Genomic DNA, 72,089 nt, shown 5'->3' on the forward strand with positions numbered 1-72,089 from the left:
GGCTGGGTTTAGTTTGATTTGCTGTCACAGAACAGGATATCTGCTGTGAGTTAAACTAGATAGAAGATAAACTGAATATTAAGAAGTGACAGTGAGAGTTGCCGTCAATAAACAGAAGTACAAACTTTATCAACATTTGAGGGCAACATGTCCTCAGATTGGACAGTTCCAAGGATGGCCAATGAAAACCAATGATAATGTAATAGTGCCTGTAAATGGAGACCTAGTTGAGACTCTGTTCCTTCCACCTCTAAGTGTTCCCACAGAGAGACGAGGATGTCGCAGAGAGGCTGCGTGGGTCTGCAGGCGACACACCGCTTATCGTCTGAGAAAGAGTTTCTGTTATGCAGCCGCAGGGAGGCTGAGTCCAGCTGGACCAGACTGATCAGAGATCAGCGGAACACACCGTGGAATCAGACAAGACTATTATCAAAAGATAGAGGGGCTTTGTGTGTGTGTGTGTGTGTGTGTGTGTGTGTGTGTGTGTGTGTGTGTGTGTGTGTGCCAGCAGTGTGTGGCCAGCAGATGGGAGAAAGAAGAATCAGTAAATTAATCCTCAACACATCGCAGAGCACTAATTACTGATTAATACACCACGGAGAGCCCTACATACCGATTAATTACCACTGGACCGCTGTCTGTCTATTTACACAGACATGCACACACACACACACACACACACACACACACACACACACACACACCAAACACCAAACATACCAAACATACCAAACAAAGGTTTATCTGGTTATGTTTAGATGGGAATTATATAGAAAATGAGTCAGACATGGACAGAGGCAGGTCAACTCAAAAACCAATCCAATAAACAGAGAGAAAACCACAGAAAATAATGGACAGACAGTAACAGAGAGGGAGAGAGAGACAGAGTTGGAGAGAGAGACCAAGACAGAGAAATAGAGGGAAAAACAGAGAAAGAGAGACAGTCAAACAGAATGAAACAGACAGTCAGATAGACAGAGACAGAAAGACAAATGCGGTCAAAGAGACAGAGGAGAGAGAGCAAGAGAGACACAGAGAAAGAGACAGAGTGAGAGAGAGAGAGAAGAAAGACACATAATAAAGCCTCTTAATCAGAATTTAGAGAGAGACAGAAAGAAAGATAGAGAGAGAGAGAGACATATTGTGAGAGAGACATAGGGAGACACAAAGGAAGACTGAGACAGACAAACACACAGAGAGAAACAGACAGATACAGAGAGAGAGACCGACAGATAAAGTAGAGACAGACAGAGAGAGAGACAGGAAGAATGAGACAGACAGATACACAGAAACAGACTTAAGCCCTATATCACACTGTAGGGCTGCTACAAAGTCCCTCCTTTATGCCATCTTTGCATTTTTACACGGAACAAAACGAGGGCAGTATAATGCCGCTCAAGTGTGTGATTTCAGACAGCATACCAGCATTGTGTAAACAAAAGAGGCGTGTCAGGCATAACACAACAGTATCGGCCTCTAGCATGACATAAAACATACACATCTGCAGCCGTACTGCTTTTTATCATCCCTGTTAAATGGCAACTGATCTTGACCTCTGCTTGCTGTTATTCTTGCTCAATGGGTGGCACACAAAACCATGTTCCACCCATAGTTACGTCCTGTTGGCTGTCCCCTTTACACAAACTTGATGCACCGTTGTTTCTACCTCTTTTGCTGGCTTAAAGGTAAGAAAACTGCACCAACCCCATTCCAAAATCCTACCTTTAAAAAAAAAACAGCGAAGACGAATAACGGCGCAATATTCCCACCTTGAACAGGCAGTGTAAAAGGGCAAGAGAGACAGAGCAATGAGACAGACAGACACAGTAAGAGAAAACAGGGTGAGGAACAAAAGGAGAGAGGGAGCGATGTAGGGACGTAGAGGGAATGCAAGTCTATTGTCTTTCTATCACAGAGCGCTCATTGTTTATAATCCACTTATGCACAATGGGGGAACTGAAAACACACACACACACACACACACACACACACACACACACACACACACACACACACACAACACATCACGACACAACACAACACAACACAAATTTACGGTTACAATTTAGGCATTTAGTTGGCATCATGCAAAAAGTGCAGACACACACACACATACACCCACACACACAGACAAATCCCATTCCGGGCTCAGACTAATTGTTGCATTGTCTGTTGTTTCACAGGAGAGGATTCATATTCATCTCAGCGTTATTACTATAATGTCTTCATCTCCCTGTTTTCTGTTTGCTGGTTGATCAATTCATCCTCAACATGTGTATCCATCTATCTCCAAAACAGGTGCTACTCTTCTCTCTGCTATGAAAAGAGTGATGGATAACAGATGACTGTGTGGAGCTACAAATAACTGCAGTGGATCAATACAGAACATGTTTGTTCTTCTGAAATTGCTCCAGAGATAAGCTCGGTTACATCAGCTCTGTTGAGTTAATGATGCCTCATTTCAAGATGTACTCATGGCAAGTTTTTTCCTTCCAGCCAGAGATTAAACCACATGATTTCAGTGACTAATACATTTTCACCCACAGAGGAGGAGGGCGAATCATTCAGATGAACCGAGGTAGATTTTCTGGCTGGTGTAAAAACTGGCAAACATTGTTGCCTACTCACAACACCATGACACATGGTTGCCTATCTCTGCTCCAGGCCACTGAACAAAGATCAGTTTTCACTCATCAAAAATGTCAGAGATGTTTAAAGCAAGTCCAAGTCCGTACACAAATAAACAAAACAAATTGCTAATCACAAATCTGCAAGTCTTTCAGGTCTCTAAAAATGAACTCGAACCCTGTTTTTAATACTGTTTTGGTTGCAATTTTCTGTAATAGCCATTCAATGTATTCATAGTTTGTTAGTACTATTTTCATAGTAGTATAGTATATAGTAATCCTGCATACTGGAGTCAAAATTTCCTCAGACACACACAGATGATTCACTGGGGGAAAAAATGCATGCATGTAATCCAGTGTAATTTTATCTCTTACTCGTACTGTTAACTGTTCGCTCTCCCGGCAACTGCATCAGAGCCTGACTAAGTTACAGCAAATGCAAACAGCATACACTTCACAACATAAGTGTTTGAAAGGGAAGGCTTTTACTGTGAAGCAGCAGCCACAGGAAAAACAATGTATTCATCACAGAGCCAGCACTAACCGCATCCTTCATCAAAAACATGTCTATAACAGTCTGCATCTTTTCACCAGTGGATCAGTTTTAAATATTGCAGGGTGTAATGGAACAAAAAGGGGCAGCTATTGTGAGGGAGGTAACCAACTCCTGCTGTGTAAAGCTACTCATGCCATGTGCATTTGGCATGCATTCTACTTTATCAAAACCACATGAGTCTCTTTGGGTGTGCTGCAGACAGGTACACCGGTTGCTTTTCTGTTCTGACAAAGTAGCTCCTCGACGAGTACTTGCTACACAGTAAAGTGCACTTTCTGGTTATCAACAAGAACCAAAATCTTAAGGACTTACAACTTTAAAGAGTTAAATTAAAGCAACATATTTGAGACCCAGCAATTAAACATCTAAACTAGCAGTGTGTGGGATTTAGTGGCATCTAGTGATGAGGACTGCAGATTGCATTTAGCTGAAACCTCTCCCTTGTGCCAAGCATTATCTCCTGTTTAGGATTCCTTCAATATAAATTTTTCAGGAGGATTTTACAGACAGCCAAATTGTCCTAATCCGAATTACCTCTCCTAAACAAATTGGCGCCCTTATTTTAACCAGTAAAAACACTGAATAAAGCAGCTTTGTGCTACAAATAAGTGTTCTTCCAGGGCTGTTTGGTAAGTCGCTGAGGGGCTGCAAAGAACGGTGGCTGATGGGAAAATGCAAATGACCCTTTCTAATGCCAGTGTTTGGTTTGTCCATTATGGGCTAATGTAGAAACATGGAGGTGCAACACGCCAATCTCCGTAGATGAGGACCTGCTCCATATGTAGATATAAACGGCTCATTCTAAGGTGACAAAAACACAATGATTCTAAACTTTGAGGTTATTATACACATTATAAGTAAAACATATATATCATATTACATTCAACTACTGACAATATATCCCCCTAAATACTACACACTGGACCTATAAGTCTCAAAAGTCAAACTCGTTCTAAAGGGTAATTCTTTTTTTTTTTTTTAGATAACTGTATAACTCAACATTGTTTCACCCTGCGGACAGACTTTGGTGTCCTCTTCCCTTTACATCAAACAGACAGCAGCAGGACAATCACCCGGAGCTCGGTGTGTCCCTTTAAGAGGGACAGCAAGTATTGGATGGACTGGAAACTCTGCACTCATTACTCAACATAATGGACAGACAGAGAGGGGGGGGGGCTGGGGGGGGGGGTGGGGGGACATGGAGAATGTTAGTGAGAGTGTGAGTGAATGTGTCCCGCACTTGATCATGCACTATTACTGCTCTAATAGATAAAGTAAAAAATGCTGAGTTGTAGTTTTCCCACCTCTCTCCTGGACCATCTATCTCACTAACTGCTACAGCCTGTGGAAGCTGCTATTTCTACAGGAAATTACCATAGAGCCTTTACTTCCCCCAAGAAGGACCACATTAGCCTTATCTCCAGTAGGAACTACAATATGCGGAGCTATTTCCACCCAAGCACTCAGATGTAGACTCTATAGTCCCACTGAGGCTTTTCATTTTCTGAAAATAAAATTTTAATTGAAAAGTTACATGGGCTTTTGTGCGATGATTAAATCCAGTGACCCCTGTGAGAACCTTGGACCCAAGAAACTCTTACATCATCCTGTAGATTTTTGGAAATGCAATCTTTATTTAAAAAAAATCTAAATATTAAATCATTCATCCTTCATTTTGAATTAGTTTTTTAAAAACACATTCTTCTACCTAGCAGCAGAAATATGAAGGTCCACCCCATTTTAATGGTTATAACCACCATGAACATTTCACATTTGGCTCATTTCAACCAGGAAGCTGAGAGCACTAATAATCTATATTAATTGATGTGGGGCTAAGTCAGTGGAGATGTATATTGTTAATGCTTCCTATATTCCACTTTTTTTTCCACACAGGCTTGGCTTTAAAATTTTCATCCAAAGGGAAAAGATTAACATTGACAACTGAATTGAATAAAAACTCAATGGTTTGTAAAAGGCATCATTACAACTTGCATTAAATTAAAACAAGACAAGTAGAACTTGAAAAAGTACCTAAATAAATATAGCAGAAAAAATACAAATGTAATCATTTAATATCATGACAACTGGCAAACTTCATCTGCTGATGAAGATCATGTGATATGATTAAAAGTACCACAGCAGCCACTAAATGGACCTTGAAGTGAGATTGTTTACTTGTTACACTCTTTGTATGGTTATGCAGAAGATTTTAAAAAAAATGGTTTATTAAGTATGAGGAACTATTTTGGGTTCTGAAGGTAAAAGTCCCATTCAGATGAAATGACCAACAGTTGAAGTACTTCCATGGCTTTAATCAGCATGAAACTCTTCTGTCTGAATCATCAGTTATAAAATATTGTCCTATGATATGGGTCCTATGATAAAAGGTTCAAGGAGCCTTTTAATGCCGTCATGGCAAAATGACAGACAAAACATTTCTCAGGAACAAATTAAAATAATAAAATAATAATAAAATAATTTTAACAAATTGAGTTGTTACATTATCCAGGGGATTCCTGTGTTGCTATGTTAAAGCTCTAGTTAGTGTGTAAAATTTATAGAGGCATCCAATGGTGAGATCGCAAAATTAAGACCTCTTTTAATGTGCCAAGCCATTAGGAAAACTATGGTGGCCACAACATTAACGCAAAAATGAGAGTGACCCAATTTACCCAATATATCCCACTAAATCCTACACACTGGGCCCTTTCAGTGAGGATATCCTCAATTAAACTTGAAAAGCAGAATATGCACTTAAGTATGTGGATACTTCAATGTGATGTTAAATTGTCATTGTAAAGTGCAGCAATAATCAAGCAAAAAGTGATTGGACAAGTGTTTGTGAAACAATTTTACAAAAAGAATAGGGGAGGATTTAAGACTGATGTTCTCCATATTCACTTTATTAACACACACACACACACACACACACACACACACACACACACACACGCACACACGCACACACACACACACACACACACAAAGAGATCATCCCACATCCTGCTGTTGAAACAGAACAGATCAACAGCTGCTGAGAACCAATATCACTAATGACTGACCTCATAATACACAATGAATACACACACTCTGACACACTTGGGGACTAGGCTACCAATCAGTCCAGCATGTGTGTTATGTATTAGCACATGTACTATACAGTGTTTGAGTGTGTGTGTGAGTGCGCACACACGTGCACACACACAATCTGTTTGATGATATCATTTTTAATCATCATCTGTCTGTCCACACCACAGCTGCCATGGTGTAGAACTGCAAAACCTAGACTGGGCTTTCCCAAATTTTCCTGTTAGTAATGTAATAACAGTAATTAAGTTATCCATGTGTGTTGTAGCACCAACGAAAACAGGAATTATATTTGAGAGCAACCTGCCATCAGGAATCATCAGGTTAAAATGAGAGCATATATTGTACATAACTATTTTCACAAATCAATGACAGCAGAGAATCAGAGATACATAAATGCATGCCTCCATTGGCCACCCATCACTAATGACCATCGTGCTTCTTAACCAGGTTTCGAGTATGTTGCCTTTGTTCACAATGGTCATTTTTAATCAGTGTATTGTTTGATTCAGTTGCTGAAAACCTCACTGCAGCAACACTGAGCCCAAAACGTATACTGATGGGGAGTTTGAGGTCAAGGAGGGCAGGTTGTGGCACTTCATCATTGTGGATGATAAACAATTATTATTCTCCTCAATACTTATGAGTAGCTTCACTATTCAACCATTTTTGGGGGCTTCACTCTTAGTCTGCTCTGCTCTGCTCTCTCAGTGCAAGTAAAGTATATTTAATGCATCTGTTACAATAAGACGGCTTATTTAAACCTGCATTTTTGCAGCATAAAGTGCTGGGAACAAAATATTGACATATCATCACCTTTTAAGTTGATGAGGTGAAGTTTTAAGCAAACTTATTTTTATATTGAGCAGTTATGGAACAAAGGAGGAACTTTTCAAAAATCTAACAACCCACATTTTTATTTTGTAAAGACAGCAAGATCTAGATCAATCTAGGTCTAGATCTAGATCTGATCAAAGAAATCAGTTATCAGCGAGTGTTTAGCTCCTATCGTGAGCACTCTCCCATCACAAGAGGAACTATGAGTGACATAAGTGAACATTGATTGGCAAACCTATAAGCCAATGCAGAGCCGGCAACTGACATTTTCTATGTAAACAACTATGTAAAAAGCTATGTAAACAACATAAAACACAAAACACAAAAGCTGGGGGAAATACCACTCAATTTTGACTTGTTACAGCAAAAGTGATGATGCTAAACCAACCCCCAGCCAGCTAAATTGTTCTCACTCCCATTTTGTCAAATACGGCAGTTTGGTCGGTAGCCCTACGTTTCAAACTATGACCCCTAGGCGGCCCTTTAGCAGCAGATTTGGTGCTCAGAGACAGCTTGTCAATCTCCTCTTGTTACATGCACAGTTTCCTTTTAAATTAAATCCCGTGTTCACCGGAAATTTAGGTTTTGTCACCAAAGCCAATTTAGTTTTTGGCAACAAAAGTCCTTGGAAAGGTTTAGAAAAAAATATCATAGTCTGACATAAAGTACCTATGGTTTTTACGTAGCTTAACTTAGTTAACTAGTATGTCACGTGATGTGTGTTACATATGTATGTCATGTAAATAAATAATACAATTCTCAAAGTTTCACACAGAATAAGACAGCCCCTTCTTGTTTTGAACTCATAAAATAGGGCCACTCTGTCAGTGCTCTTAGCATAACAGTGCAACACCGAAAGGCACCTTTTGCATGCACATGAAACACGGCTGGTTGGTGTCAGGTGAGAACACGGCCAGACAAAACCTGCTGCACAGGTGGCTTCACTTGAGAACATGACTGAATTGAACCTGTGGTACGCTGCCGGTAATCAGATAATATATGCAGTGCAAGGGCGCCTATAGGGCTGGCAGGAGGGGAGGTGGATGACTCAAACATATTCGGTCTTTGATGCAGTCCAGGGTTCACTCCCCGTTTGAATGTGATGTTTTCTTGAATGCGTTGCCTTCCCCTAAACCTAACCATAGGTTACTTTGTTGCCTAATCCTAACCTTCTGTGCCAGCATGTGCGTTTGATGATGTCTCAGCGTTGGTTGCCATGTGCTGTTGTTACCTAAACATTACCACATGCAGAATCATCTTTGCATTTGTTTGACCTTGTGCATTTGTTGAAATCACGTAGCAGCATCCTAGAATGTAAAGAGCAGATGTAGAGGAATACCTAGAGCGTAATATGTCAACACAGAAGTCCAGTTTGACAACGCGATTTGTACTCAAATGCCTAAATCTGAAGGCAAGAACAGACTATTCAGGAAATTAAAATCTTGATTAATGACTTTCAGGGGAGATCAGCCTTGGCAGACTTTACAAACTAGAACTGTGTGAAGTCAAATTAAAAGTACAACAACATAACAGATCTATAACTGGAAAAAGACTGATCCAGGTGTTTAATCACAACCTGAATATTCACAGGAAACAGTTTTGTTCATTCTATTAGTGGAGTTTCTATGATGAGGCATCCTCCACATCTGCTGACCTCAAGCTCAGAGAGATTAAATATGACCCAGGCTTATTAGGATGTTTAATTATCATAATGCTCTCATTATGTTGCTACTGCCAGTGATGCAACATTATTATTTCATTATTTATGTTTGTTTAACCTTGTAGCTCAGCTGGGCATAAATTCTTATTTGCAGTGGCAGATGAGCTCGAGGCAGGGTTGAGTTCAAGTCTCAAAGAGGAGTCTGTGTCTCATGGGGAAATCACATACAATAGTAAAATAAGCATGCAACTATCAAAGCACATGTAAAGACAGAGACAGTCTGCGGGGTGTAGAAAAGTAAGAAAGGCAGCAGGTGCAGGAACCAGAAAGTGTTTTGACTAGCCTATTTTTAAAGGATATGGCTGGGATGAAAAGATCAATTTTAGGGATTTTGGAACTCATTGCAGTTGCTGGCATCCGCACAGTGGAGTGGGTTACAGCCAAAGGAGGTGTGAGCTTTGGAGAGGAGGAGAGGAAGAGGGGGAAATTGCTGGAGCTGGTGGAGATGTGGACTGGTGAGCTCAGATAAAGCGGAGTCTTGCCAGGGATGGATTTGCAGATGAGTTGGCCTGATGAATGAGTGAGTACAGCACTGATAGACTTGTAGGTCTGCCCGTAACTCGTTAATATTTATGACAGCGCCAGCTGACCAAAGTGGTTTTATTATAATGTGCAGGCCAAGTTGGGCACTCAGAGGCCCACCTAGCATGCTCTGATAGATCCCTTTGGTTTAATATATTCCCTCCAAACCAGCAGATTTCTACTATTATGTGAAATCCATGCCATAAAATAGAAATTAACTTAATAGTGATGAGTAAAATAATGATGTTAATACTAATTATCAGGGATTAAGAGAAATAAATAATTAAAAGTGACCTAAAACTGTCAAAGAAGCCTGAAAAACACACGTCAATGCTAAATCCTGGAGGCCTTATAGGAGGCCCGCAGCCTGTATAAGAGAAAAAGGCCACACAATTGCCCTGCCGTACCACAACAACAACAAAAAATGACAAAAATCCAGTGGCCGAAGAACCTAAGGCGAAGAAAGAACCACAACAAGCCAATTCTACCACTGAAAGTCTGGAAGAAGAGACAAAAACCTGCATGTCGCCAGTATTGGACTGGAGTAATGGCATCCTGAGCAGAGAATGAAGTCACACTACCTCTGTCTGAGCATGTCTGTGGGTTTCTGGGTAGCCAATCCAGCTGCGCGTGCGTGAGTCACTGCGATAGTGTCCCACTGGAAACTTATCGCCACTGCTCGACATTGCGCTCTCACAACAGTTACTGCTGATATGAGGACGGCGTGATTGCAGAAGCGTAGCACCAATCCTCCGATTTTTGACGAGGTCAAGTCAAGTCAATTGTATTTATAAAGCTTATTATCATAAATCACAATTTGCCTCAGAGGCCTTTACAGCGTATGACATCCCTCTGCATCATCCCTTGCATCAACTAAGCAAAAACTCCCCAAAAAACCCTATAATGGGGAAAAACATTATTAGCTGTGTCAGCACCGTTGCCATTGCACTATCTATTGAGTCTGGAACGTTTGCTGCTGGCTAAGGCTCCAAGTAGGTACAACTGCAGCTGGAGCAGCCACATGACCTGTCCACTAGCTACATGACTCGCCCACCATCAGCCTATGAGCAGCCCCCTTCACTCCTTGGTCCGAAAGTTGAAGCCCTGCTGCATTCACATTTAGCTTGTTGTGAAATGTTAGGTTAAAAGACAGACCGTTAAGGTTAGGATGAGGATAAGGATTACATCTTGTTACATACAAGGAGAATCATGTCTTCACGTATAAAGAATAAAGTTATTACTAAGTTTGGCCTCATATTTCATTACAGGTGGCGTTGTAGCAGAGTTTAACTAACTGTGGCTTTAGTGAGTTCGTCTGGTGGTGGGCGCAGGTTCTGGGGGACGTGTCATGTAGGCCTGAAATGGATTGTGGCTGCAGCTGTGCACGTCTTGCTGGCTCAGCCACCTCCAATGTTGAGAACTGTGTTCACATAATCCCACCCCAGACTCTGACTCATAGATATGCCCTGAAACTCGTATACAGCTTCTTTCATTTTAAAATGACCTACCTTCACTCTGCAGAATACTGGCACCATTCATTTCATTCCTCCTGTCAGATGATTTGACTTACAACACTCTTGCCCCTGACGTCACCAACATGTAGCTGTGGTCAGCTGTAACTGGTCCGAAAAATGCAGCACACTGTGTTTGACAGTGAACCTGGAATGAAAAAGATGACCACATTAGCCCTGTCCCGACCTTCTCGCATTTGCTCCAATTTCAAGGTGCGCCAGCTGACATAACATTACATGGACTTGCACCATCTGAAGTCTGTCTGAACCCACAATGCAGAGTGCCTGACTATTCACAGGATTAACAAAAAACTTCTCTCTCTCCTACAGAACAGCATTTGCTATTTTGAATATCTTTCCAGCTCTTGAAAAGGCCCCCTTGCTTAGACTGAATACAGTACAAACCTCCACATAGATGTATGCTGCATGTCGCCATTTTATGTTCTTTTCAGTCTATTAAAGTGATATAGAGATATGAAATTATTGTTCTCACATATTGTCTAATAATTAAATTTTTTTGTAAAACCCATGAGGCACTGTGATGGCCACACCTGCAGCCACACAACTGATTTAAATGTTTAACTTAGTTTCTTATAGTTTGCAATTAACAGTTTTCTCAATGTTAGTGGATGGGACGTGGGCCAAACTGAAAAATCAAACTTTACTTGACATACAGTGTATTAACTATAAAACCTTTCCAGATCTCACCCATTTTTTCACTTGTTTTCGAATTATATGCCTCTTTATGCCAAAATCCACTACATTTACTGAAAAACAACATTGGTAGTGCCTAAAAAGCCTGTTCTTTTTAGAGACAAAGGGAGATATGAGATTATTATTCCACAAGAACAATTCACCAAACTAAGCCAATAAAGCTCCAAAGGGGCGGCTGGTTTGGTTTCAGTGTGACAATTTTATCACTCCAAAAGCAGCTTTGTGTTGTGGGAGGCGCGCGCGCACTCTCTCTCACACACACACACACACACACACACACACACACACACACACACACACATTTATGAAGTGTACATGCATACATTCACATATATTCACCCATGCATGACCATATGTGCTGAGCTGAACTGATATGCAGACTTTCACATGCAGAAATTCAACCATACACACATGTGGGCTGCCCTACAAAGGCACTCCCACATACACATTCACATACACACAGTGTCTTCGTGAGCCAGATGTGAGAAGGATTAGCAAAGTTGGCAGTCCGCACAGAGCTCCTTATCCACTGGAGCTAATTCACTTTACTACGCTACCTCTCCCTCTCTTTCCCTCCGTCAATCTTTGTCTCCATCTTCACCTCATGATCTCTCTGTCTGTCTCTGTGTTTTTTTTTGTTTTTTTTTTATCAATCTTCACCCTTAGACCCCATCCTTCTCACCTGCTCTCCTCCTCTCCTCTGTTGCTTTCAGTCTCAGCAGGAGCGCTTGATTTTCTTTGTCAGGCAGGTGAGGTTTTCTTGGAAAGTGCTCCGTGCCTCTGGCAGTAAAAAGGCCTGTGCTGATAAAGGTGCAACACAGATGGGCGATATAATGGAAATTGATAAAAGCCATTTCAATATGACTCAAATATTTGAAGTTGTTTTTAGTTTTTGACTTGTGATGGGAGTTCAGAGGTTTCGATGTCTTTAGGGTTTTTTGAAATGGTTGCCTTTCTGCCGTGTTCACACCGAGGACGGTAAAAATTTTCACGTCGTATTACTCACGCGTATACGGCTGCTGGAGTATATCTGGAGCAGTTTGCAACTTGCGAAAATTCCCCCTCAACAGATGTGGTTGTGCTCGCATTGCTAGGAGAGGCAGCTAACAGCTAACTTGGTTTGCAGTGAAATAAAACAGCTATTTGTAAACACGGAGTCTCCATGCCCTGAAGCAGAGTGAACAAAGATGCACACTACATATAATTTTATTAGACTGTCACAACAGCACATTACACACCCTCTGTTGTTCCAAAATAAAAGACCAACATATTTCTCAGAGCATTTTGCTAAGAAGCAACTCAACAAAAATAGTTTACACAACACACAGGTGTGTTTTCAGAGTTTCCCATGTAACCTTATAGCTTTGCTAACTGATCTCAGAGGTTTAGGACTCATTCCTGCACCACTCTGTTGATTACCAACACAAATTTGTGTATGTAAAACTCACCATCTACTATTGATGTTAGGTCCTGACCTAGAAATTGTCCATTTTCTAACCTCCCTTAAAACGGTGGATTGTCATTATTTCAATGGATTAAATGAATTTGCTAATTAGTCAGCTTTAGCGGTGCTGGAAGGCAGATTTTGTTTCCCTGGGACACAGCCAGGCTAGCTGTTTGGCGGTAGTTTCATTTTTCCCAGACAGACATGAGAGTGGTATCAATTTTCTCGTCTAACTCGAGGCAAGAAACAAATAAGCAGAATACTTAAAATGTGTTAATCTTCTTTAAAATGAGTACAAAAGAGAAAAAATGGGTGAAAAAGTACATACTTGTCTTCACAGGGGTTTATACCTGGGTCACCCGGTTGAAGGACAGCCACCGTGATAGCCATATGTCACACAGTGGATACTTTTATCCAGAGCAGCTCACAGTGTGGTGAGTGAATACATCTTGTGCATAATTGGCTCCGGGGGGACCGACTGACACAACCTTCCAACTTGACCCCAGATGACATGGCACAACCCAACCCACGCTCCAGCTAAATCAGAGCCAATGAGGTCTAAAAATACTGTACCTGCATCAGTATCGGGTGATTTCAGAGAATAGGTGGTAAAGCATGAGGGCGTATTGGACACCGAGAGATAATTTTTCAAAGAGCACCTCCCTGCAAAGTGATCATGCTCTCTGAAAATGCAAACACTGAAAAGGTGCACCAGTTAAGTGCTATTACTTTAATTCACTGACCCAAAAGGTATGGCAAAAGCCCAGCATATAAATAGTATCATTTATCAAAAGGTACAGCTCCAGGTATATTGAATGCAATTTTGGGGACAACTGTAGCAGTGGCGGATAACAAGATATTAGGTTTGCTTTATGATAAATCAATAAACCCAGAGGTCACCAAGCTATCAGCACACAGGGAACATTGGTTCTTTTTTATATGGCTTCCAGGACAAATGCTGTTTTTTGCTTGTAATTTAATGCTGTTTTCACTACAGTAATGATTAAAAGATGAGTGCAAAAGAAATTACTTCTGTGCATGGATATTGGTGTTTTGTAGTTACTGCATGAGTTGTTGCAAATATTAAAGTGTTCATTTCCTTTAAGTCATTTAATAAGATATTGGTCGCATGCACTATTTGTACTCCTACTGTATTTTATCTAATGCTCACTGGTCATTGTAAAGATAAAGTACTGATTTTGATGTACCATTAGAATTCACTTCAGGTCTTGTGTTTGATTTATCCCTTGGGTTTTTTGTCTTTTGTGTTGTTTGTTTGCTATTAAGTCATTTAATAATTATTAAGTCCGTTTATTTTATTACAAAGTGGATAAAGATTAAAAAATAAAATAAATTGCAGTATGATGATGAACAACGACATTTTAAAATGCTAAATACTGTTTTCTGTGAATGGGGTATTTTATTCCACTTTTAGAAAGTAAAGAGTAAATGTTAACCTGCACAGTCGGTATTCCAGTAATGTCCAATGCACAAATTACAAAGCAGGATATCTGTTCATATATGCTTTTGTTCAGTTGATGCATTGTCCTGTTTGTATGTGTTACAACAGAAAGTGTGTATGTGCTGTAAACACTGTCCCCACATGAGATTAGTGTGCTACTTCAGAAATCCAGTAATGCAACAGTTTGAGGCCAGGCTGACCCTAAAATTGTGACACTGTTAGAATCTGATTTGGGTGAGATTTGACCAGCAGGTCACGACTGCCTACTGTTGCTGGTAGTTTCACAGTTTCACACTCAATACACTCACGCCGACAGGTTTCGCGTACACTCTGAATAATATGGTGTGAGTGGCTCGGCCCTGATGCTGTGCGCTGTGTGATTACTTTAATTTAGGTTTTTTGAAAGGCCAAGAAACAACATGTTTGAGTTAAGTCAATCTGGCCTGAGAGTGTTGTCACATTACAAGTAAACACTTCAGCAATGTTGGATTTAGGTTTATTTCTCAACAAAGAATGTGATCACATCTACTTTTTGAAAACCTGCCAGTCTGTACCTGTTTCACAAGACAGATATCTATGATTACTGTCCCTTGCATTTATCCCCATGTTACTGCTACGCAACCAGGTGAAAACTGATCTTTGTCTGTTAAGCAGCTGAAGGCAAATTTCTCACCATGAATCATACCGGGCCAATAAGGCTCCTTTATCACTATTTGTAACAGGCACATTTTTGAAAGGTTAAAATAAGGGTGATATGTAACCTGACCACATAAAGACATCTAAATACGTTTCATTTTTTTAAGCCTGGTATGCTGATTTTAATTGAGACACCATTAAGTCTTTTCTCCTTCAACTCACAATTTTTTTATTTTTTTTTTTGGTGTAAAGGATGGCTAAGCTGGCATTCACGATCTTAATCTGTCATGTTTTTACGAATGAGAAAGTAGACAGTTATAAGCTTAACACTAACAACAACGAAAAAAGAGGGTTGGAATGACACGTGAAGGCACAAACACCTTAATATCACCATCCAGTATGAACATGAAGCTGAGACAAACTGCATCCAGAGGTCAGCACGTTGTTAGCATTATTTAAGAGGATTTACAACTTAGCTTAGTTGGTGCTTTAGAGCTGAGCCAACCAGACACCCTCAAAAAGTATTTCGGCCAAGTTCCCCCGGATTTTAGGTTTTTTTTAATTGCATCTTGATTCAGTATGCTAACATTAGCTAAAAACGTTAGCTACCTTTCACAAGTTCATAGCTACTTGTGGTGTTGGCTTACTAGCTAGCTTGCTTATTTACCAAATATGCGGACCTGTTTCTCTAAACAAAAAAGCATTTGAACCAACATAAATACATTCTAAATTTTACAAACTTCCATTCAAATTACTTTAACAAAGATATGGCATACCTGCTTTTGCTTCCCATAGGGGGTCTCCCTCTCCATCTCTCCCGGCTGCGTCCGTGCTAACCATGGATGTGTTATGGTTCTAACACTGCTCTCTGTACGTTAAATCCGCCCACCTTATGAATGAACCAATCACGATGCAGCGTGTGTGACTGACAGCACTCGCGTCCAAGGAAATATTGGAAACGTGCCTGCATCATTTACGGGGTTCACAGTTCACATCTTTCTACACCAAATGTGCGCAGCTTCTCTTTATTCCAATTTGTCTGGATAACAAGGTTATGAGATTATGAGAATAGACTGTGTTCATAGGTAAAGCTCTCTGATTTCTCTGCCTGATACAACAAAGAGACAAAAGTTGAGAAACTCTTGAATTACATCAGATGAGATCTCTTTTAAAACTCAAAAGGAGACCAAAGTGAGATTTTGTGCATGTTATTGCTCAGGAGAAAAAGAGAGAGACAGGAGAAATAAACCCTTGTCTCAGTCTGGTATCACACAGATCTTATAGTTGTCTAGGAGAACTAAATGAAACATATTTGAGACCTCTTTTCTAATTTTCTTTTCCTTTGGGTTAGTCTAAAGTTTTGTTTCACTTCCTGTCTTTTAATGCCATCTTCACTCTTTGTCATTCAGCCTCTCTGCCCTTTGCCCTCGATCAAATGAATCTTTTGAGGTATGGAGATTAACAATGCAAATCCATTCTGTTTTCAAAGACAGTTTCCTGCTCAAAATTCATCCCAGGAAATGTTTTCGTGTGGCCACATTTTGCTAGGTTACTGCATATACATGTCTAACTAGTGGCTAGTAGGAATATAGCATTCATGTATAGTCACATTAAACCCCCAAAGGAGAAACTTTGATTTCTTCTCTCCAACTTTTTCTTCCTGTTGACCTTTCTTTAATTCAACTGTGATTCAGTTCTCGTTTTCGCCCTTTCTCAGGCTTATCTTATTCTTGCTCATTTTTCTTTCCTCTCACTTTTCATATTTTCCACGGATATTTTTAACAGAATGAAAAATGAAACCATTTTAGTCTCCTCTGTAGTTGTTTTTTTCTTTTATTATTTTTCTTTTCTTTTCTTTTTTTACTTTCACAGTTTGGATCAACTCACTTCCACAACGTGTTGGAAGCACATAAACAGAAGCTGAATCAAAGCCAACATTACTCCCACCTGCTAGGACACACATACACACACACACACACACACACACACACACACATTAACAATTACAAATTCAGGCAAGAGATAAGACAAACATCATTCAATCTTCTCCAGCCCAAAGGAGAGGCAGATAAGTTATAGTTTTTAATGTTTTTTGCCCCGAAGGCTAATTGGACCATTTTCACAACAAAGATAAAGTTCACAAATTTATATCACAGAGCACTGCATTTTCACAATAATGCTGCACAGCAAAAATGTTCATGTAGACATTAAAGCTTCAAAATAGAGTTAATTGTATTATAGTTCAGCCTGTTCCTATAATGGCCGTAATTATCTTGTCTTCTTACAGCAACATCACAGACTGGAATAAAATGTGCACTCTTCATGGTTCAATTTTGAATAACATCATATGTAACAAAACTCCACGTCTTACTTGAACAAAATTTGGGACATTCTTGACATTGTGTTACCACCTTTGTGATAATCCTTTTCTGCTGTCCAATGCAATCACAAAAACATGAATTATATTTGCTTTTACTTCTTACAAACAAAACAGGGTGGGAAATAAGTTTGTTTTTTTTTTGAGTGTTGATGGTTTGGGTAAAGGAATGACACATCTCCATTTGTGACAGGCAAATCTATAAGAAGCTTTAGGAAACATGTGGATGGCATACAGATTTTTATTTTGTATTGCTGATAAATTCTTTTCACTCACTCCACTTTGCATCATGTGTAATATTTCACCGGTTACCTGAGAATTGTACTGTTTTATGTTGCCACAGAATATACACTGACTAACTCATTACTGTATTATTAAACTTTGTCGCTATATGTAGTTAATATCTCATATAATCTAAAGGCATAATCACTCTTTTCCACTTTTTCTGGCTTTTTTTATGTTGAGCATTTTTTCCCTTTCCAGACAAACAGTTTATCACTTCAGATGTACTTATTTAACCCATTATATATTTATCCTGATTTTTAGGAAATCTTATTATTAATCTGGTGGCAATTAATGATGGGATTTTCCCATCTAGTCAGAGTAAAAACCCCAAATATTAATATATTATATATATATATATATATATACATCTTAAAAGCAACATTTAAGAATTTCAACTTTATGTTACGTTAAAAGGGCCTTTTTAGACTGTTTTCAATTTTTTTTTTTTTTTTTTAAGGATAAGGATCTTTAAACCTGCAATAACTGATTCTTTTGGCCCCTCAGAGGCTCCGTCTTTTTGACAGGCTTTTCTCTGCTAATTTTGTCTGTTTGCTCTTTGCCACTGGGAAAGTTTTGCCTTTTTGTCATACACATATTCTAGCTTGGCTTGACTCAGTTTTAAATCAGCTACTTTGGCGCGTCCTCCTGTGCAGCAGGGATTGGCATCTCCGTACAACAGGGCTATCCACTTGAAGGTCTGTCTTTAGCTGATGACGCGCTTGTCTTGAGTTGAAGACATTTAAAACTCTCAGGTGTCTTTTTAGTACTGCTCCCCATTGTTAGTTGCCAGCTCCTTATATCATTACGGATTTTCAAGTTTTTGTTACGATATTGATGGCTTGAAAAGCAGCGATGGGATGACAAAATAGGATCAGAAGCGGAAGAGGAAGGTGAAAGTGACGCTGAATCATGCCTGAATGATTAGGACGCACATCTGACATCACGGTAACCTGCTTGGAGGTCCTCAGGCGCGCTTTGATCTGACTCTGGTGATGGTCTATTTCGAGTGCGACCCCACACAACTTGGTTCGTTTAAGCTGGTAATGGAAATGAGAATCAATGCAGGGTGGTTGTACTCAGCCAAAATGGAAAAGCCTTGGTAGCGTACCCCTAATTAGTAAGGCTTTTATGCTGAGAACAGCTGTCTCCTGCATCTGAAAACAACACTGAAGAAAGTAAAAAGAGTTACCAAAAATAGTTGTGGACTAGACCCAAAACTATGAGCTGAAAGACATTAAAATGCTCAGTGAAGCTGAGGGGAGCTATAGAGTTCACGATAATTCTGGTGATTTGCCACTATGAGCTTTGAAATTACATTTAGTCCTTTGACCCATTTAGGGATGAATAGTGCACTGATACAGTTTTCAAATACAGAAAATATTACAAAGGAGAGGTTTCAACTGACCTGTCCGAGCATCTACGTTCCAATTCATCTATCTTTCCATCTCTCTGTCCATCCATCCATCCATTAATTTATCTATCTATCCATCGATTCGTCCATTCTCTATCCATTTATCCATCCATCCATTCATCCGTCCATGCAACCACCCATCTGTCCATCCATCTATCCATCCATCCATCCAGCCAGCCATCCATCCATCCATCCATTGTCTATTCATTTATCCATCCATCCATCCTCTTACAGTCCTCCCACCAGTCTTTTCACTGAACAGATCACACCAGACACACTACAGATGACCCCCAGACTCAGTATACACACATCTATCAGCCAGTCCCTCACAGTGAGGCGGCTCCACTGCAGTCTGAGGTGAAACAGGCACGGCAGTATGAGTGTCATGGCCGCTCCGGTCACACTGCCTGTCAAACCCATCAACAGGGAGAACCTAGGGACTAATAGAGCCAGTAGGTATGATGTCATCAGCAAGGTGGCGCGGACCAACAGGGCCGGACAAGACACACCTCGACTTCCATGTTTGGAGTACGATGAGATACCAGCTGAAAGATTGAAGCAGGTGTTAAGAAGGCACACCGTGGCAGTTTTTGTTGAACCTGCAAGCAACTTTTGTTTATGGGTCACTCTACTCTGACTCATTGTTTTCCAGTTGAATCTCTATAGAGGTGTCATCAGCCTTCAACTCTATCATTATATTTTTATTTACAGAATGACATAATTTATAGTAATGAGGTAGTACATGAACTAATTAAGAGACATTATTTACTTTAAGAACTGTGTTTTACATAAAAACTGAAGACAACAAGAAAGCTTTGCCCAGCGAAAATATTTACCAATAAACTACATTAAATTACTTGGACAAAACCTAAAGTATTGTAAACTGATGACTTCTTGACTGTTGACAGTCAACAACTACAAAAGTTCACCCATGATGACGAATGTGTTGACAGTGAACACATTAGCAGAGTTTCCCAGGTCAAGTATTCAAACGGAAATTAATACGTGATTTTTACTTTTTTTTTTTAGTTATAGGATGGTTTTTGTTTGTTTGTTTGTGTTTTTTACATAATTTGTAAGGTTTAATGTCAAGACTTTTACCTTTTTTATTTGACTCAATTTTAGGTGCATCCCTCAATATCAGCCTTTTATTTATCAACTGATTAAAGGTTCTTTATGTGACAAACCATTATTGCTATGTAAAAATATTGTGGAGGAAACATCAACACAATGGGAAATTCTAACACTGATATACATTTAAAACATCCACAACACAAAATGTAATGTATTTCTGATGTGAGTCTAATGTTCCTCTGACATTATACTGTGTCTGTAAGTCCGTGCACATGGGTTAGTGTTTCTAGTGTAGTGGCAGTTTGTATTTCACACGTTGTCTATTCTAAGCTGTCTGATTTGTGCCTCTTCTTCTAATTAATGGGACTTGTTGAGTTTCCAGTATTTAAATATCTGGGCTGAATATTTGCTTAACACAATACATTATCAAATCATTAGTTTTCAAATTGCTTTATTGATCACCTTCAACCATTATTTTCTTGTGGAACGAACCATTGTTTTGGTAGTTATGAAGTCTCAAAGGTGGGTGCCAGTATAAAATATAAGTGGTGATTTGTGGTCTTAACAAACCTTCAACAGAAATAGAAAGTGGGAGCCCATACTCTGCTCTGTTCAAGATTCCCAAGAAATTGCCCAGTCTTACCACAGTTTACCACTGGTGACCTCAGGAGCAATTAAATATACTCAAGACAATTGGAAGAGAGAGTGAAAATGGCACTGATTCACTTCTTTCAGCTCTATTTCCATTGACCATCTGGGTAACCTCCAGCATCAGGCCTGCTTCTCCAGGCTTCTGCTGCTCTATAGTATATATGGAAATGTGTAGAGGAACGTGTGATCTACATATCAGTCACTGTAACATATAAATGTAGATCTACCGTCAGTCATAATTGCACCTTAGCCCTTTTATAAATAACTTCAAGGAGCTCTTGTATGGAAAAAAGACTTTGCGCAAGGTCAGTGGTTTAAATATAAAATAGACTTGTCAGTAGTGTTTACCTCCAAGCAGACAGGTTTGCAGTATTTCGGCAGCAGAGTAGAATGGCAGAGGGTAGGACAGCAGGGCTTTTGCCAGCAGACACAGGTTGACGAGAGGTCGAAGGTCAGAGGGCAGGTTGTCTGTGATGACCTCACTGGTCTCTGTGCCCCAAGTCAACGCTGCCTAATGGAGGAGGAAAACAATCAATGCAGTCAGTCAATTAATCACTCAATTTGTCTGTCCCAGCTTCTATCCCTTGATTGGACCTACTGCTGTCCGCCAGATGTCGAACCAAATGTACGTTTCGGTCCAAACATTTTTTAGATATTGGGCAATCAACAAACTATAAAATAATACTGTCACGGTATTTACAGTATTTAGATCTGTCAGCACAAACCTCTCTTTCTAACTATCACCAACTCAGGAAATAACTCTATCAACTAGGGGTGTAACGGTACACAAAAATCACGGTTCTATACGTACCCCGATTTTGAGGTTGCGGTTTGGTTCATTTTCGGTACAGTAAGGTAACAAAATGCAAAACATAAAATTGCTTGTTTTTCAATTGGAACTTTTGTAAACATTTTTTGTCTAATGTAATGTAATGCAAACAATATACAAAATATCAAGAAAATAAAAAATACTCACTGTTACGTAGCTCTCGTTAGCTCTGGATGTCCATCCATATGTTGCTACTGCAGATGCATTGGACAAGTCTTAGACAACAGCAGATTTTGCTTGTTCATAAAGGCCTGGTATTATTTTCTGGCTGAAGTGTGGACGAGAGGGTTCTTCATACCGGGGCTCAATCACCTTCAGCATGTGTTTAAAACCGGCGTTCTCAACAACCGAATATGGTCTTAGATCTGCTGCTATAAAAACTCTGATGGCAGTTGTTATGGCTTTGGCCCGTTCTGAATTGCTAGGGAGAGGCTGCTTGAATACTGAAGTCAGCTGCGTTTGCACTAAGGTCATTTTTTTTCTTGTAGCAGTGATATTCACACCCCGGTGGTGCTGTTTCAAATACGTTATCATGTTTGTCATATTGCCAGAAACATACCCGATTTCAGCTGAACACTGTCGGCACACTGCCTTCATTTTATCCACTTGTCTTTGTCTGTTACAATATTTACCAAGGAAGCAGAAGTGTTCCCAAACAGGAGACCGTAACGACAAGGGAGGGTATCTGGTTTCTCGCTAGTGGTAGCATTAGCTTTAGCCTTGACATCAGCTAGTCAGAGGCTTCACGTGTAGCTGCAGGCGGCTAGTAAACAAGCAAAACTTTTTTTCTGCCACTTATTATGCTCATGTGGGAACTTACCCATGCACCCGTCCGTACCGGACCGAACGTCATGTAGCGAAACGGTTCAATACAAATAAATATACCGTTACACCCCTACTATCAACTCAATGTTAAATTTAAAAAAAATTGTGTCACACACTGCCACTGACCAGTAAAGAAAACAGAGTTTTCATGATGCAGGCAGCACCATGAGTCCACCCCAGCATGGCATTAAACTTCCCTCTGTCCTCCATACTGTCCTCCAAAGGAGGGAGGAAGATCTGCGAGGTGTAGGAGAAGATGATGACGCCCACAGAGACGAGGAAGTCCTCCGGGTCCACAGACAGCGACAGAGTGGACCAGGACCAGCTGCTGGCTCGACTCAGGCAGTACAGCATGACCAACAGGCTTATAGAGGGTCAGAGACAAAAGGAGAGAAAATGAGAAAAGATAATGCTCTATGAATAAAGCATCTAAAATGGATGTATTGATAATCCTTCATCTATTCAACATTCATTTGTGAAGGACGGTCCAATAAGAGGTGTTTACTCTCAGGTACACGGGGCAATAATTGTCCTGCCTAAACACAGATGAGAAAAATAAATGAGGAAATATGTAAATTACAGAAAATAATGTAGCGCAAATACAAGCAGAAATGAATGAAGGGACAAAAAATTCTAATCACATTAAATCAATAAAACGTTTTCAAAAGAAAACAGTATATCTCCAATTTTGGTGATTTTAAATTAATTGAATTTGTGAATTAAATAATTGTGTCTATGTGGTTTTAGAGATTTGTTTTTAGATAAATGAACCATTAAAAAAAATGGGTTAAATGTAAATGTTTTGGCACAAAGGTTAAAAAAAACAAGACTTTTTTAATCTCCTGAGAATTTGACATTTTTGGAGACAAGATTTTCAGAGGAAAACAATGTGTTTCTCTTATTGAAATATTATACAAAGATCTTAATATGCCATTTAATAAATAATATAATTGTGCTGTTTGGAAACTACAAAATAATATGATAAATTAACTGCACTGAAAAATGTTTTCTTTTTTCTTTTTCTTTTCTTTTTTTTCCGTTTAAGCCTTGATTTGTGAATTCTATTGTTAAAATAATTTGTATTTGCACATGACTTTATAGCCAGAGATCCAGGAGCCAGAGAACTTCAAGACCCAGCTCCATTTTCCAAGACACCTGGCACAAGAAATAAATCAAACAACCAGTAACAGCAGCATGGAGCAGGTGAGAGCAGACAGCACAACCAGCAGCAGCTGCAAAGTGATCACAGGAGGGAGAATAAGAGCAGATTATAAAGCCTGCTGCCTTGTTGTCTTGATTCAATATGATTTGGTGTGTTTGTCAGCTGATGCTGATCAGCCGACAGTGTGCACCAGAACAAACCTGGTGCTACTTCTGTTCAATCACCTGATCAGGATGTGAGCCAGGGAGCACAGCAGGCTGAGGGTGGAGACTGGTCTGAGATCAGTGAGCAGCAGGCAGGGCAGCAGGAACATCAGAGACACCAGAGAACACACTGATCTGGGGACAGCCATCCCAGACAGACTGTCAGACAACAGGCTGGTGGAGACAACGAGATACAGGGTGCAAGTCATCAACAGCTCAATGACCTGGAATAAAAACAAAAAAGTGCAGAGAGAGATGTTTACCGCTGTATAACATGAGAGACGTAGAACATTTTTTCAACTGTTTATCTATCATATAAATGTGCATCTTGAATAATGTTGTAATTTAGTTTCAAGACTCACTTTAAAGACATGTGCATGCCGATTTGCAGAATAATGTGTGTGTTAGGTTATTTCAAGCACGTGTGTGTGTTACCTGAGCTACATTAACCATCCACCCTCCAATTCTAGGCCAGTTGGGCCACAGTCCTTTGCCGCAGGCCTCCACTATGTCCTGATAGCTGTGTCGGACTCTGACCTTTGACACTGAGCCGCCACTGAAAGATATAAGCACATTCTCTGTGCGATAAATTCTGTTTTATACAAATTCACATTTTTGACCATCTTTACTGTTTTCAAAGCTACAGCATATTGTAGCTGTGTTGAAACCTACATTTCAGTGTTTTAAATGAGCACAATAATGTGTTTTCTGCAGATAGCAGTGCACAGTTGAGTCCCCCTCCACTCAAAAATGTGTTTTTCTTATGTTTATGTCCCCAGGAAGCTTTAAAATCAAACTCAGCTCAATTGAGCTAATCTGAATCACATTTTGACTGAACCGCACATGCTAATGTGGCAAAAATAAACTCAAACATCACATTTTTACAGAACACACTCCAATTTCTTTTAGCTGTGGCAGTAGAGTCCATAAATGGAATAACATGTTTGTGTATTTTAGACTCTAAAAACTCTCTACTCTCTGCTCAAATCACTATAGGGTTTTGACTCCCACAAGTAGGATGAATACAATAGAAGGAAAAAATATGAGAACAATTCTGCTGTCAGAAATGATATAGAGGAGAGCGCCATCTGCTGAAAGTCAAACTCAACAATGAGACAACAACACACAAAAAAACATCAGAGGACTGATCACAGTGAGAAGGGCTTGTTGATGCTACAGCAATGGCGTAGCATGTTTGCTTTCAGTAAAATGGACAGCCAACTGTAAAACTCTGATGTAAATTTACAGTAAAATCTGAACAGTATTTTATTGTAATAATGTCATACACTATTATACAGTAAACCTCAATGCAATCTGCGTGAGGGCTGTCCCAATTTGAAGGCTCCTTCAAATGCAGCACAGGTATGCGGACTTCTTTTCCCTCTTTTTGGTGGACACATCCCTACTATCCTTCGCGGCCTTTCATTTCAAAAATAATTGTCTTCATGGCGGCACAGAATAGAGACCGGAGCGTTGATTTCACTTAATGTGTTTTTTTTTTTTTTACTAATTTCAAAATCAAACGCCAGATATGTTAAACATAGAGGGACATTAAAACCTCATCATTTCTTTCATAATACGTGACGTTGCTAATGCTAACACGTAGCCACCTAACATACTAGCTACGGAAATGTAGAGCCAGCTCGGCGCTGTGTCCCCACTGTGCTGCCCGCAGCACAGGAGCGCTTCGTCCGCTGAGCAAGGCTCTGCTGCCCGGAGATAAGTCAGCTGCAGGCGCCGACAGAGGCGCTTCTCCTCCTTTTCCAGCAAAATATAGATAAAAAAAATAAAAAAATGCAACAGTCCTGGCTCATCATGGCTTTCTTTTGTTTGTTTTAGTGTCCCCTCCCCCCGTGCCCCTTCGCTGGCGAGCCTTGACAGCAGACAGCGATTGTGACGTCGGGGTAAGGGCGGGAACATCTGGTGACGCAACCAGGTGGTACACAGCTGCAGACTGTACATAAGATCTGTGTCTATACAGCTTATGGGATATCTGCATCATTCCTGTTCAGAAGTGCGACTTTGCAGAGTTAGATAGTCTTAAAGAAGTGGAGGAAGAGTTTATTATTCACAGTGTGGAGCGGCATTACAATGACAAAGGTGAAGAAATTAACAGTGAACAATCATTTCTTGCCAGCTAAGGTTAGATATAAGTCGGGTAACGTCACGTTAGCTACTGTGTTGTAACTTTAGGTTATCTGGCTGCACTCTCTTTCAGAAATTTGATGACTGCAGAGTTAAAACTCTATGAAAGGTGACTACATTAATGTAAAATACATAAATCTATTGTGTTAGAAAGTACAACATTCCCACTGAAATAAAGTAGTCCAATGGAATTACCCAAGTAAAGCTACCTCAAATTGTAGATAACAAGCTAGATTACCTGAGTAAATATCGACCAGTATCATTAATTTACAAGGCAGCAACATTCATCATTGAACTCTCTGAGTAACTCATCGCACATGCAGCACATTCAACTCTTAATATCATTTCTCTTCCAGCTTCAACTGAACAAATTACACAAATGTATATTTTGTGACACGCTGACTTTGTAACTGCATTTGAGCTGATTTAAAAAGAGGTCTGGATATTCAGGCTGAAACTTCAAACATTACATTAGCACGAGTGCAGTCTATGTAGTTACTATATTAATCTTGCAGAGAAAGCTTGAAGTCCTCAATGTTAAAAAATCTGCCAGACAACTACACGCTGCTGTGATTGGTTGGCTCCGCCGTGATCCCGCCCACCTCCCTCCGGGCGATCCATTCTAGCATCAGCCACTGTCCTGCGCACTACATGGATGTATTGTAAACAGCTAAGCATCATGGGAAGGTGAAAGTAAAAGGAGGGAACTGAATTTTAGGAATTAACTGACGTGAGGAGTAAAGTGCGGGCGCATCTTATAGCTAATGGAGTCACACAACACCGGATTTCTTGCTGAGGAGATGTTTCTATTTCTAAGAGGAGTTTCCAGCTTACATTTTATTTTCGGGAATTTCAACTATGGAGCACATCTGATGTCTGATAAAGCAGCCGTCATTGAGTAATGTAAGTAATTCTTTAACATTTTTATTCTGTTAGGAAATAGCAGTATACTTGTTAAAGGGGGCTTTTGCCATTTGGATTATCTGCCATTCATAACAGCGTTGTAACAAAGCTGTCGAAACACTTCATATTTTCAATGTTCAAACTGCTAACGTTGGCTAACGTAAGCCAACATTAGCTAACGTTGGCTAATAAGTTCGTGTCAACATTTTGTCTCAGTTCACACTACAATTAAAACACTTGCTTTTGCTGAAAGATAATTAAACTGCACTGACTCATACAGTGATAATGAGACAGCGAGAGTAACCTACTGTGTTTTCTTCTCCACACTGGCAAAAACAGCCTAGTTTAACTGTATAATAGGGGTGGGGGGAAAAGTCGATTCACATAAGAATCTCGATTCTCGTTTTTAACAATTCAAAAATCCTAAACTTCGATAAAAGACTATATTTACTAAATTGGTCTATTATTAACCCTCTTTTTACCATTAAGAAAAGTCTTAATTATTTTGAGACTGTTTGTCGGGTCGCCTTACTGTTTTCGCCAGTGAAAGCTGACGGCTGTGCAGAGGGATGACTCCGATGCATCGTAGCTCTTTTAGAAGAATCACTATCAGCCTGGGAATTTGGATCGTTTCCATAATTTATCCACATTTCGATGATAAACGTACATTAGCATTGATGCTAAACGCCATATTGGCTTCCCATGGTGCCTTAGTAAAGAGGTCAGAGGTTTGTTTCGGTCTTGTTCACCAATCGGAAGACGATTCGACACTTTGTATCCGTTTACGTATGTCATACGTCACCTGAAGCAAACTGCACTGTTATTGGCCTAATCCTGCTGTATCTACCGCTCTGTGTTATTGGTAGCGCCTCCTGCATTAGAATAAACTCTGGTAGCCCCTACAATAATAATATTAATAATAATGATAATAATAATAATAATAATAATAATAATAATGAGACAAGGGTAAATCAGGAGTCAGTCTAACAAACAAACACTGAAGTGTCAGGAGTGTGACGTGGCCCTCTGCATCATCACAGATTTTCAAAATGGCACATATAATGGGATACACTAACAACTGCAAAAAAACCCCAACAAAAAACGATGGGGCTTTTTTTTGGAAAAGTGTGTCCACTTTTTGAACTATAATAATTACAATGTTTATTTTCTCACTTTCAGATTCCCAACACTTGGGAGAAAGGTTTTCTACAACAAAAAGCTTGAACATAATAAAACCTCCATTCTTTCATAGCATAATATGCCACTGGCAAAACAGACTGGAGTAGATCCTGAAATTATACCTCCTATATTTTGAATCGGGAATCGATTTTGAATCGGAAAATCATTTTGAATCGAAACCAATTCTGAATCAAATCGTGACCCCAAGTATCGAATCTTTAGATACTGAGAGATTCACACCCCTATTGTATAATGTATTGTGGTAGGAAGAGCATTGGAAAAAGCCATTCAAGACTTTTGACTTATGTCATTGTCATAGAGTAATGTCACCTAAAATAAATATATTTTGTTGTTCTTCTTTATTCTCCAGAATCTGCATTGACATCAGTCCTGAGAGGGGCATAAAAGCAAGCCATCAGTTGCAAGCGCAAAGCAAGAGGAGTGGCAGGATGGTCAAAAAGAAGGCAATGCCAGTGAATTCACATCTCCACACTCACCAAGAAGCTCAGTGACTTCAAGTGGGACATTGTATGATTTTACACACACACACACCAACACACACACACACACACCCACATACAAACACACCCCACTGTCTCACACAGCCACTCATTCAAATGTGCATTCACCAGCTCACTCACTGAGTCACTCACTGACTGACTGTTGCACTGGTGACATGTTTTTATGTTAATAAACATTTGACAGTGAACTACATAATGGATATTGTGTTATCTTCATTAATTATTATTATTAAAACATTCTTTAATTATCATTAAATACAGGATATACAGTAGAGTATTACATATTGTAAATATACAATACTTTACTGGCAAAGCTGCTGCCATTAAATTACTGTAAATTTACAATAATACAGTAAAGAACTGTACATTTATTTACAGTAATATACTTTAATTCTAAATCATAGTAAGGGAACTGTAAAAAAGAAACTACTTTGCTGGTGAAGCTGCTGCCTGTAAATTACTGTAAATTTACAGTGAAAAGTTTAGTACTTTTATGTGAAATTGTAATGTAATGAGATTATTACATGGTACTGCAGCTGATCAATTGACACCAAATGAATTGAATATAAACCCTACCTTTGCTCCTCTTCATACAGACAGGCCACCAGGATCCTCCCTGTATGGTTGCAGACCCAAGCTGACAGAACCAGCAGAACAAGACCAACATAACCTGACTGCACCAGAGCAAAGGGTAAACCCAACACAAAGATACCCTGGAGGAGAGAAGAGAGAGATAGAAAGAGCAGAAAAAGGAGCATTTGTGAGGGAGATAAGAAATGAGAAGTTACCAAGACCTCGTTCAAAAAGTTGCCTTAAAATCTCTCCTATGGGGCACTCCCAGTATTTTTCATATAGATGACCACTTGGGGCCACTGAAAATCTTGTTGTGACACACAAAACCAGATCTCATAAATACATTTTGGGGAAATCCTTTATGCTTTTGAAGTATAGGTCAGGTGAAAATTGTGCTAATATGAGGAGTTAAGCAGTGGCATACTGATATACTTTGGATTCTATTTTTAAAGTTAATATTACTAATTATCTGATGTGCATTGACCAATATAGGTACAGTTAACACTTTTAGTCATGCATATTTTTCTGTTAGGCTATTAACTGTCCTTCAAACAGGCTGGTTTTCCTTTTCTTTAAAAAGGCAAATATATAGCTTTACTTTGAAGGAGTACACTGATCATGAGGAACAAATCAGTTACCGAGACTAAGCCATGTCAAGTTTAGGGGAGACTAGTGTTTACCCATGGCACCAAGTTTCATTCAGATAACTTGAGGCGTGATTTCAAGAGACCCCTTTGAAGATTGCCATGCCTTTTGTGTTCTCATCAAAATTAGGCCTAATTTTTGAACTTTATTTAGCCCCATAGCCTGATGTTGTCTAGTCACAGAGGCTGTTCTCATGCACTCATCATATCTTTTCTTATGAAAAGTAGTGCACAAAAATTTGTACGTAATCCATATAATGAGCCAGTTATTTGTGTTTAACCCAGGTATTTTGGCAGGTTGCAGTCACGTGACCAAAGTGCTGACGGGAGTTAAAAAGGCACAGCCCGAGCAGTCCATTAGGGAGGTAGGGTGGGGTGATGGATGGATCACAAAACACAGGACTTTCCCCCAGAGGCCAGTGCGGAACAGTGTGAACCTGCGTTAACTCTGAGTCATTTTAAGGTACGTCCTCCCCATGTTTCTTTTCCTAAACCTAACCTCTGTATCTTTATGTTAAAAACGTAAGGATGTAACATTATTCATGGGGTGCTAATTTGTTGGATATCATACGAAACGTGGTGTGTACATTTCCGTAGGATATGAGGATATGTTGTTTCACAAGATACCACCTTTGCACTAGCTTAAAAAATGAGCACAGCACAGTCTCTTAAAGACAGTTATATTGTTCTCCAAGTATTTTCCCTGGGTGGGCCAGTGTGGGGGATAGCAATTGTTAAAGGGGTGGCATAACCTCCCCTAGCTCCTTTCTGGGAGCGCCACTGCCTGCTACCTGAATGGTGGAGACACTGACCATGAAGCAATGACAATTTCTGATACAGTTCTGACTGAGAATCGTTTTTAGCCTTTCTCTTCAGTGTTTCCTGTTACTATCAAAATTTAGGCAAACACGCGGATCGGAAAACGAATCTCTCATCCCCTGCATTTCTTGTGATATTTTCCATTATGTTGCACTGGATCACTTATTGCTGGATTGGTTTACAGATGCCGTAAGTGCTTAAGGGCTAGTGTGCAATAACGAATTAAATGAATTATATCATATATTGATGTATCACTAAAATGTTGTCAAGGAAACTCAAAAAGAAATATGACTGCTTTAGTAAGTTAGTAAGCCATAGTAACTTTTAGTTAGTAACTATAACATACTACAGCCTGTTGTTTTAACTTGTTTTTATAAGAAAAAAATGACTGAAAGTCATTAAAATGTGAAAAAGAAAAGAGGAAATAAAAATAAGGAAGACCGTTGAAGAGAAAAAAAGAAAACAAAGAATTGACCGTTCACAGTTGGAAGATGAGTAGGCGAGAGGAGAGTTTTGGCGTGATGCCTGGAGAGTTCGAGGATGCAGGAGACCGGCAGGAGCATGAGGATGAGGCGAGTCGAGGTTTGGCCCATCACCGAGGGAAGTGACTGCCAGGGAGTGGAGAGAGGAGGAGAGGGAATAGAGCTGGAAGAGGAAGAAGGCAAGAAAAGAAGAGTGTAGAGGAGAAAGGGGAAACAAAATAGAGAGGAGGAGGAAGGAGAGGTGCAACCTCCTAGAGTGCAGCAGGTTGAAGGAGGAAGAGGAGAAGGACGAGGGGAGATCAGAGGAGACAACAAGCTACTTTGATGGAGCTGCTGTGTTTTGAATGTTGGAACATGGAGATACACAGACTCACCGAGAGAGTTGTGGAGGCACATCATAGACACACGCAGTAACACACACGGCGGATGCATAAACAGACAAGCACACATTCTCCCTCTTTCAAGTTACTATTTGTAACTGGTGTCTGTCAGGCATATGCTGATAGAGCTTTGATGTTCAAATGGAGCTGCTGGTGATGAAAGCAGTTTGACGCTCAAGTATGTGATTTCATCTCCCCCTCTCCCCCTCTCTCTCTCTCTCTATCGCTCTCTGTCTAGCTCCCTCCACAACTTTTTTCTCTCTGTGTTTTTGCCAGCTAATTCCTCATTGGTTACTCTGAACACAACCTGAAGCAGCTCCCAATCGCAAATAGGCGGAAAATGGGAGGACAGAAATCCCCGATTGGCTCTGAATATGATGATTCAACTTCATTCTGCCATTATCTGACACTCGATACACCTTTAACCCCTTGTGGTACATTGGCTTGATATCTTTCAAAAACATGGGGAGAATGCAACAAGCAACTTAACATTGGCCAAAAATTTGCAGTTAAAACAGTTGTTATACGAAATGCACCTGAAAATAATCTAAAAAAAGGTGCTGAATAAATAAAACAAATGTGGGTTAAAAAATGTGATCAGTCGTGATCGACTTTTGGAATTGACAGCCCTAATAATAAATATCAGACTTAAAAATATAATATTCTGGAAATTTTCACCTATTTCTCTGATAATTTTCTAATAATTTAACCCACTTTTTTAAAAACTATTTTTGAAGTAATTTTCTCGTCACCTTTTACTAATTTCTTGTATTTTGTGGTACGTTTCATGCCAGGTTGGTGATTGCCTTGTTTACTCATGTTTTCAAAAGAAATCGAAACCAATTTGCTCAGGTTTTCCAAGGATCAAATAGCAAGAAAACAGATATCAATCCAGGTTTATAAGGGTTAAAATTTGTGTATTCAGGGAATGTTAACATTTTTCATACCTTTCAAGTCCACATGCAATATCAGACACAAAGCAGCAAGGATATTTCAGTAACGCATGCTGAAAAAAAAGACGATTATTACACATTCCCTGTTCCCTTCTGGACTTCAACTGTCGCTCCTCAGGTCATGCACAATCATTTTATACAAGCGCATGCCCTGCGCAGAAAAAGTGACAGAGAAATGTCTTTCCCCACCATGAGAGGATAAGATGGAGCAGACAGGTTTGACATTTACAAAACTGAAAAAATATTTATTCCTAAGTTTAATCAAAGCTGTTTTATTTATTTAAAAGAATAACTCTGGGAATGATGTGCACTCGAGAAATCTTTGTTCAATATTTTAGGTGGCTGTATGTAGCCTACCCTGCTGTGTGGGAACATTATTAACATTATTTCCCATAATGCAAATGGATAGCATTTTCATTGCCATTTTAAATGTCTTTCAAACTTCATACCTCAAAATATTATACAGGTCAGTTACAGCTCCTCATAATCAAAACAAACAATATTAAGACGTCATCTCACCTCTGAAAAGTTAAAATGAAATATTTCTTATGAAGTTAAATAACAGAGATGATAATAATGAGAATGAAGATGATGACAATATTGATAATGACCACTGAGAAGATCAAGCTGACCAAATAACTGGTGATAGATGAACCTAAAACTACCAGAAATATTCTTGTTTAATGCAATAACCTGCAGCATTTAAGCTTCACTTTTTTTTCGCAGGGTCTTGGGATGTATTTGGCAGCAGGATGAACCAAATAAGTTTTGACAGCATCTTTCCAAAACAAAATGGGGACATTCTTCATTTCCCTACGGCTTGTGTTTGGATCTGAACACCCCTTTCGGAACTTGGATCTTGAATTTCCGACCCAGTTTAAGGTAAAGTGTCGCTCAAAAGCAGACAATCATAGGCAGTTACATCGATATCAGTGTTTTCTCTGTGTCGAAAAACAAAAGGACCCCATCTCTAATCTGCGACGAAGACACACAAAGAGGAGCTGCCTTATTAACAGTCAGGTTGGAATTAAAACTGAGTTTCATAATATTCCCAAGTCGGGAGCCATGAGAGCTGGAGCTGCTTTTTGCATTTTTGGCAGCAAATTTGCTCTCTAATAAAAACTTTATTAAGCTGGCAGACAGACATAGTTATATTGGCATCAATAAACAGCCGCCGGAAAATACATATTTTCTTTTTAGCCTTGATAGGAGATAAAAACTGATGTTCTTTTTTTACATTAGTGAGACATCTGTTAGCTACTTAACAAATGGGTCTGACATTACTGCACTGATAGGTGTTTATACACTAGATACAGTCTTTCATCACTGCTTTGTGGTCATCCATCACTGTCTGAGATTCTCAAACATCCAGTGAATCATCATCTTTAATAAAAAAGACGCCTTTTAGCGATGTTAGTCAACCATTACAGTCACAGCAACTTAACCTATCTGTGACCTCAAACAAAGGGATTACTGAGCAATTTATTTGGTTGAGGCTCCTGATTACAGTGTGCTGCAGGTAATGAATAACTTAAAAATCATTAACCAAACCACTAAACCCCGAAAGAAGTGGATAATGTTTCAGCAGAGTTAAAAAAAAAAAAAAAACATGCTCTAGCAAGATACAGTAAAAATGAAACAATTCAATCACAGCATTTTTGTAACTATAAATGAATTCAAATATAACTAGAAAATGAGGTTACAGATCATAGATTTGAACAGGCCAACCAACTGCTATTAATTAATGTAATTTGAAGTACGGTAGTTATTTTGAAGTACAGTAAATTTCCGGCACAGAGCTTTTATTTTGAAGTTCTGGTTCTGTTTATAATGGCAACATGTTTTATTTTTTTGTGTTCTAATCCAATGTGTTGTTTAGGCTACATTTTGTGAAATGAAATTGAATATGTGGTCATTTATAATGTGTGGACCTTAATAATATATAATAAAAATCTGGACCCTGTTACTGGACTAGTTGGGAACCACTGGTTTGCAGTATCCCTGTTGTTTTTAAAATAATTAACTGTAAACAATTTAACAATATATCTGTTTTTTTTTCTGTAATTAATCTTAAAAAATATAATATAATTATATAATAATATAATAAATAAACCTGCCAAAAAAAAAACATACCCTAAAGTGTTACACTTCATTACTGGATTTTTTTAGTTTTGGCAACCACAGCTGCCCGTTTTTTTTATCATAAATTACACAGATTTATTTATTTATTTGTTTACCATGCACTTTTAGTCAGTATTATGGAATATTCACAGTCTGTTTTTGTGCCTCTTCTGGCACAGAAATTTGGTCTCTAATTAAAACAGGGGAAAAATTCCTGGCTCTCAGATAGATAGACTACCATGAATAAACTGAGCACATAAAATACTTGTTTATCTTCAAAATATCATGTGTTGATTTAAACATTTATGTAGTGATGTTGTGACAACAGTGCTAATGGGGAATTTGAATGTGTGCATTTGCCGCAAGCTGCGACAAATGCATTTGACATAAATTCACCTCGACTCCTGAAAGGGTGGGTTTTCATTTGTGTGTGTGTGTGTGTGTGTGTGTGTGCGCCAGTGCGTGCGTGCGTGCGTGCATATACTATATTGATGCCCTAATGTCATAATGTTCTTTACGGACCCAATGACGCTGTTCAATTACATTACAGTTATTCAGTGAAAGAACACATTTACATGAGTGCAGCGGTTGAATACTGCTCAGCATTTACAGCATAATAAGCTATTAGCATTACTGCCACGAGGACACACTGTGACCGGGAGCTTTTCTTTTTTTTAAAAAATGATTTCATTCACGCTTTATTTGATTATGAAGAGTGGAGAGTGCCTGACAAACAGCCTGCAAGACTACAGAACATTGTTTAGTAATGTCAAAACACAATGGGATTAAATGCTTTGCATGTTTAATGCTTTTTGAATGTGCTGTGCTGTTCTGTGCCTGAGCAGTTGGCATTTATATTTAATATGTGCATTTTTCAAGAGACACAAAGTTTTGGACAAAAAGGAGCAATGACACACTGCGATGGACATTGCCGATGTCGTCTGAAAATCAAACTCAGCAGCCAACAGTTGTGCTTCACATTGCTACACAATGATTAAATAACTTTCACCAACACATAAAGTTCACTGTCAGGGATTTAGTTTCATTTTATTATTCATACTGAAGTTAGATTACATTTATTTGGCAGACGTTTATATCTTAGGTGACTTGTATATTTTCCTCACATATTGGGAGCAATTTGGAGTTACTGCCAAGAAAACAGGAAAAGGGATCAAAGACGGATCCCCTAGTGACATGGCATAGTTGTCTGTAGGAAGAAATTCTCATGTCTTCCAAGACTAAAAGCTATGGCAGGCCTGTAGTTCGTCAGTGGTTGATAAGCTGAAATATGAAAAAAAAAAAAACGTTGTAGCTAGTGGCTCTTTAAAGAAATACCCCTATTAAGCTGAATTTTTGATGCCTCCACATGCTTCCATAGTTAACGAAGAATCCAACAATTGAGAAAATTCTCAATGAATTGGAGTAAAAGTGGGCCACATTTAGCAACAGCAAAACTACATGAAAAAAAATCAGTTCACAAACTCTCACACAACTTGTGCAGTATAATCCAAGTCTCGTTTTTCCAGCTGTATGCTCAGTACTTCCCAAACTGACATCTCTTTCTGACTAAAAGTGAAACTTTGCAACTTCCCCCATCATTTAGTTTATTTGTGTTATTGTGACTTTGGTTAATCTGAACTAACCCTTTAAAACACCAGTGTCAAACAACACCGCAAACAAACTAATAAATTGAGGCATTGTTTAATCAGTAGCTCTCATGTTCATCAAGGTAAAATTACTGTTTTTGTCAATGCAGTCTAGCTTTAAGCATAGATGGGTTTATCTTTCAATTCAATTTTCCATTGGAAAGGATTGTGAAGTGCTGAGCATATGACTGAATAATGCAACTTGAATTATATTGCAAGAGTTGAGTATGTAAATATATGTTTTTATATAATTTTATTGTTGTTAAACATGCCCCTATAGGACTTCAATTCCTTCAAAAAGATTTAAATTCTTTGTTTACCAGAGGCATGCAAGAGAAACAAAATTGTAATGTGATGTTATTTTCATTTTTTAAAATTTAATTAAATTTATTTTTTTCCTTTTTATGGATGGAAACAATTGCTGATCGTGCACGTATACTCTATATGTGTACCTGTATGGCATTTGTGACATTCCAGCCAGCCTCCCAGGCGGTGATGGTGGGAGTACGATTCAAACCTCTGGGGCCAGTATCAAGGCTCTGACCTGGATTAGCCAAACTCATCCTTGCTCTCTCTTCTTCAGGGCTGGTACAGAATTGGGAAGTCACATTTACAGTTTCCTCTTCTCCGTCCTCAGAGAGTCTCTGCTTTTGCATATTCCCAGTAATCAGCCTGTAGGATCCTCTCTTGTTACCCTGTTTCTGGTTGAAACTCAGGTTTTTCTCACTGTTGCTTCCCATCTTTTCAGCTTGAGTCTGAAAAGGTCTTTTTCTTTTACCATAACTTTTGGTGTTTTTGAACCGAAGGGAGTCTACAGTGGAAACAGCTGAAGTTATTGTGATGGTTCTGGGTCCAGTGGAGATTACTGTAGCTCTGGTTTCTTTGAAAGCTGGACTCTGCAGTAATGTGCTGGTGGATCCCGGGATACTGGGATTATCTTGCTCAATCAGAGACGTGCTATTTCTTCTAAACGACTTTCCTCTGGTGTCATCACAGTTTGAAATATTTTCGTTGCTGACGTTGTTAAAGGACGACCTGTTGTCCTCGCCATAGGTTCTGTTCAACTCATCGCTGTGGGTCAGAATCAGCATTTCCTCATCCTCCTGAAATAACCTGCAAAGCAGAACCACTTTATTAAAAAATGAGGTCATGGTTTTTACACACTTACTAAAGTAAAACAGCATATTTTTACTCTACAAAGAAGACAAAGATCTGTGTCTATTTGGACAGTTGAAATGACGTAATGTGTTTGAGAATTTAGTTTTCATTTAAGGTGAATTCAGACACATCACACTTTTTAAAAAAAATAAAAGTCATTATGTTGGGGTTAATTATTTGAAGCTATTAACACATACATTTTGAAAAATGTGTTTTATTTATATGTAAAGCATCTTGTCCCTTCCACAGATGATATAAATACACTTAATCTAACATTTTTTTCTACTTGTGTTTATATAAATGCATAGTGTCACATATTCGTACTGGTATATAATGAATCTAAAAATATTTTTTAAATTATTTTTTGCTTCAGTTCTAATAATATACAATACAAAGATCTTGTGTGTATCCGTGTAACTTCACAGATATGCTACATAACTGATGTTTAATTCATTATGTCAAACATGAACACAAATCAGCTTTGCTGATCAACATGCACTTACTGTATATTTATATGTTTGTTATTAAATGTTACGCTTTTCAGTATGTGAATGTTTATTTGACTCACCTTGTCGTCCGGTCCAGGTGTAGCCTCGACGCTGCCCAGCCCCACAGAGACCCAGCAGCGCTCCAGGGCTGTCCAGAGCTGCCCAGAGCCCAGCGAAGAGAGCCCATCTTCAGCCTCGCTGTCTGCAGAGTCAGCCTCCCTGCCCCTGGAGGTCTGAAGGTCTGGGTGAGCTTGACTGACTGTGGACACAAACATACACAAATTATCCTCCAAACACTCACAGTGTGTATCTGTAGATAGCCATGCACACAATTGCACAAGCACAGTGGCGTAACTACACACATGCACAGGTGTGTGAAGTGATTGACAAGTTGGTGAGCTGTAACATTATAATATAGCAGTGTTTTCAACAATGAAGGAGTAAACAGCTACAATGGCCCTCACAGTGGATAAGTACACACAGGGATGAAGTGGAGGGCAAAACTTAGTTTAATTCACTTCTATTTTTTTTTTGCAGAATAAAATACATCCACCTCCAAATGCTAAAATGAAACATAAGCTCATAATAACAATGCTGTTTTAAAATGTTTGACCTACAGATTTTGGTGTCTGTGCTTTGATAACCATTATATGTCATTATTGAGTGACAGTTTGAAATATTTGAAATATTTGGTTACTCCAATAAGAATGAACTTAATCTAGTTTTACGTTTCAATTTCAAAACTTTAGTAAGCTTCAAGCAACTTTCTAACTTTAGTAACCAACCTTCTCTGCACAAATGGATAAAATATTTACATTGTTTCCCCTTTTATCATGTCTCTGTGTATACATTTGTCTGTGCTTTCATAAATGGTCATGCCTGGCTGCCTCAGTTTTGCCCCAGACTGTGGTGAGTTGAGCAGGGCAGCAGGAGGAGCCACAGAACAGTTGTGTAACTCACTGGACACAGCTGGACCAAAACTTCAGTCAAACTCTTCACTGCTGAAGTGCTCTGTGCTACATTCAGTTCTTTTCAACTCTTTCCTTTTCACTTCCCTGCTTTGTGTTTGTAGTAGGCTAGCCAAAGTTGCGCTAATACAATATTTCTTTTGCCTGTAGAATCTCAGGATTTTATTTTTAAAACTTCTTCAGTTCTGCTGCACACTGATGAATAGTATGCCATAAATCCCTTTATGGATGCAATGTTTTAGCACCTCCTAACACTCAGAAAGTTCTACATGGTTAGATTTTTTTTTTTTTTTTTACTAGCTTTGGAAAGTTTACATACAATACTGCTTTAAAGCTTGGTGGATGATAACAAAAAGTCATCTGATTACCCCAATTTCAGGGTTGCCAGACCTGGTCCGTTAAGTTAAAAAAAACCCAAAAAGATCATAGTTTAGTTGTCAAAAAAGCCTAATGAAAAGGAAAAGCAGCGACACCTCATAATTATAAAACTGGAACCGTGGAGTGTTTTTGCAAGAAAAATCACTCAAAAAACAATTGACAACTGATTTTACACTAATAATTTCAGCTGCATTTGTTTATTTGTATAGGCTAGCATTTGTGCACATGTTCCATCTTGCTTTCTTGCTTTTCTCAGTCTTCACATTTCCATGTTCTTTTCATTAGTTTCTCCCCCCCCCTTTGACCCAACTTTAAACCCGGGCAGGGGGAGAGAGGAGAGAAGAGGGGAAGAGGAGGAGGAGTACAGAGGAGGAGAGAGAGAGAGGGGGAAGAGAGAGAGTTTGGGTCAACTTCTGTGAAACTTTTACTCTGACATTAAACGCAACACAAAGCTGCGCGAGAGGACACAGCGCTGCTGATTCCACAGCGCGCGCGGTACCATATCAAACTTCCAGGCAGGACGAAATGAAGCCACTGCGGCTCGCGCTTCTGACCGCGTTGCTATGGCAATGCTGCCATGCCCAGCAGAGAGGTGAGTCCTCGAGACCTGATAGATAAGACTACCGATCTAAACACCAATAACCGGCACCGCGAGGGTCATTTATCGCGGAGCGACACTCAAATGAGCTCGGTGTCACTTACTAAGGACTTTGGCTCATATCCCTTAATAAGCTAATCAGTCAGCAGCTAGCTACACCTATGCGCCGACGAGCTAGCCAAATGAAAAGTGTCATGTCTGACCACGAGAGAGACTTTTAAGCGTCCTCACGCCGGTGTGGTAAGCAAGAACACGTCCTCTATAATGTTCCTATCACTTTGCTGGTGGTTTCTTCACTGTTGTTCGTCGTTAACAGAGGAGGGCAAATCATGTGACTCAGTGACATGCCCTGTGCCCAGCTTAATTAAAACAAACACAGTGTGCACACATGAGCAAGACACAGATGTTAGTTGTTTGTGTGACTGGAGAAATGTTATGAATCACCAGGAGTCAGGAAAATACAGTTCATAGTTGGATTTGTTGTTATTTTTAGACTCATGAATACCTACAACAATACAGACCTTGACATTTATGAACTGTATATACTAATACAACACAAATAGATGTCACTTGGATTGCCCTTTTTGCAGTTATCGCTTAACCAATAGAGTTTTTCATTACCCAGAGTGCACTGTGTGTCATTTGGTTTCATAAGTTATGGCTACCCCCCAGGGAGTCTTGTTTTCCAACTTCTCTTACAGTTTCAGTGCATTTGTCTCAATTATATGTATGCTACTGAATCATATGGCTCGTTTTGTTAGTTAAAAATCATTGGATGATTCAGAAGATTCAGCCTGTTAAAGAAGTATAGTTATCGGTACTAACCGTACTGACCTTTGGTAGTGCGCCATGTTGCTTTTGGATTTTGTGCAGTTACTTAGAATGATATGAAGTTAGGACTGTAATTTATATGTTTTTTTTATGTGGAGTAAGTGGTGGTTCAGCCTGTGCTCTACTAGTTAAAGGTGCTGTATGCAGGGGTGTAGCTTTCATTTAAATGATGGGGGGATGCATATGAAACAGGGGGCCCTCCGCCAAAAAAGTATCAAATGCTTAATGTTGTAAATTTAAAAAAAAAAAAAGAAGCTGATTATCCAAATTTAGGGTCACCGTAACCTAAATAAAGCCCCAGGATGTTAAGTTAAAAAGGAAAAAAAGACATGATTTATTTATCTGTCAGCAGAAGTGTAAAGTCCAGTGCTGTACTTACCTGTATTTTAGGTACTCCATGTGAGTATTTTAATTTCATGCTACTTTATACTTCTAATCCGTGACATTTCTGAAGCAAAGTTGGCACATTTTACTCCTTTTTACATTTGTTTGTAAGACATACAAGACATAAGGAACAGGGGGGTGGGGGATCCTCCACCAGAAAATTTTGAACATCCAACACTAAATTTCCTGCATCTCGTTGAATTTCTGTACATCAATCTGTGCCCTTTCTGCATTACTTCATGGTGTAAATGTCCTCCTAAATGCTCCTTTCATTTTTTATTTGGTGGGGACAAATGCACGTGTTCTAAATATTGAGGGGGATGTGTCCTCTGTGTCCCGTCTGACACTGCATGTAACTCTGGAAAATTGTGAAGGAAAGGTTCTGTGATTTGTAATTGCATGAATTTGCTGTACCTGCCTTCATGAATAAAAACAGTTGGCAAAAAAACAAGTGGTCAGCTGGAGATGCATGACAGGCACAGGTCTAAATGGTGATGTGTCTTGGCTGTCCACTTGTGTTTGGATCACTGACATGCATGTTACCAGGTGTAAACAGGTTCATATTTGATTGGGGAGTCTCCATTCCTAGGTTGTCAGATACAAGAAGGAGCCTTAACAATAAACTATCTTTCTCCAGAGTTACATACAGTACTTTTAACTGACCTGGCAGGCCAGCCTTTGTGCATTCCTCTAAGAAAGCAAACAATCCCAACATGACTTGAAGGCTGTTCACCCAAATTATGAAAACACTTAAAAAAAATTACTCTAGTGGGATCTAGCCATGCAGATAAGGTATCCATCTCTGAAGTCTTTTGCCACCACCCCAAACTTTGTGGTGCTCAAAGTATTGAAATGACATTTAAAAATGCAAAAGCAGCATGTCTTTCTAAAAACAGTCTTTCGCAGAATAAATTGCAGACCTTAGTGTTAACCACCAATCCCAGCAAAGACATGGTTGGTTGATAATCCAGAGTAACAGGGATACTCACTCTGGAAATACACATTGATGTTTAAATTTATGAAATACCATTTTCAATACTTGAGCACCACAAAAAATATTTTCTTCTTCACTTCATTGCTGCTCAGACAGCAATCTCAAATTAATCTCTTATCAGAATATATTTCAGGATACCACCAAGGTTAAGTGAGAAAATATCCAATATTATTTTTTGTCATTTCGCTGAACCAACTCTTTTAAGATCAAACAGAGTCATGGAATGCTCTTGAGAGGAGCCGCTGCTCTTCTGCTCGGTGTCTCAATGACGGTAGTAAAGATTAATTATGTGCTTTGTGGCATAGTCAACAATGAAAAATGAGCAACAATGCCCTAAGTGGAGATGGGGATTGACAGCTGGGAAAAAATCAATATTACACAACGCACAATAAAAGTCAAAACATGCAAAATACTGAATCTTATTATTAATCAAATTGTCCCAATCATAACAAAAATGCTCTGAATTTGATATTTTTAAAAGATAAAAACAAATACTTGCTATACATGAAGATGATTAGTTCGCTGTTTGAACAAAGTGTGTGTAGGGTTTGTTTGCATGTGTGTCTGTAAAGCGAGGGATTGGTGACCGTCGCTTAAGAGATTGGACAAATTTATTGCTCGTCATGCTTTTTTCTATTTATCTTCTTCAAAACATCCCCAGCTACTGTTTAACCCAGGAGTGCTTTGGACCTCCTGCAGAGGAGAGAGGAGGGGGGTCTGCCATCAGGGTGTGTGTGTTTCTTCATACTTTGTGTGTGTGTGTGTGTGTGTGTGTGTGTGAGTGAGAGAGAGAGAGAGAAAGTGAGTAGAAGAGGGCGGGAGAGGCCATCTGCATTAGAAGCCTCATTACCAGGCGTGTCAGCCAGGCATGCTCTCTATCAGCGACAGAGCTTTGAGAGACACCAGGAGATAATCAGAAAGAGAAGAGGAGGAGGAGGAGGGCTGAAATAGAGAGGCGAGAGGAAGGAGGGTGCGTTCAAGAGTTATTAGGCATTGCAGGAGACCTCAATGACAGAGAAAGGATGGGTGAAACAGGTATATGGAAGGTTCAGAGGGCACGAGAGAGAGGATGAGGTTGAAGCAGCAAGATAGAGTCATTGAGGGATTGGAAGTATACACAAACAACAGAAAGCTGAATGGAAATGGAAGCTTTTGAAACAGTTTCCTCAGTATCAGAAAAGTTTTTTAGGCTGGTTTAAAGGGGGATGTAAACACATTTTTTGATGATGAAAAGACACTTATTTTTTGGCAAACACTACAAAATTTCAAGAAAATTTGCAGCAGAGTTGGGCAGAAGGATTTTTCAATACTGTAGACACCTCAGACATCTTATTAGACTTTGTTACAGAAATAGTGAATAAGCCGGGTTAATACTGATACAGTTATTTGATGAAACAAAATGAATTTATAGTTTTGATAACTGAACTATTGTTTCTCAGCCCTGAAAACCTTTTTTTCCAGTCAACTTCTATGACTGGTGTAATTATACATGAACACAACATTTTCTACAGTTATTGGTTAGACTGCAGCATGCGAGGCCAGCACTATGAGCACAAAAGTCTGTATGTGAGTGAGTGATGAAGTAAGATCATTGGTCAGAGTCTGTGATGATGGAAGTGTCTGTGTTTCTCCATTGGCCATTGCACTTTTGAAGTAAAAGGGCACTGACAGAGCCTGTATTACTGTTGGTTATTCCTCATTTTCTGGAACCAGTGTGGCATGATTAGCAAGCTAGCTAGTTTACTGGCTAACCACTACATGGGTAAAATTTAACAACTTAATGCTCAATCCACTGCTGTTGCCAGAGCTTAGGAAAGCATAATGCTTGCATCAGATGATTGGCAACTTTGTTCCGCTCATTTTCTGTAGCTAGCTGTGGTCAACATGGCAGTTTTGAATGAAAGAAAGAGGATCACCTCATCAATTTGTTCATTGAACAGCTGTGTCTGTATAATAAAAGCCTTAAAATGTACTGTTATATATAATGTTATTGACTATTACGTGAGTAAAGTGCTGGAATGGGTGCCGCGACTGTTATGAGGAGGAAGTGGAAATAGAACATGGACTGTCTAAATGTTTAAATAGGTATCTTGTAGCTTAATTAGTTCACATAAGTGATTTCCGGATTCTTGTTTGGTCTGTGCTCCTCAGTAGTTTTTAATTAGCAGGACTCAGTTGGAAAAAATGTGATCTCGCCCATTTTTGGGCACCATCATGTTTTAGCAGTACAACAGCGGAGCCAGTGTATGTAGTGTATATGTTTCCATATATGAGCGATTGCAGCCACTTTCTGGCTCAAATCAAAAGCCCTCCAGCATTTCCTACAGGGTCAAGTCATGTACTAGGTTTTGACTTAATTTTGTTGAGTGGTAAAGTCTAAAAAATAGTTTTTTTCCAAACCTCTACTTTGATTGTTGCTTATTTCATGATAAAAATGTAATTACAGAGAAACGTTGTCATATTGTCTGTTGCTGTAAGTGGTTTATCACATAAAAAGCCTGAAACAATTGCTAGTTAAAGCCTCCAAATATGATTTCTGGCTTTTCTCTGTTTTTACATCACTGTAAATTTAAAATCTTTGCATGTTAGACTGCTAATCAGAGAAAAATGTGGACTCATTTTGATCTCTACAAACTTGTTATGGACAATTTCACAGTATTTAAAAATATTTATAAATATGCTTTTTCATATTTTACTTTAGACTAAGTGGCCAATCACATTGAGACGCATCACTAGAGCATTGAGACGCATCACTAGAGCTGCGTCGCCAGAAAAACTGTTGCTTTCCTATGGTGCAGCATGCCTGTCGGATGCTCCTCTCTTACTGCTGTGTGATGTGGTTTTTGGGCATGAGTGAAAGTTGAAATATTTTCAACATTTCTGTTCAAGGCATGGAGTTGAACAGCTTGTCAGTGTTACTTTTGGCCATGCGCAGGTAGCCCCACTCCACAGGTACTCCCAGCTGTTTTTCCAGATGCGCTTTCAAGGCATTTTTTGGGCGGCCGTGCCTGGCACAATGCATCTTGGTGTGATTGCCCCCTAAGATGTTTATATCTTCATATCGAGTGGGTCCTCTTCCACGGAGCTCTCCGTGTTGTATTTACAGTTGCCCAGAAATTACATACCAAACACTGGCTTTAGTTAGGGCCATATGTGTTTTCGCATTGGCAATTGTAGTTCTTCTACATGCTTGGCACACGGTGGAAGTTTTAGTTGGTTGCGATCTGCAGTCTCATCGCTAAATGCCATTAAATCCTACATACTAGGCCTTAATAGTGTTTTCATATTGGTTTGATGCCAACAGTAGTTGAACAGTGACTACACTGCATCATCATCAGGCCAGAAAGGTCGAGTGTAATCAGCAGAAAACAAACAAAACAGCAGCATAGCTTTGATAAATTGATGAATTGTTTTGCCCTTGTAAAGACCTTATTGCATATGCTTTACATAAATATAATTGTTCTTGCAGTATAAGTTTTGAACTCTGAATTTCAAATGAGCAGATGAGTCAGTATGATGCATGAGAGTCTAAAGTCAAGTCCAACAGCTATGTCGACAAAAGATAGTAAAATGTCAAGATTTTGTGACAGACGCTGGCAAAAATTTGAAAAGTTCCAAGAAGTTGCCGGAAAAGTTGACATGTTGTAATTATGTGTGTGTTAATGTGAATGTTACCAGGCTGATTTGCATGAATGGATATGACGTCAACTCACTAGAGACACCAGTGTGGAATGAATCCAGAAAAGGATTGTAAACCAACTGAGAAATCAACATTTTCTATTAAGCAAATCCATGTGACTTATTCATAATATCACTGTCCTGAAGAAACTTCATACTGCATCTTAAAAAAGCAAACATTTCAGGAAGGGTTAGAAAACCGATTGATTTCCCTGTTGATGTTTATTGGACTTTGGCATAATCAAAGGTGCAGCCTGATCCTATATTTTTCTCAGTGGGAAGATCAATGCTGAAAATGTAAAATATAGTTAATTTGTAGATAAAAGGTCTCCTCAGAGCAACTGCAGATGTGTTTATAAGTTTATGGTAATGCGGGTTTAACCAAGCCAGGCTGAATGTGCTGTGATGTGAAGTCACCAGAGGTATCACAGTGAATGTGATGTGAATCCAGAGTATGGTTTTCTGCCCATCTGAGAAATCAACATTTTTATTAGGTGAATTCATCCCAGTGTCATAATGTTTCTAAAATATGTTGATCTCAGTCTGCTATGTTAATGTGAAAGCAGTCGAGCTTAGCTGAATGGATTTGATGGAATACACCAGAGGGGAGAGCGCTCAGACTTTCTCAGCCTGGGACCCAAATTCAGTGAATATAATCAATGTGTCCTAGAAAATAAGAGGAAGGAAGGGTCGAATGGAAGGAAGCAAGGTGGCACGAAGGAAAACAAATCAGGAAGATTCGAAGAGTTTAATTTTGTTGGCTTTGTGCTGTAATAACAGGTTATATAGCAAAATTAGATGTAGTTTGTTAAAACATGCAGATGAATGCAGATTATGGATACACGGGTGCTGTATTTTAGAGTGGTGTTGGAATACACACAGACAAACATTTTACACTTATTTTTTAATTTTCTGAGTCCCATTCATACCATATCAGTGGCAGAAGAAGTATACAGATCAATTTACTCGAGCAAAAGCAGCAAGACCAGAGTGTAGAAATACTGCTTTATAAGTAAATGTCCTGCATTCAGAATGATGTAGCAGTAAAATGTACCTAAAGTATCAACAGTAAAGGTACTTGCAAAGTCTGAATTTGGTAGGGCGCTCGACATGTATGAAGAGTGTTACTCAAAGGATATGACACGGTTCTTTCATGTTGCGAACAGTGTCATTTTGTAGCGTGGTGTAATGGCTATTGTTACTATCATCGCCATAGAGATAGTAGTAAAGTCTACACCGACTCTGACCTGCATACAGCGTCAGCCTTTTGTCAGCAGCAGCTCTTGGTGAGCTTGAGAGGACAGTGGTCGGCCAAACTACCTTCACCAGGCTGGCTGACAGCAGACATTTACTGAACCAACATTTTTTTCATGGCAGCTCCAGGTGAAGAAATCAGCAGTGTTTGTTTCTGTTCAATGTAGCATGTTAGGGGTATCTGCCACTCAGAGACGAACTGGGAGCTGATCAGTCAATGTAGATATGGTTATTAAGTTAAAAACACATAGACAGTGGTATATTTGTATGATATAAAAAATTGCAATACTTAAGTAAATGTATGTATCTTAAATTCCACCACTGCTCCATAATGTTTGTTTTTGGTTGTTCTTGATCAGTGATGTCAATATTTTATAGATTATCCTAATTGTTGTCAATCAACAAATCATTTAATTGGCTAATTGTCTCAGAACTGCTTGTGGCATGATCTGTCACTCAGAAGGTTTGTCTGGTAATTGAAGGGATAATGGCTTGGACCCTGGCAACACCTGTCCAAATGTCAAACAGTTGGACTGATAAATCCATCAGGTTGATTTATCATTCCTTATATTGCTTATTGTAGACATAACTGTCTGCTGAGAAATCGCAGTAAAGAAATGCTAAACTACGTTTGAGGTTAGTTAGAGGCGCTTTATTCTTCAGTGTAGAAACTGTGAAATGTCCTGCATAGTATGTGCACTGGTCACAATAATAAAAAAAAGACATTATGTTATGTTTTGCTGAAATACCACTATCTGATATTTTTTAACCACCCAAACTTTGAAATCAATATCAGCCTCAGGAAATCCAGTGTTGGTCAAATGATGTCGGTCAAAAAGTCCCTGAGCTAGACGCTGAAAATTATGTGGGGAAAAATTGTAAGTCACTTTGCACAAACATGTTGCCAAATCAATGTGATCTGCCTGTTGGCTGCACCTGGAAAGTACAAGGGCAAGTTTTATGTCTAAATCTGTTTTAGCTGACAGTGTATAATTATAGTTATAGGAGAATAAAGGGAAATACAGTGTTGTTTTTGCTGGAACACATCATTATTGAATTAAAGGAGTTAACATTTGACATTCAAACTCCCAACAGAAGTTTTATTTTTTTTTAATTACGTGGCATTTTGAAGTTTTAGACTCCACCTGGCACTTGGTGTTTGTGTGTTTCTGCTTGCGCTCTTAAGGGTAATCTTATTTTGGCAAATCTGATGTATGAAATTAGTCTCATTACAGCACTCGTATGTTTGTATATGTTTGTATCTTACTGTCAGAACATGTTTGTGGAGTTGTCATTGGCTTCAAGGCAGCCAAGAATTAATCAATGACATTGTGCCAAAGACACAGATCACATGAACACTAACAGGTGTGTGTGTGTGTGTGTGTGTGTGTGTGTGTGTGTGTGTGTGTGTTTGTGTTTGTGTGCTTTAGAGGAATCCTCTGGGAGCTAAAATTAGCCAGGTGCTAAATTGGAACAGTGCTGTATCCTTCCTGTCAATAAGGAAGACGTGCAGCTGGAGAAGAAAAAAGAGAGAGAGGGATTCAGTGGCACTGACTTTGACATTTTAAATCTTAGTCGGGTTGTTTTTTTTTTTCTTGACACTTGTCACAGTGTGGGGCAGAAGTAGGTCAAGACGCAGGCTTGCAGCTAAGTGATACCTGCTGAAATCAAGAAGTAAAGTATGCACTAACAATATAACTTTTGGAGCTGAACTTAGGAAAACTACATGTAGAAAAAGGTTGTAAATCAGTAGTTTCATCACAGTATGATATTATATTGTTTGGACAGCAATACAATATTTTCTGATGTGAGAGAGTATGACAATATAATTTTTATTCAGCGAATCAGTTCAGAGACCTTCAATCAATATGAGATGACATGAACGCTTTTACTTTCAGTTACAGAAGAAGTTGCCACCTTTCTTTGTTGCTTTTGGCCATAAAAGAAAAAAACAACAACACATAAATAATTGCAAATAACTGTAACTGGTTAGGTGAAATAAAGCTTACTTTGAACTGACTCTACTAACATACATAAAATTAAGCAATATCACATGAGAGGGAGTGCTGTTGTGCAGTATATCATCACGGCTCTGATTTGGTTGTAGGCACTTTACTGCCATGATCTCCGTCACCTTGAGTCCTTTATCAGACAGTATATGTATGGCAGAGGCTCTCAGGCTGTGGTTGGTGTAAGACAAGTGTGTCCCTGCCTCACTGCACATCCTTGTAACATCTGTGACAGCTGGTTTACTCCCAGGTAATGGCAGTATACCAAAATCTGGTTGTCGCAGCTGCTCCCCTCTGGGCTGCAGGTGGAGGGCTTTTGCATCAGGTGGCTAACCTGCTCTATTGCTGAGCCACAGCCTGCTCTACTTTCTAAGACATAAAACATGGCTTAACAACAGTAACATTTCACTAAAGTATAAATTCAGCTCCTTTGTAACTGTCAAGGTTTCTAGTCAAAACAGTTGTTTTTTTCTAGACACCATTATTACTTGAAGCCTATTTACATTGCATGAATTAGCTTAGCAGCTAGAAAATTTTTCCTAGGTTAACAAAAACATTTTTTTTTTTAGACTTTTTTTCACATTTAGTCACTGCTTCTCCTCACAGAACATTGTGGTGGAATTTCAGCTGGCATGCATGTTTTTTCCAGCCTAACATTATTAAACCAGAGCAGCTAATATTGCCTTAACAAGAGCAAAAAGTTAGGGGAGTAAGATGCCCCTCCATGTTCATCGTGTTTTCTGACTATTTTATCTTCTAACAGCATTGCTTACATATGGCATACGATTTGTCTGTTGATCTGTCTTGTCTCAGAAATCAAAAATATTTCCACACTGTTGAATTATTCCCAAGAGAGTAGTAAACATCCTCGTTGTCTTTTTCTTGGCTGCTTGCCAGTATCTGCCTGGCGCTGTTTGACAGTAACACAGATGTGCAATGGACATTTTAAAATGAAGGCGTAACTTGAAGATGTTGATATGGATCGATGTTTTCACTTTGCATCGATGTTATTGGACAGTTAATCACTGAATCACCCCTAATGTAGAATATAGATCAATCATTTTGATTTTTAGAAGGATTGGTAGCCCCTAAAGCCCTTGTAGTACATTTTACATGAATCTGTTAGTTTTGGCAGGAAATCTGCTAGATTGCTTTATGGCACAAAAAAAAGCAGAAATAACACTGGAACATTTTGCAATGATGCGTTGTGGGTGAAAAAAATGATTTACATGTTTTTCTATTCCTGCAAAACTGAAAACAAACACACATTGGGGGTGGGACAAGTAGTAGCTTTCTCTTAACAGCAGAAAGAAAATGGGTTTATGATTTCAATTTTGAAAACACAAATAGTGACTGTAACAGGGTAATTGACATGACCATGTTGGCATTTATTTATGGTAATTATGCCAATGTATTCCAATTAATTTGAGACTAATGTAGGCATATGGATGTTTGCAAATGTTAAGTCCTGATTGCACAAGTAATGCATAAACATGTTATACATAAACACAGTCTAATGTTTCATGGGACAGTGTTTATCCTATGCATGTGTGATAACAAGACTCAAATCATGTGGTTCAATTTGTTTTGCATGTTTATTTGCATGCATCATTGTTTGTGTATTTGATAGTTTGTGCTTCTTACAATTGCGTGTTATTATTTGACTTGTGCTTTTCCCTGTGGGGCCATACTGCCTCCTACAAAGCACATCTCACACTGAACAAAATCTGGGTCTGTGCATGTGTATGTACGCTCGTGTGTGTGAGTGTGTCTTAGCTGTTTTGTTGTCAGAACAGCATTGATAATGCTGAGGAGAAAATCAATAGTTAATTCTACCAGGGACACAATAGCTGCTCTGCCCAGCTTCATTCTACTGTGGGCTTAGACATAGAAAGAAACAGGGCACAGAGTTGATGAATTGGTAAATGTGTGTGCATGTGAGTACATACGGGGTGTGCATGTGTGCATTTGCACAAGCTACCCAGGGTGTTTACTGTGCCTAAAAAATAAGAAAGACTGTGATATGGATTTGTATATATAAAAACTGAACAATAGGTTTGGTGACAAACTTTTTCAGTTGGAGTTTAACTTCTGAATTAATTCCTTATTTTAGACCCCATTCTGCTTACATATAATTCCATGTGTTTGCAATATATGTGAAAAATAATGGAAATGAATTCAAGTAAATGTGTTTATTAGCATCAGTGCTTCACGTTGAGAGGCTTCAAAATAAAAATTAGTGTCTTGTCAGGTCATGTCCCATGTACTCCAATCTGTAATTTTCAGTGGAGGATTTCATAAGCAAAAACTAAAAGTACCCATCTTTACTCAGAAGCACCAGTACAGAGCAGTTTGATGGTTTCATTCCTCTGAACATTTTAGATTTTCTCACAGATGGCTGCTGCTGCTGTATGTAGCATTTTACATTTAATCTACCAGGTAGCTAACATAAATAGTAAAATACAAAATGTAAATTACTTGAATGTTTTTATTACAAATCCCTTATAAACTATTTAACCCATTTAATCTAGCACCTAGTCTTGAAACTTACATTGCTAAAAATGGCTAAAAAACAATGTTCAGTATTCTTTTAATTTAACTTTTCCTAATGAAAAGCTTAGGGCTGCAACTAATTATTTTGCATTGTAGTATAAACTGCTGATTATTTTTTTGATTAATGGATTAATTTCGGATTGAGCCCGATTCAGAATCATGTCAGATTAATTGGATTTGGCTGTTCAATATGAATATTCGACAATTTGTTTTGTTTTCCATGTGAAGTTTTAAAGTTTGAATGGGGCTCAGCTGGATGTTCAGTGTGACAGCGGCATTTGTGTAATATATTAAACAAGCTAACAGTGGTGAGCAATCGCAAATTTGCAGCATTTTTTGCTGACTAGATATCAAACAAAAGCAGGAGACTGCAGCGTGTTAACCTGCTTTGAGCTGTAATCTCACCACTTCTAAGCAGAGGAGCAGTCTCTCTCTTTCTCTGTGCCAAGTATCTCCTCTGTGCTGCAGCTGCTTGAATTTAAAAGGGTAGCGAGAAAGTCAAGAATGCTCACCAAACAGCAAAACATGTAGACCTTTAGTATTACACAGCCTAATGGTCCTAATGATCACCTGCAGGTTAAATGACAGAGTTGAGCCTTTGCTAAATCGGTGTGAGTTTGTTGGGACAGTGAAACCGCTGTGTTAGCTCATGCTTACCAGGTAATCATTGAACTGAGCAGCAGGAGGGTGGCTTCATAGTACTGTGCCTCCCCTATGAAAGGGCAGCTACAGAAAGTTTGCTGATTAACATTGCATATTTGGTTTAATTTATTATCTAAAGCCTGGTTGTTTAATAAATATAAGATGTAATATAATACTTTTTTGTCACTTCTAGAGTACACCATAATAGTTGAATGTGAGTACTTGAATGTGGAAATGACCTTAAATGCCCATCTATAGTTTTCATAATTAATTCTTTGTCCAACAAAAAGTCCAGATTAATTAACTAATTGATTAACAATTTCATCTCCACAATGACATATTTTATACTAGTAGTCTTATCTGCTTATTCATACTGTATCGACTGTCTAAACATAAATAAAAATTATTGAGACTTTTTGGAGAAACTTAACTTTAACAACTTTTCTGCTACTATGAAAATCCCATCAAGCAAAACAGTGTTCATTTGAAATATGTATGCATGTCTATGATGGATGGATGGATGGATAGATCTGAGTGCATGTTCGCTATGGGTTTGACACCGTGACCTTGTGGCTAAAACACTGCACGCCTGACATACAGATATTCAGCTGTTAAAACAGAGGCTACTGACCCTTTCACACATACACAAACATACACATACACACACTCACAAACATACACGTCTGCAGCTGCAAAGACTTCGGGATGACCTCCGTTTCCTTATCTTTCTTTCTCCATGTCATTCTCTCATCTCTGTCTCGCTCTCTGATCTTTCTGGGTGCTTATATTTTCCCAAGCAGCTTCCTGTGGTAACACATGGTGTCAATAATGAGCCCCCCTACACACACACGCTCGCGGACACTTTCCCCTCCTCCGCTACTCCTAATCCTCCGTCCCCTCTCGCCTACTTCTTTCTTTCCTGTCCCCTCTTTGCTCTGTCTTTCTGTCTCTCCTTTCATCCCCTGGCCTCCTGATTGCTCTCCTCTTCCTCCCTTTCTCCCATTCACTCTTCTAGTTTTGAATTCTTTCTCTATCTTTTTTGTCTCTTCTGAATGAAAAGACATCCTGCTCAACTATTAAATATCAAAGCAGCAAACAAAAGTTAAAATATTTATGGCTGTCCATAACATTTTTTCTGCATTGTCCAAACCTAAATATTAAATAAAAAGGTTTAATCTTTCAATATCTATCTATCAATATTGCATTGGGGGAATGTTTTAGTTTTGACAGATGATTTGACTTCTTGCACTGCTCTGAAAACATTCAGCACTTTGCTCTTTTTTTATTTCACATCCTTCCCCCACATCCTTCCCCCTCTTCTCTGTGCCCCCTTCATACATTTCCCCTCCTTTTCTCCTCCTCCTCCACCTCCTCCCTGCTATCTATCTTTCATCAGACTTAGGAGTACCGCTGACAACCTCTGCGGCCATAGCTGAGCTCCGTGTCTGGCCTCAGTTTGTTTGTCTTGCTGCTCCTTCACCGTTGGTTTCTGGAGGTCTTATTGTTCTGTTCCAGCTCAAATCACTTCAGTTCAAAACCTCTGTTTATCCACAGCGAACACACTGAGAGCAGGCTGTCTTTTACAGGAGGAATCTGTCTGACACAGGCAGTTCAAAGACAGCCATAAAGCAAGACAGATGCCCCCCAGCTCTGTAAGGGAATTTTTAGTTTGTTGGGATTGGTTTGTGTATGCTTTTTTCTGAGTTAAACTTTGGGAACTAGTTCTCAGTTTGTTGATTTTGGTCCAGGGTTTTTTTGCTCTTTATGATCTCATTGGGTTTTATGTAGGTCGTTTAGCTAAAACAGTGAAATGCACCAATGTGCTTTGTTTGAATCAGAGATGATCAGATTTTGGATGAGTTATGATAACCAGATTGATCACGACTATTGCAGGCTTACAGCAACCCAAGATTTAAATGGACAGATGTTATGTTTAACACCTCAGAGGTGTTGACATGATTGTATAAACACCAATCAGAGTCAAAGCATGGATTTGATGAGCTCAGACTCAACTTCAGAAAATCAGAAAAAGCTTGCAAATATTGACACTGATGACTCGTGACTAAGGTTGAATACTTGTTACTGACATCCGTCCATGTATGGACTGGACGTTTTTGCGGGTCTGTGAACACAGCGCAGGCGAAACTCATCATGAGTTATTTTTATCCCTCAGCAGCATTCTGAGTTGCAGCATGGACATTGGTCAGAGTTAATCAGATCAATGGAGACAAGTGTAACAGAGTGCAGACTGGGTAAATGCAAGCTTTTAGACCAAGCACAATGAACGGTTTAGTTTCACTTTCACTACACATGGTCTTCTGCTACTCCATCTGTGACAACAGTACGCTCCATACGAGAAAGCAGTTTATTAATAATGGCACGTTATGTGTATTTCAGTAGTACTAGAAAATCTATTTCTTGGTTGTAGATGTGTTAATTGTGGTGGCCTACCACAACTGTGGGGGAAACCCTGATTAGTGAGGATGCAGCCATTGTTGGAGACGAGGGACTGATGCTGCTATACTGTAACTGTACAGCAGGAGCCTCCTACGCAAGCTACTGTAGCAATACATCAGTAGTCCTCAGTATCATTTAGCCATTTATCACACTGACTGTGAATGTTCATGTATACTGGTTTATTCTGAGCAAAACCCAGAGATTTGTAGTATTTGTGTCTTCATGTGCCTTTGCACTCCTTTACTGAAGATTGTCATATGTCCAGAAACAACAATGCCCTCCCCTTTAATACTGCTATGCATAAAAGCCATGCTGCTCTCATGTCACTCTCTAGTTTTTGACTTCTAGTGCAAAAATGCATCAGTTTGAGTGCAATAGGTTAGACAGAGTGCTGTTATTACCACCTGGCTTTGCTTTGCTGTCTTAGCTTGACAATTAACTAAGGATGGACAAATAACAACCTCAACTTCATGAGAGATTACCATAAACCATTTAAAAATATTCTGTTGGCTAATGAATCAGTAAGTTTCTTCAGGAGAAGCAGGCAGACAGAAGGTAGCAATACAAAGGATGATGTGGCCCTAATTAGTGTGTCAGCAGGAGTGAAAAAAAAGAAAGAAATTTAAACTTGTAGCCTGTAGGCAGAGAACAACTAACTGGAGATGCATTCATAACACTTTTTTATGAGTCGGTGTTTTTCAAGTCTGTTAGTCAATTTAGATGTATGACTTAAAGCTGTATTCTTCAGAGTTAATCACTTTCAAGACTACATAGTATTGCCAACTGTGACTTATCCTGAAGTTAATTCAATGCGACACAGATGGACTACACATGTTAATATGATAAGCTTTTTTCTGGCCACAATTTATTACTCTTTGGAGACAATGGAGTAGAAACACTGCTGGGTCTTTATAGTGGTCACATACAGGTGCTCTTTGGATACTTAAGGTGAACTGTGTTTATTTCATCTTGTGAAGGGCTCCTTGTATGGGTGAAGTGGAAAAATAAAAAGTCCTATGTAGGACGAACAAAAAGAATATGGAGGGACCGAGTTCAGAAATGCCATCTGCACAAAAAAATGTTGATTATGCTATGGCAGACTGGACATGACAATCTTAACACACTTAAGAGTGTTGAAAGTTGTTTAAAAGGATATTAGAGGGGGCGAAGGCCTAAAAAACTACTCCAATGCAAGACCATTTGGATTGTACATTTCACATCAAAAGTGACAAAATACCTCGGTCTCAATTAAGATATAGACTTTTCTCCTTTTCTATGAAATAATATTTAATGAAAAGATTGTATTTTAACATATGGAACTATTGATTCTTATGGGGATTTTGTAGTATATATGTGCTTGTTTTAAGTTGAAAAATGTGGACCAGATTTAAAATGGATAACTTTAACTTATGTACATATGAAAATTACTAGATATATCTGTCTGTCTAGGTTTGCCCCCCCCACCCCTCTGATTGTTGTACCACTCCCCTTTTTTTGGACCAATAGGCTTGCACATGGGAGGAGAGTTCTCTCACTCAGCTCATCAGTGTAACTGTACACAGGTGTGTAAGCCATAGCAGAAAATGACCCTGATGAAGACCTGTGGGTCGCAACGTGTTGGTCTTTCAAATGTATAATGAATTGCCCTGTAAAATAAAGGCATTTTAATTTTTTTTTACAAATCCTAAAGTGTGCCTTGGATTATTTTTGAAGGGGACTTGCATTTTATACTTTTTATTTTTTGATTGAGAATCCACTTCTCCCTTGCAATGAGCCCTTCACAAGATGAAATAAATCTGACTCTTTGGCTTTGTTGTGGCTTCACAATGACGCCCTCAGTCCCAAAGCAATTTTTCAAAACTCGTTCATACTCAAAGCTGACCCAAGCCTTATTTAGATAGAATAGACCAGTGGGGTCACAGCAAAAAACGTGATTTTTTACGTCATTTAGTGCACTTTTCTTTTTGGTATTGAAAGAAGTGAAACAGCCTCACAGAGTAATTTAAAGGCCCCCCTCAACCTTGACAGTAAAGCCACTGTACCAGGCTCCCACAGTCATGAAATGCTTTGTGGATCAAGTTTCAAAAGCTGATTTCTATACTTTTGGTGGTAAGTCTGCTGTGGGTCTCTGTGGTCACAATGTCTGAGCTGAGGCTTCTTGTTAGACTGCAGTTTCTCTGAAGTCGTGTATAGATTGATACCGGCTGGTTTTAGTGGCTGCTAGAAATTACCGATTACTTTGCCCACGACATCCTTGTTCAACACATGGTCTCAACATGGTTTCAGAATGTGAAACATGGGAAGACATTGTTGAAGAATGCCAGTGTTTGTTGTTGCATGTGTTTTGTCCTTTGTGTTCGCCCAGCTGTGACAATTTTGTGCCATGACCTTCACTATTAAAGCAACCTCTAACCTCTCACATTTGTGAACTTTGACCTGTCAGTCTGGTGTGTGGTCCATGTCACAGTGCTTAAAGTTGCATTTCTACTGCATGGTATGGAACAGCTCTACTCAACTTGACATGCTTTTTTTTTTTTTTTTTTAGGTTTTTTGTGTGCAAACATTGTGTAGAGTATCTGGTGCTTTTTGTGGTACCTCCTCAGTCGAGGTTCCAAGTGAGCTGAGCTGATACTAAAGGGTGGATTTAAAACATGGCATACAGTTGGTTGGTGCAAGAGAATCTTTACCATAATTGTCACTTGGGTGATACGGGACATCCTGCAAAAATCTGCCATTTTTAAAGAGCTAAGCCACTGTCAATATTTTTTATTCACTTGAGATTGTAAATCATGCTAGAATGCAAAACCATGGTGTTCACTACACAAACTATATGGCATACAATTAAAGGTGATGTCATGGCAGTTTCAAGTGGTGTTGCAATGGCAATCAACTGAGAATCCAGTATGCCCGGAGAAAGTGGTACATGAAGTGAAAATAAATAAAAATGAAATGGGGAAAAGGACCTCATACCATTAGCCAGTTGAGTCAAGTCAAGCTGAACGATGCAGTGGAAATAAGGCATAATGCTTTGGCCATGCTGGCTGCATGAGCAGCTTGTGTGTGTGGTGGAAGCACTTTTTTGTTTGTTTGTTTGTTTTTGTTTTTATTTTGAGTTTAGAGGATAGAGCAGCCACACTGTCTGCGTGAGGCATGGCATGGCTCTTGCCTGTCTTTTGATAATCAGATTGACACGATGCCACCTTTCACTACAGTTTCAATATCTTTATTTGTTGCAGACCTAAAAAATAATATATTTAATTTTAAACTCAACCATTCTTGTTTCCATTTCAAAGTTAAGGCCCTCTGACAACATATCTGTCAACAGAAATCATTTGTTTGTTAATACAAGGCATTTTAGTATGATATGTTTGCATGACCATGTTGTTGGCAATGCTTGGCTTGCACGACTTCATAAATTAGTGATATTACTGGCTTTTTTGTGGAAATACAGTAGTTATAGCAGCAGAAAGCTCTGCAGTAGCACAGCAGCAGCAAGGCTGAACACCACATGTGTATGAGCTGCAGCAGTTCAGCCTGGGCGTCCGGCGGTTCCAGAACCGTACATATTTAGGGTTTGACAAGTTGTGCTAAAGCTGTGTTTAGTTTTGGACAGCTAAATTTGGACAGTTTGCACCCAAGTCTTGGACATAGAGAGGAGGGTAGAGGCTGCATTAGGGTCATTTTTGATACAAACATTTTTTTTGTGGTGCTGGACCCTAAAGTCCCCAAAAGTTACATTGTTTAATTTGTAAGGCACAACTTGAAGTTAAATGTTAAAGCTCAGAGTTCTTGTGGGGCCTTTATTTGAAATCACCAAAAAAAAGAAAAAGAGCCACATCCTCCAAGACTTTCTACAGTGAGAAAATATTATCAACATAAAATTGAAAATACATTATTTGCTAAGTGAGGTGCAGTGAGAAAAAACACTTCCTGAGTAATCACTGAAATGTTAACATAAGAATAGTTCTGCTGCAAATGCTAGAGGTCCTTATTTTTAACTCAGTTGACCAACCTTTAACTGCTAAATTGTGTGTGTTCCTTCAGTATCTGGTACTCTGTAGTTTAAGCACATTTGTAACTTTTAATTAAAGTCAAATACGTACAGCTGGTTTGACTGACAGGTGGATAAATGAATGAATGAAAGTCTAGGACTCCCCAACCCAACAATTGTCGTTTCTGGCATTACTGACAGATCTGTATGCAGTGCACACATAGTCTTTGCAGCACAGCTTCTAGATAGACACACACACACACACACACACACACACACGCACACAGCGAAAGAGGCAGCAAACAGAAAGGCCATTATTTTGGGGCTGAATGTTTGTGTGATTGAGCTGATAAAGCATCAGAGGAATAAGAGTCTATTAGACTGGCCTGGTTAGCTATGGATTTAACATTTATACACACCTGTGTGTGTGTGTGTGTGTGTGTGTGTGCGTGTGCGTGTGTGTGTAGATGTGTGACAAAGAGAGTGAAAACACAGGCAGGAAGAAAGAGGTATGTGTTGTGTATACATTTTTGCTTTTCCATTATTCCAGTTGCTTTTCTCATCAATATTGTGTGTGTGTGTGTGTGTGTGTGTGTGTGTGTGTGTGTGTGTAGAGGGAGAGAAAGAGAGAGAGCAACATACTCTCTATGTAATTTCACATTTCCATTATATTTTTTGTATTTCCATTATTCTGGTCCAAGGCAAACCCACAGAGAGCCTAATGCAGAGCAAATGTTCACATCTGACACGAGATGAAATATGTGAAAAGTGGTGTGTGTATGTGTGTGTGTATGGACGGGGGCCACATAGCTTTTGCAGCCCTGCAATAATAGACCGGTGGCACCCGGGAATTTTAGGTGCTGGTCTGTGATTGGACAAGGCTGGTATGGAGTAAATTATTCCACACTGTCATTTCCTGTTCAGGGCACAATGAGGTTGGCAGAGCTGGGTGGTCATGTGTTTTGTGCTTAAATAACGTCACAATGGTTGGCCTTATGGAGCAAAGTATTGAGGCCAAAAAACAAACACTGAAATGCCAAAACTGAGATAAGCTCAATTTGATGAAGCTTGGAGGAATGATTCATCTTGTTGCTGAGTGTCCCACACACTGCCAGCATCACTGCACAGGGATTACGTGTTTCTTTTTCTTAGTACCTTCGGTTAATTAACTGCGATGGCTACAAAGCTCTGTTATATTGAATGGGTTGATCAAATTAAGGGTGCATTTATGGCCTTGTGTGAATCAACACACCCATCTTCAAATCTCAAAGCATTTACCTAATTTATGAGTCCATGAGAACGACATTGAGAGAGCTCCCTAACATCTGGGCTTTGAATTCACTCCCTGTTTGCTATCAAGTGTACTATATTTTTTTATGAAATTTAAGTGTAAAACAAATGCTATTGCATCAATTGCATGTTGAAAACTTAATGCAAAAAAAGATATACTCAGGCCACCAGTACGAAAAAAATGGTCTACATTTTTGTTTAAAACTTTCTTAACACTGCCAGGAGTGTGATTCTGATGATAAATCCCAGTATTAGCAGCCACAATGCTACAAAGGCTGGTACTGTCTTCACCTTGTCAGTTTGTGGTCCATTTTTTACACAGAGATTGCATTATTGAGCTGCTTTGAAATCACTTCTTTATGCCACCTTTGCATTTCTTGCATGTTCTTTTTCCTTGAGTTAGCTGCTAACTGTTATTAGCTGCTTTTAAAATGTCCTGGCGGTTGCACACGTTTCAACGTCAATATGTCATAACTGTCTCGTCCGTAGTCCTGTTCTATTAGTTGCTTTTACACATATGTCATTTTGGTGCTGTTACTACCACACTGCCAGCTTAAAGGCAGGAAAACTCTGTCTCCTATTCCACAGTCGCACCCTTATACAGAACGGCAAGGTGGCATAACTGCTTGAAATGTATGCCTCAAAGAGGGAATGTAAAATGTGCTTGTATGTGAATGTGTGTCTCATCATGGCAAAATGTGGTTCAGGTGACACCACTTGTAGCTGAAACAACCACAGTTTTGACTATTTTGCAAGGTGTCTATATGTCAAGATGGTCTCTAGTATTATTAGATGAATGTTAACTCTTTCAGATCGTTAAGACTTCAACTTTCAGAGTCAGAAGAAGGTAGAAGGTATATTTAGTAGTCATTTTGTTAACAAAGTTAAAAAAAAAACTAAATTACATTTGTCCTTGGTCCTGCTACATCTTTTGAACTGTAGGATGATTCAGTTCCTGTAGTGCATTTTTTGAATTTACATTAGAGTCTTGTGTCCACCCATCCAGTGCAACAGCTTGATCCAGGATGTTAGGGGTTAACCATATCTCTGTGAAGATGTGTGCAGTGCAGTCATGGATCTCCCGTTTCTGAGTGAGCCTCAATCACATCTCATCCACTTTATTCTCACGACTGGACATTAGCCAGAAGAAGACTTGGTAAAGGAACAGACCTCGGTCCAAGTCGGGTCAGCCTTGCCCTGATACCGGCTCTCTTCCATGTCTTTGTCCGGCGCTTTCGGTTTCGCTTCTCCCCTCTGGTCTGACTGGCAGCTCAGCATATGTTGTTGGTGGGGACCCTCTTGTGGTCTGCTGCATTCAATCCGTACCCCACACAACTTTTCCTGATGTTGATAAGTGCTTCTCTATCGTAGAAAAGTCGTGCTGTACAATAGTGAGGACTTGACATTGTTATCCTCAGTGCTATCTATGGCCTTGTTTTTGTGACATTGCTCCTCTCAGCGGTGCAAAAAGATGATGATTCATCCATGTACAAAGTAAGAAAATGTATGATGTATGGAACAGTGAATGTGTAAAAGAGGGACTAATGCTGGACAAAGCAATGCTTTGTTGCTGAATCTGACCTTTGAACTCCCTCCCTGCTGGAGAAGATTCCTCTATTTGTATAAATAAAGGATCAAGGTTTTAGCCTACCCTAAAAGAAGAGCAAATGCCCCTTCTGTCAAAAAATAGCAACATATTTGGGAAAAAAAAGATTACTGTCTATCATACCTCACGTATTCCAGTTTTTAATATCTATGAAACTCATACATTATGTGTCTTCTGCTGACCTTGTTTGGCCCGGCAGAGGAAAGCAGACCTAAGCATTCAACCAAGCCCAAGGCTTGTTCTGGCAGTGGGTGGAGGTGGGTGGTCTGTCAGCACATTTATTCCTAGAGGAGCCCACTGCTCTGCTCTAGCAACTCAACCAGCTCGTTGTCCTCTGCATGTTTGGACCCTGTTAACAAAGACTTCTGTGAGTTTGAGATGTAGAGGTTTGGCTCTGATCTGGTTTTTTACATTGAACAAAAATTTGTTTTTTTATATTATTTTTTTTTTATTTCAAGCCAAGTGTAGTTACGCTTTTTCCAACCAGTGGAATATCCCTGTGCAGGTTTGGGTTTGTTATTCAAAGATATAATATGCAACTTTTTTTGCATTAAAATGTAAAAAAAACAAACAAAAAAAAAAAAAAACAACCCAGACTAGACCAGTGTTAGAAGGTCATGGTTATTTGGTCACTGTCACCTTACAGTGGTGTCATAACCCCTTTGTGTTGTCTACCAGAAGCTGTCATTAATTGACTTTATATTCAGTTTTAAGCCAAATTTTCATGATACAGTTTTTAGATATTTGTCATTTTACTTAATTGCTTAGGATTTTAGTCATTAGTTGTTGGGACTTGAAGTTATCAAAGAAACAAGCTGAGCACATCTGCTCCGGTCCTTGCTGTGCCAAACAGTGTTAGAGAAACACTGATTTTTAACATTTAAACACTTTATTCAATGATTTTAGTGGTGTCAGTCACCTGGTCTGTTTGTTTTCGACAGGAGCAAACCACTTGAACAATGAGCACTGGAAGAATCTCAACAAGGAGAAAATGATTGTGATGACGACATTGATGTGTTTTTTTGTTATTGTTTTGATTGAGAGACCCCAGATGGCAGAATTACATATTGTTAGTTCAATTCACATATCGCTCAGCTTTAATTTTCAAACCAACTGTTGCAAATTTGATGTTAAACTTTGATTAGTTATCTGATGCTGCTTCAATCAAACATATTGTCTTGCTTAAAACATATTTGAATGCATTTCTCCACTCTGTTGTTCAGTTTAGTTTTTTTGTGGATGACAGGCTAGATGTTGTAATGGCATGGCCATTTTTTTTTAAGCAACTAAAATGCACTATAACAGCAAAACATAAACATATTTCTACTGTGTTTTTTGCCTTTGAAGGCTGTGTTTTGATGACAGTCCCTTTTGTTCTTGGAGTAAAGGGTCAACTGAAGCTTTTTTGGCTGAAAAGTTTCGATCTGGTTGTGGCTAAAATGTCTTTGATAATCTTTGATAATAAGCAGTTTTCACATTTAGTCTGTGATGTTTGTGAACTTTGGATCATTGAATATGTGACTAAATGGCTAATGTTTTGGCAACTGATGATCTAATTTGTCTCAAAATTGCCACATAATTACATGCCTTAAAACCTCTAACATCTACAATAATAGCTCGCTTACAATAACACGCCACTCCATTGTAGATTTCTGTTTTTCTGAATATTTTTTGTTGCTCAGGCTGGCTTAGCAAAAGGCCAGTTACTTTATATCAGTAACATTTATATGTTAAAGCTTGTAACAGGAGTGTTAATTTGTGATGACTGTTACATGCTTAAATATCATAAGTCTGTGTCAAACACAGCCAATCTGGAAATCACAGTAACTTTCGAAGTTATTGTGGAGCCGTGGTGGAGCTAATTTCCAGGTGGCCTACTTAAAATTATTGGCAGGCTGCTGCATAACCATCAGCTTAATAAAACAAGTCTACGCTCAAGGCAAATGCATCCTGGGAAGTGTAGAAAGGTATAAAATGAAATGCAAGTAGGTTAATTAGGGGAAGGGGGTTATAAAAAGAGATTGCAACACTTAATCACAATTTAACTGCTGCAGATCTTTGACCAACACTGTTTGTGGGGGTGCGATGGGGTCCTTTAAATCATTCTCCAAAGTTCATGCACAATTTGCTTTGTGTTGCTGAGTTTGCCATTGAATAGCAGTTTTCAAAAAGTGGCACTGTAATGACCATATTGCAGTGACGTGTACTTAGATACAGCCTAAAGCATGAGACTGACTGGTTCACGGGTCTTAACCGCTGTCACTGTGAAGTTACTGTTGATGTTGCTGTCGCAAAAAATCCCAAACTGCTTTTCATTTTTCTCAGAGCCTTGCAGCGGGGCTCTTTTTCTTTGCTTGGTTACTTTGGTCGCTCCACCATCCGCCATTTTCACTACGTAGATAGTAACTGCAAAGAATTTAGATTTTACTCTTGGTTTACTGGGGATAGCTACCAGGGTTGCTCAATGGTTGACACACTACCTTTGTGCCATAAATTGAGCCTTCATTTTCCCAGGAGATGGTACCCAGGGGTAGACAGAATTGAAGCTTAAAGGGAACCAATCTAAACCAAGTGGCAACCTCCAGGGCTAAAAAATAAAGCCAATGCTGAAAACTGCTGTTCCTGTAGTGACTTTGAGTCTGACTCCAAAAGTAAGTCATCCCCATATACCCCAATGTTAAAATGCCCAACTTTGCATTTACAGCCAGGTACACAAAATTATGTTGGTTTCTATAGATGACTTCAAAGTTCATGACAACTGTATGGGAGTGAATTTCAATTGAACTCACCTTTTTTACATTTTATTAAGGCTTGAAGTTACACATATGTAAGGGTAGTTTGCTCTGAGTGACAGGCTGTCTGTGAGGTGTTGCTACAGTCTATTACCCCTTTTCCCCCAAAATTAAAACGTTTTAGCGCTGCTTAGGAGGAGACAGACGGTAATTAGTGGTGGTGCTTCATTGCATCTCACCAGTTAAGGAGTTTACTTCAGCGCATTCATGCTGAGTTTCCATCAATGTTGATCGGAGTTGGAGGCAACAAATACCCGTGACTACTGCAGTCATTTGACCCGCCAGTGAATGCCGATTATACACTTTTCCACTGCATTAAAAAGCCAGATATTAGCGAGTGTTAGCAGGTTTTGTATGCAGTGGGAGATAGGCTTGAGAGTCAGATCCACCCCTCGCTCCTCCACAGCTCCACCTCTGTCCAAATATAGTCACCTCTGGCTACAAAAAAAACAAGATAGTGATAGCCAAAATGCTGAACTCAGGAAGTCAAAACTAGAGTTCACAAACCAGTGGGTGACATCATGGCAGCTACATCCATTATTTTTACAGTCTGATCTAAACACTGATGGTGTCAATATTCTTTAGCCATTACATTGTGCGATCAACATTTACTTCATAATAATGAGATAAAGTTAAAAAAACATGTCTTTTTCCATTTTAATAACACTGGCTTACTTTCCCAGTCTGTTGGTGTGTGATTTATTTTTTTCTTCTTACAGTGTGTCTAATGCAGAAATTCCATCTGTTTCACAACAGATACCTATGGTGTGTGTCATACACGCAACAGCTGTTCTTTAGCTGAAATCAATATTTTAGGGGGAACTTTGGACCACTGTATTCTAATGTATTCTAGTCTGTCATATTTTCCTCTTGGTACTCTGTGCTTTATTATAATGCTACTGGACACACATTCAGTTCCCTGTTCAAATGAGAATCATGAAAAATGTTTCATGATCCAAAATTAATATCTCAAGCTGCTGTTTTTTTTTTTAAGACTACAAACCTGTTTTCTAATGGGAAAACCTGGTCGTCTCTGTATTTCTGATCTGATTTACATACTGATACAGAACAGAGCACTGGCCAGAAGATTTTTACTCATGGCTTTCTCCCTAGTCTTTCTCTGCCAGTGTGTGTGTGTGTGTCTGTGTGTGTGTGGGGGGGGTGTGTATTTGCTGAGGCAGCAGGTCTGTGTACGAGTGGCCAGCTCACAGCCCTTGCTGGTGATGCATGGAGGAATCAGAGCTCCAATAATGGGCGGAATCAGCCTTTAACATGGTAATGTGTCATTTAGGGCCTATCCATTTAGCTAACGACTTGCTTCCTTTTGAAACCTATTAGCAGTAATGGTAAATAGCAGCTCCCCTTTCAACTCACATCTGATCTATTCCCTTTCTCCTCTCCTCTGTTTGTCTTCCTCTCCTCTCTTCTCCTTGTTCTCTCCTCTATCTTTCATTCTTTTATGTCCTCTCCTTCCTTTTCAAGTACTTCTCTACCTTTTCATCCCTCTTTTCTTTCTTATTCCCATCATCACTCCCCCAACCCTCTGTTTCATCTCTCCCTGTTGCCTTTTTAGGGCAGTAACAATTATTTTCATTACCGATTACAATTTATTTCTCTAAAATGGTGAAAGATGTTAGAATGTATGCCTTGTTTTGAACAGGCTGTCATACAAAGATATTCTATTACCTATTACTTTAGACAAAAGACTAAAAAGGAATTTTCAGATCCATTCACATCATCTTCTTTTTTGTCCTCAAGTTTCCTCTCTTTTCTTCTCTATTTTTTCCCTCTCTTCTCCTCTTTTTCACATATGTCTCCCTCCCTTTTTTATCTTCATCTCTCTCCTTCCTTTATTCCCCTGCTCTCCTTAATTTTTTGACTTTCTTCTCTCATTTCTCCTCCTACTTACATCCTTTCCTTTCCTATCCTCTCCTTTCCTATCCTTCCCTCTCTTGCCCATGGGGGCTCATTTATAACATGTACCCATTACCCACCAAGCTATTAGGTTTGCTAACAGTGAGATCCATTGGGTGAAAATCAATGTCTATCCAGGGAGCAGTTTGTCTGTAGCGCCACTGTAATGAATGCTATATACTCCAACACACAGCTCTCTCCATCTCTTTCACACACACACTTACACGCACACACACACGTACAGGTGCAGACTGAGCATTGGCGAAACGGATAGTTTTGTAAACCATACGTCTGAACTTCAGTGAGAGCAAACACAAGAAACATAGCCATTGCAGGGCTGTGTTCATCCACACTTGTCTTCTATTTGTAACTAGTACCTCTTATTGCTGTCGTGTAGTTTTATCTCCTGTTTTTCAATGTCCCCCTCTCTTACTAATATATCATGTAAACACACTCGCTGAAACAGGCCGCAGTGTTGCAATTTGTGTCTCTGTGAAGAGACTGAATGCTGAAAAATTTTTAGATACCCAATATTGTTAAGCATAAAGCACTGTGGACACACACACACACACACACACACACACACACACACACACACACACACACACACACACACACACACACTGTGTATTAAGCTCTCACATACACTTTAATGGATTCTATATTGTCAAACACACATTTCAGCTATGCTCAATCTAACCTGAACATTTCCTGTGCCGGAGCAGTTAGTGGTAGCCTGGGGCCAACTAATAGTGGATGTGTAGTCATCAGTGCTGGTCAAAAATGATGAGTCAGCAACCTGTAGTTCAGCTCTGTCAAAATCCATAGCCATCATTTAATGTTGTGTGTGTGAGCACACAACACACAACTCCGGCTGAGCTCATTTCAATCATTTTATTCTAAAGTGTATTGCCATTTTATTCACTTTTGTGTGACAAATGGTTACAATGTTCAAGTGTGTGATTTAAGGGATATGCCAGATGTTACATGTTGGAAATAATATGCCAAATATGAACTGAAATGCAGTAAATTCAACTTAAACAAAAGGCAAAGGAGCAAATCGATGTTTTGTAGGATCTGCGTGAATGAAATGGCTACTAGGTAGTTGCTGCTAATTAAAGAAGCTCTTTAGCTGCTGTGCTGAGCTCTATGCTCTTTGCTGGATACTGTGCTGTGTTTGGTAGACCTTATTCACTGCAAGTATTTTGAGTTCAATCGATTAATTAATATTATTTAATTAACTTTATTAATTGCTACATTCAATAAGTAGGTTCCACTGTGCTTCTTCTGTAGTAACATTTTAATGGGACAGTTCACCTCAAAAAAAAAAAAAAATACAATTTTTTTCCTCTTCCCTGTGGTGCTGTTTATAAATCTAGATTGTTTTGGTGTGAGTTGCAGAGTGTTGGAGATATCGGCAAAAGAGATGTCTGCCTTCTCTCCACTAAACTGTTAATTGATGGCTTGAATTGGTGTTCAAAGTCATGACCTGGTTACTCAAAGTAATTCACAGACCTTGTTGAGATAAGTTTTACGTAGGAACATATTTTTTTTTCTACCAAAGTTCTCCCGCTAACCGTATCATGGTGAAGAAGGAAACATGCATCCACTGAGATGAGAGATGTAACATTAAGGTGTCTTCCTAAGCTGAGCTATACAGTTTGCAATGTTGCTGGGTGAACTAGCAATATATGCACACTTCCTTCTGCTCAGTGTTAAGGTTGGTGGGTGTAGTTCAGTAGAAAGAAAATAGTTCCAACATGAACCTGCTCACAACAGTGCTGTTGAGTTTTTCAAACATATTTTTGGCACTTTGAGCACCAAAAGCCATGTGCAATCTAGTTCTGTTATATTAACACTCGCCATCTTACACCACAACAATCCAGATTAATATATAGCACTGCAGGTAAGAGGAAAAATATATACGTGTATTATCAGGGGATGAAATGTCCCTTTTAAAATGTTGAAATGGCAATTCAAAGCAAATCAGATGGCAACTTTTCTGTATGATCCTTTTCCATATCTAGACTGTAGCTGACCCTTTCATCTGACCTCCCTCTGTAAGAGCCGATAATCAGCTGTTGGAAATCAATGTTTTCATGTTGGTGGAAGAAATTTATGTGACCCCCATGTGACCAAATTGCATTTAAAGCAGAGAGATGGTTCCACTGTCCCATTCATGAGAGCGTTTGTGAGGAAATTAGAATTTGGATTGAACAGACCAAAACACACTCCTTTGACTGAAAAAAAGGGATAAATCATTAGCATTAGTAACTTATTGAAAAATGTTCCTCAGAATATTTTTTACAAATGGCTTAACAAAGTTTTCAAAGTGGAAATGATACCTGAAAAACACTCTTCGTCTAAACACTTCAGATTTATGTACAAATCCTGTAAGCAAACCGTGTCTGAACATCTGTTTTGTATTTTTGTTGGCCTGTAATGATGTTATTCATGTCAACTCTCAAATTGTTGGCTGTGTCTGCTGTCAACAGACTGTAAAACTGTTAGAACAAATCTTAAGATCTTAGCAGCGCTGCCAACTAACAGGGAGACTAATGGCAGCAACTTTAGCTTCCATCAGTCTCTGTGATGGCGAGCTCTCTTCTGTGCTGTGGAGAAGTTGTTCCCCAGAGAAGACAACTGACTTAATTGTGTGTGCTTGTACAGTTAATATTACTCATGATAACTGGCTGTTCTTTTTGTACATGCTTTGTTGATTGGTCCCCACGGACCCACCCACTCCAGTCATTCACCAATAGTACACTGTTTCCTGTCTCTTACGGTGTCATTCATAAGTCAGCTGAATGGAAAAAAGACGGTAGGTCAGGAGAAAGGCCATGAGATGAGGAACAATGAGGAAAATGAGAAAAGAACAGGAAAAGCAAGAGAATAAGAGAGGTGCTCAGACGGAGATGAGCGATATTAACGTTGTGGCCTGTGTGTTCAGTTTCAATCTCCTTGGTAACTGGTTCTTCCTGGAAGCTCATGAGCGTCCATCTGGATTTCCAATTACCCACAATCCCTTGTGACCCCCACCGGCTGCATCTAGAGAATGATGTTATTTCCTGACCTGACAAATACAGAATACATTCAAGATAGGCAGACCTGCATACTCCCAATGTACATCTACAGCAACATGTGTAGGAAATACACAAACACAGTTCATACACACATAGCAAGGCCTCTAGTCATCACACAGTCATAACTCTCCACCCTGTTCTTACCCTCTAATAACATCTGCATAATTTTCTAACATAAAATATATATCATAGTATTCAAACTGCTTTATTGCTGATTAACCATTACAGTATGTTTCAGACAATCAAAGTTGAGATTTAATGTTCATTTGTAACCTTGGAAACATCTTCTCAAGGTCTGTTATTCTGGAGCTCTCCATCATTTCACAAATCATGTCACAAATTTTAATAATTTGTAGAGAAGCCTATGTCTGCATTAAGTAACACTTTTTACTGCCATTTTCTATCTTCTACTGCAGTCACTTTCTACTGCCTAAAAATAACAATACGCCAACAATGCGCCTGACCACACCTCATTTTAAGACACACCCACTGGCACCCAACTGGATGCAAGTACATTTGCTACTTTCACAATGTGGATCCTGGCTGTGAAAATGGCATCTGCGTTGGTGTGAAAGTAGCAATAATAGTTGCACTGCACTGTGCTTTACACAGATTGTAAGATAGGGATGATAAATACATATATGAAATTATTGGCATTGTGTCCTTGTTAGTTAGTGAGTTTCACATTCAGTTACAGTGGCATGACCATGTTTCTTTGGACAGTTTGCAGCAGATTGGAGAAAAAATATCCAACAGGCACTATGTTCTTTTACCAGACTCTCTATTACCCATTATCCATCTGGAAGTATATTTTTTTACAATGCCAAAAAATGTGAACTGTCTTTAAATCATTTTCATTTAAGTGAATTGCCACTGAGTAGTTAAACAGTCATTTCTGTAAATACCTCTTCTATTGAGAGTAGACCACTGTCGGGAACAGTATTTGTTGGTGTTGTGCTCACATGCACAGGGAAAGCTTCAGCTTCTGTGAGGTCAAATTGTGTCATTGGCTGCACTTGAACATAAAGGCCACATACATAAAGCCTGAGCAGTCACTGAGCCCCAAGTCTACCTCTGTCTCCAGGGAGCGCTTTGGACAGAAAGGAAGAGCAGTCTGAAGTGTGAGGAGGAACAATCGCTGAACTAAAGATAAATGTCCAAATGATCTATTCTATTTTATTTTATTTTATTTTATTTTAATTTATTTTATTCTATTCTATTCTATTCTGTTGTTGGGTTGTGAGCAGAATGCAGTGATTGTAGCTATGAGAAGATTAGATCCTCTAACAGTGATAAATCTCTGTGAGGCCAGAGGTCAAGTTGCTCTCTCCTGTAAATCTACTCACTGGCATGTTTTCATTACCAACACCAACATATCCCCCAGACAGTGTGCATGTGTGTGTGTGTGTGTGTGTGTGTGTGTGTGTGTGTGTTTGTGTGTGTGAATATAGTGGCCTTGGCTGCTGGCTGGACTGTAAGTATTAACCAAGGCTAGCACCGATGAGTTCCTGCTTAAATCATACACAACCACATACACACACCAACAGCTGTGTCTCTGAGGTGCTTGTGGATGATTTAACAAAGTCCTCATCGCTGCCTCATCAGGTATGGACTGAGTGTGTGTATGTGTGTGTGTGTGAGAGAGAACAGTTGGTCCATTGCAGGATGGATTTACTGCTGGCTGGTCTGAGCTCAGCTAAATCACTCCAACCACTTATCCAGGAGTTATTGCACATAAACATCCCCTCTCTGTGCCCCTGTCTTCCCATTTTTTCTTATAACTTAAAGTTTTTACGCAGTGTGGTTTTTAATCCATTTTGACTTTTTTGATTTCCACATACATTAGAATAATGATGGTGTTTGCTCATGTGTCAAGGTTAATATATCTGAAAGTTAGAGTTTAAACTAACATACACAGAATAATTTTTGTTGCCATGCCAGTAAAGGATGATGCACAAAGGGGTAACTGAAATAACAGTGTTTGAATTCCAAACTGACCCATTGCTAAATGCCTCCCTGACACAGTGATTGTGCATTCATAACACAGCAGCAGTCCCAAGGCACGGTACACCGGTCAGGCTTTGTGTGGGTGAGTGTTTTCTTAATGTGCCCGAAGATGAGTGCATGAGAGATACTCCATTAACAGAGTTGAACAAAACTTGGTTCAGGTTTTGTCTTTTTCCACCTTTCCAGAAAGAAAAATGCAACAAAAAACTACAAGTGATGGATTAATCACTAGCCATTTTTACACTATAGAGCCATTACAGTGTTCCATCTTTATGCCTGCTTTGCATTTTTACACAGAACCAAACAACATTTACTGTCCCTGTTAAATGGCGACTGATCTTGCTCTCTGCTCCGAGGGTAAGGAACTCTCTGACCTCATTGCTTTCCCAATTTATGTAGCTTTACAGCCACTGTTCTTCCTCTCGGAGTTAGCTGCTAACTGCCTCTAGCTGCTTTTTAAATCTCCTGCATACATAACATGCTATCAAAATGTCACACTTGTACTGTCCATAGTCCAATCCTGCCGGCTGTCCTTTTTGCACAGACCTTGATGCAGCGCTGTACCTGCTTGTGTTGCCTGCTTAAAGGCAAGACAACTCCGTCCCCCAAATCTGCAATCACACCTTTCATACATGACGATGCGGCAGTAGAACTGTGTGGTATTCCTACCTCTAACAGGTGGTTTTAAAGGAGCTGCTGTGTGGTACTAGGGGCT

The 72,089-nt window shown here is 39.2% G+C and overlaps 1 protein-coding gene across 1 annotated transcript; it reads right to left on the bottom strand.

Moving 5' to 3' along the window:
- Positions 1-19,417: 19,417 nt before the first annotated feature.
- Positions 19,418-38,132, bottom strand: LOC121955963 (vesicular inhibitory amino acid transporter-like). Its single transcript, XM_042504062.1, has 8 exons — positions 38,026-38,132; positions 36,752-37,412; positions 29,258-29,394; positions 24,369-24,489; positions 23,955-24,157; positions 22,695-22,932; positions 21,263-21,425; positions 19,418-19,734 (listed from the first exon to the last, which is right to left on the bottom strand). Exons 1-8 carry the CDS (start codon positions 38,130-38,132, stop codon positions 19,418-19,420), a joined length of 1,947 nt encoding a protein of 648 aa, XP_042359996.1.
- Between the last annotated feature and the right edge of the window lie 33,957 nt (positions 38,133-72,089).

Source organism: Plectropomus leopardus, chromosome 16 (assembly GCF_008729295.1).
Source record: "Plectropomus leopardus isolate mb chromosome 16, YSFRI_Pleo_2.0, whole genome shotgun sequence".
Lineage (NCBI taxonomy): Eukaryota > Metazoa > Chordata > Actinopteri > Perciformes > Serranidae > Plectropomus > Plectropomus leopardus.

Excerpts from the sequence above, each read along its gene's own strand:
- LOC121955963 (XM_042504062.1), bottom strand. The coding sequence starts at position 38,132 with ATGGGCTCTCTTCGCTGGGCTCTGGGCAGCTCTGGACAGCCCTGGAGC. Across the intron at positions 24,158-24,368 it reads GGATGGTTAATGTAGCTCAG|GTCATTGAGCTGTTGATGAC; the intron begins GTAACACACACA and ends TTTTTATTCCAG. Across the intron at positions 22,933-23,954 it reads CTGGCTCACATCCTGATCAG|CCTGTTGGTCATGCTGTACT; the intron begins GTGATTGAACAG and ends ACCCTCTATAAG.